This window comes from Molothrus aeneus, chromosome Z, assembly GCF_037042795.1.
Source record: "Molothrus aeneus isolate 106 chromosome Z, BPBGC_Maene_1.0, whole genome shotgun sequence".
In the NCBI taxonomy this organism is placed as follows: domain Eukaryota; kingdom Metazoa; phylum Chordata; class Aves; order Passeriformes; family Icteridae; genus Molothrus; species Molothrus aeneus.
Genome location: NC_089680.1, coordinates 23,746,829 through 23,818,917, shown reverse-complemented (window position 1 = coordinate 23,818,917; position 72,089 = coordinate 23,746,829). Strand labels below are relative to the sequence as shown.

General features: G+C 38.2%; 1 protein-coding gene across 1 annotated transcript; it reads right to left on the bottom strand.

Moving 5' to 3' along the window:
• Window positions 1–25,423: 25,423 nt before the first annotated feature.
• Window positions 25,424–49,726, bottom strand: TTC39B (tetratricopeptide repeat domain 39B). The gene is made up of 17 exons (XM_066569583.1): window positions 49,629–49,726; window positions 48,250–48,381; window positions 46,384–46,460; window positions 45,174–45,241; window positions 43,192–43,256; window positions 42,924–43,029; window positions 41,498–41,563; window positions 39,846–39,954; window positions 38,947–39,014; window positions 38,800–38,859; window positions 38,335–38,496; window positions 37,191–37,282; window positions 36,782–36,902; window positions 34,757–34,868; window positions 31,270–31,387; window positions 30,036–30,152; window positions 25,424–29,020 (listed from the first exon to the last, which is right to left on the bottom strand). Exons 1-17 carry the CDS (start codon window positions 49,721–49,723, stop codon window positions 28,924–28,926), a joined length of 1,665 nt encoding a protein of 554 aa, XP_066425680.1. The 5' UTR covers window positions 49,724–49,726; the 3' UTR covers window positions 25,424–28,923.
• Between the last annotated feature and the right edge of the window lie 22,363 nt (window positions 49,727–72,089).

Genomic DNA, 72,089 nt, shown 5'->3' with positions numbered 1-72,089 from the left:
GGGTGAATATTGGTTCATTTTCTAGTGAGATGGAATTTCTGAACTGAATTTTCTTATAGCTTTTGAGGAGAGATAATCCTGTCCTCTGCAGATGTAAGAACTGACAGGTCATACTTCCTAGCAGTTTAGCCCATCACTACCTGCAGCAACTGGATACTTAAGGAGACATCAAAACCTGAAAAAGACATTTTTTAAAATACAACTTGGTTTAAAAAAAAAGTTTTAATGTTACAGATGTATAGACTGCGCGTCAAATTGTCTGGGACAATTACACAATTTTAATTGTAAACAGATATATTTAAATGTGCATCATAGTGTCACCATTAAAAAGTGTACCAAACTTCTCTTCATTAATGTTCAAAGTTTGAACCAGGACAAGCCAAAAGACCCACCAGTGGCACTTATGAGCTATTCAGTCTTGCAGCAAATAGCTTTATTATAACAAGCCAGTGTACACATCAACAAAAACCCTGTTAAGAGCCTAGCCAAAAACTGCAGCTTGATCCTTTTAAGTCATGTACTCAGGTCACATCTGTAATCACACAGAAGGGAATTATACAGGCAATATCAAACACCTCTTACCTGTGGTGACAGATATGATCTTGACTCACAGTCTTTAATGAATTTCACTATGTTGAGGCTATTGTATTCTGCTAATTGCTCTTTCATCCTAAGAAAAGGTAGAAAGAATGGTTTCAAAAAGTTTTATTGATGTAAAAGAGTTTGAAATCATAAGATAAATTTGCCCTATTTTTTAAATAAACAAACAAACATGCTCTTATCTCTCTTTCCATGCATGCAACATGAGAAATTTCAGCCTGGTTGCTAAGCTGAGGAGAGGAGAAGTATGTGCTCAAGTGAGGGGATTCCTCAGTTGAAACCACTTGCATGGCCATGCATACACTGTTAGGTTTGCAGGAAAAAGCTATGCAAACACTGTTCAAGGATCCTTCTCTTACTGACTGTTTAGACCACATCCATAGTGTACATCCTCCAGAACTGACTTCAGAGGGAAGTAGCACTGTTGGGTCCCACGGTTCGGAGACATTTTGTGCACTGCTTGTATCCTGGGAAAGCCCAGAATATGGGCTGCTGGGGCAACACTTCAAACAAATCAGACAGAACTACTCTTCCCACATATGCTACATTGGCTCCAGACCAAAGTGGGAAATTCACTGCCTCTGTGTTCACCAGCTTGGGCACAGAGAGAGCTGGAGACTCATGATAAATGCAGACATGGTGCCTGCTAGATAGGACCTGGGGGAGCTCAAGGTGGAGGAGCAGGATGCTAGCAGAAATCCCAGCTGTGCAGACCTAGCTCCTGTGAATGACTGCAAACAGCTTTCCTTCCTCGGGCACGGCTTGGGCTGCTCTGTCTCCCCAGTCTGACAGGAAAACATTCTCTTGTGAACTGGCAGGTCTCACTGGGATGAGAGTGGCATATGAGGAAACAACTAACAGTGCTCATTTCTTTCCTTTCACCAAGCCTATTCCCTCCATTAACAACACTACCATAGCACTTCTACAAAAAACTGAGGTGTCAGAGAGACCTCATCCTACAAACATTTAGCTCAGATGCACAAGCTATGAAATAATATATTGCTTGTGGCCAAAGAAGGCAATGACTTACATATGCTGTTAACTACCTTGTGCTATGGTCTGAAAAAAATAGTGTAAAACAGCATGGTATTTAGAACCAAATACCAAAACTACTGGATAGAAAGGAGGGTCATTAGTACAACTGAGGGATGCATTGATAAACTGGTAATTACTGTACATCAGCATATGGATAGTTTCCATATTTTTAACAAAACTTTATTCTTTGATCTCTCTCTACTGCTGCATCTTCCTAATATAGTTGACTTCCTTCCCAAAAGAGGGACTTGCATGAGCAGGGAATTGCTTAGTGAAGCTCTTCTAGCCTTCAGGGAAGTATAGCCAATTACATTTATATGCAATGTTTAAGGGCAGTTCTTGAAGTTTAAGGGCAAGTTCTTGACCAGACCTCAGTGTTTAATGTAAACTCTATGTTGACTTCAATATTCAAAGTAAGTTTGTGTTGGCCAGCAGACACCCCTCACTTCCCTCACACGCCTTTTCCTTTTTCCTACCTTTCCCTTTTTTCTCCAGCACGATGCAGGATACTGACCAACAAAACAACTGACAAAAGGAATCATCTTTACACCTGCTGGTGTGTAGCCATGTCAACATGGACCTTTGTCCTGGAGGATGTAGCAGTACTGAGCCAAGGCACTACACTAACACTCAGGAGAGCTTCAGGGGCATCTGTTTGACCCAGCTGAGAGAGAACATTATCTTGCCTCTAATACTGTGCCTTTATTCCCAAAGCTGACCTTATCAGGACTGTTATAAGTGGGGGTGCAGGAAAGCTACAAAACCACAAAATTCTGGTCAGCTTTGAGATGGAAGACCATCTCTGCTAAAATCAGTAAGATCTGACAATTATTTGAGTTATTTTTTTCCTTTAGGACCAGGATTTACTCCTTAGGATCCACAGATTTTTATTGAGCATTGAGAAGATAATTATGCAAATAGAAAAAATACCTTTTAACCTTAACCAATGTCTTTTTAAAGTCTCTATATAAGCCAACAGTCTTAGCCAAATCTCATTTTACACCTCTATTTTTAAAGTATTTATTTGAGTAGACCAAACATGTTGTACCAAAACCAGAAAGTCACTGTGATTTAAACCAAAAAGAGAAGGCAAAGGTCTTACTGAAGTTATAATGTAAAAAAAAAAAAAAAAAATTCTTAATCCAAATTGATGTCCCGTTTCTTCTGTGTTAATGTGTTCAGCACATGTTTTCTCCTTCCCTTGGAATCTTCATTCAAGTCATGGATGAAACCCTCTGGAGCCTCATTCCTCTCAATCCTGAAGCTGTGTCCTGACAATTTTTAACATCTTCCTCTTTGCAGGAGTCTGTCATAGTAAATCCCTCTCAGTTATGTCAGTACCAGACAGGGCCAGGAAATTCTCTTGGATATGGCAACTGGCTGCCCTGTGTTTGGATGTCCTCCTGCAATACACTGATCTGCAGAGGTGCTGAGCATCTGGCATCCCCCCCTTGCTGGTGCCAGCTGCTGAGGATTTCAGGTGACAGCAGTACACCATCAGAGGCCTGACAGTAAGATCAGATGTAGTATTTTTAACAGTATATTAATTTCAACCATATTCTATCAATGTGCTTCAAAACCAGGAAACTTCAGTTATTTTGATTTTAAACACTAGTCAAAAAGCTGCTTACCCTGCAGGCCAAGTATCCAACCTGTAATCCTGCAAAAAATATCATTGTCTAGGTGGATCTTTGAGCTCCCATGGAGCCTCACTGAAATAAATCTTGTTCTCCCTATTCAGAGTTTATCAGGGGATCCAAAATTTATCATTTATCAACAATTCAGTAGAAGTACTATTAGCAAACAAAGCAGAAATACTCCCAGTGCCAAAAACCCTGCCAAATGGATTGTTGATTGCATTTAAAAATTGGATGCAACCACACAGCACTGTAAAACAGAAATGTCTACTTCCATTTGTGGAAGGATCCCCTCTATCCTACCTAGGGCTCAGCCAGGTCCCAGCAATGCAACAGTGTGTTCACTACTCTCATTTTGCTAGGCTCTGAGATCAGGGAGGCAGTAACTTGAAACTGGAAAGGTCATCCCTTTCTGAGTTTGTGTTACAACAGATGGTTACAATCAGCTTTTCCCAGTAAGCACAAATGAAGAATGATGTTTAAATTCTTAGCATCCTCTAGATAACATCTCATGTAAACAGAAGTAAATTGCATATAAGAAATGTCTTTAATTGTATTTAAAGGAACTACTGCTATTTCAGCATTCCTCTCTGAAACCATGACTTCTTGAATATCTACACTCCAAGGGGCCCCAAGTTTGTGTTCTGCAGTAATAGCCAAACCAGTTCTTGCTAAGAACACTGCCAAATGCTGGAGACAACAGGATATGGAGCAAGTACATCACCCTTCATAAACAAAGTAAATGCCAGAGTTACTATTCATACTGTCTTTGCAGTATATAATTTAATTCTGTAATGAGAACACTCTCTCTTCACTAACTATACCAAATATTCTTAAAATCAGGAGGCCTGTGATACACCCATATGACTACTTAGCATGCCATTCTCAGCCTTGCTAAAACAGGATACTAGTATAACGAAAAGCATATTTCTGAAAGATGGGAGGGGGAAGGAGCTGGACAGGAATGTTCCCAAAAATAACAGACTGTTAATAATGGCAAGAATCAACATAGCTGACACCTGTTACATCATTTACAGTTTGACAGCAAAAGGAACTGTTTGTTTAGGGAATTAAACATAATGCTACTCGCTGCAAACACATTTCTTTGCTAGTGCTGCTTTGTAACCTCGTGCTGGCTACATTGTTGAAGCATTTGCTTACTTTGGAAGAAATTTGCTCCTTCCCCATGAGAAAAGTGTTTCCTATAATTTTCACCGTGAGCAGAGGGAGCTCAGGGGTCAGGGGCCCATCCAGAATATTTTTGTAGGAAAAGCCAAGTCATATTTTGCCTGCTAGCTTACAGCCTCATTTTCCCTGTCTCTTTGTTCTCATCCTTTCACTCAAATTTCCTTTAAGGGAATGTGAGGGAGAAAATAGGAAGTTAAAAAAAAAAGGAATTTTTGGATATCCTTTAACTAATACTGCAAAGGTGCAAGTGTACGAGAGAGAAGTCTATTGCAGCAGAAACTCTTTTCTAATTAGGTCAGAACATTAAATCTTGATCACTTCAAATATAAGATATAGGAGAAACTGGGAAAATTTCCCACTGGAGCCAAGGAAGGCAAAAGATATGGAGGGCCTGGGGAAATTCTAATGTTGGGGTTTTTCTAAGCTTTTGTTCACAGCTTTTTATCCTGATTTTAATTGCGGTTTGGCTAACACTTTGAGATATCTTCCCATCAATCAAAGAATATACACAAAAAACACATATGTGAGCCTTTGTCTGTGTCAGGACATCCTTCACCTGAACCAGCACTGAGCAGAGCAGCTATTTCTGATGCTTATCAGGAAAGAAAGCAAGCAAAGAGACTATTCTTAAAATCAGAGATTTAAAGGTTGAGTAGAAAAGGCCAGCTCTTTCTAACAGCCAGGAAAGTCAAAAAAGCAGATTTGAAAGTTCTTTTATGGGTTATATTCTGGTCCACCACAAAATAATATAATAATTGTAGTGTCAAACCTTTTGTTTCCCGTTCAAAACAATTAAATATTTACTAGTCAGATTTCACTGTATAACCTCAGTGCATTTTGTGTTTAAACACACAAAAATTCATTTGACTGAAAGATGCTTGTTTTGCAGCAAGAAAAATTGTAGGTTGATAAAGTGGCATGTTGATAACATGGCATGATAAAGTAAACATATCTCCTTTGTGTTCCTGAACAGTGGATGGGTCTCTTCTCCCATAGAATAGGAAGAGCGGTTATGTTAATTCAACACAAATGTGTAGTGTACCCTCTTGAAGAGAAAAGAAAAGAAAAAAAAAACACCAAAAAAGACCCATTTCACTTCCAGCAATGCTATTAATCGTTTCATCTTGATTCACTTTCCTGTGACTGGAAATTTCAGTTTCTGTTGAAGGAAAAGGCTCCTCGCATTTTTTCCAATCATGCCCAGTTTTTGTGATGGATGTAGCTAGCCCTCCCCAGGACCACAATCTGTCTCTCAGGACATTGTACTGGTTGCAATATCCCCATCTAGAGAAATGTCTTCCTAGAAAGTCTTAGAAAGTTTTAGAAGTCTCAACATAGACTTACCTTGCCCAAAGATGAAACTGTGAAAAGTCACCCTATGTACCCCGAGCTACTAAAACTTGTCTGTGATTAGCACAGCCAGAGACAGATGGAGCTGAACAAACTGCACTGAAACCTGCTTTCACAATAGGCAGCCAGTCAAGCATCATTCTAGTGTTTCCCAGACAATTCCATGAATACAGATAACCATGAAACATCAAGAACATCTCCCTCAGACCATACATTAATCTGCTTTAATTGTTTTAGTCAAAACTGGCAGTTTTCTCAGTGTGACTGAGCACATACAACTTCCCTGCATTGTTTTTAACACACTGCTAATTCACCATTTTCTCCACAAGTAGAAGCAAAGGCGTGTGTTTGGTAAGAGTGACAAAGAAACAGCGTTACCACTTCTGGGGTAACTCAGCATACTGAGTCTGAAAGGAGTGAAAAAACTTCAGATCCTTTGTTTCTTCTGACAGATACTAAAACTCCCAAGATGGTCAGAAAACGTAATAAGTAAAGGCTCCTTTAATAATTTTCAGTGCATTACATTTTATTAATAATCGTTTGTCCCAGGCCAGCATTCCGCATGCTGTAAAAATATTCCACATTCTCTAAGACTTAACAGTATTTGTTCACAGCTTTGTACATACAGAAATAAAAAAGCTAAAATAAGGCCCAGCACAAATTAAAATAAACCACAAACTTATTCTCATCTAGACATTAATCAGGTAGAATTAGTTTGAACCTTAATCCTTTATCTATGAAGTACTGAAAGAAAGAAAAAGTTAATAAAATAATTACAAATTAACATTTAGCAGACTTACAGAAGACAATTAGGGACACATATATGCTAAGATAGAACACATACCTATGTAAACAATTATCTATCAAAAGTAATACACAGGTAGGACAGAGACAATGCTGCAACCTTAAAGTTGCCAGAAGCTGTCAATACAAGTACTCTGCAATATATGGTGTGGTCATACCAGTGCTTAGACACGCTCAGCAAGAGGATCCTTCATGATCCTTCATTAGCCTACATGAGCAATTTTCTCTCTTCACAAACCTCTCTTGTGCCTAAACACAAGCATGGCACAATGGCTGGTGGGTATTCTACAAAATTATTGCTGTTTTCTTTCTGAAACAGTAGAATGCATGACATTTTTAGTCCATTAAAGCTTTGAAGGGGAGGAAAGAAATACAACAGAAACCGCTTACTTATCCACTTACTGGGGAAGGTATTTGTAAAACATGGCTGCACCAGTACTTGAGCTGTGTTTTTAAGGCGCTGATATGTTCCTGCCCTGAGGAGATCACCACATAGGGGCAAGCACAACACACTTTTTCTGCCATCAAAAGCTGCTAATCTACTTTGCTCCTGTGGAATCTCAGACTTCACTGGATCTCCTATTCAAGTGTTTTATGTAGTACTACAAAGATTTCTTACAGAGTTTATACTTGTACAGAAACAACTTTTCTTTAAAGAAATTAGATGGAAGGTTGCCAGTTTTAGTAGTCCAGTTCATTTTGACCCAAAGTTACTTTCTTCTATAATAGATGATAAAAAATAGTATGCATTCTAATACTAAAATGCAGCACTGCTACAAAAAAAAAAAAAAAAAGAGTTGACACAGGCTTCTCATTAATAGCAAAAAATCCAGAGTAAGCATCCTACCACATTCTATGTTCAATGATCCTGAAGGCCACTAAATAAATCCTGTGAACTGATGCATTTGTTTATCTTTCGCTCAAATTTATAATTAAAAAATCCCTTAGGAATACAAGAGTGAACCAAAGCTAATAGTACTGAATTGTCAAAGGCAGTTATATTTTCGTCCCCTTTCATGTGAATCTACATCCATACATGAGGTATTTCAAACATGGACTGTACAAAAGCATTTCAGGTTGACCTCTCTGCCCATAACTTGTCTGGTGCAGTGGTAAAGCAATTTGTTCTGTGTCAGTAACAGCATTCATGGCTGATAAGGAAACCTAGGATGTGATTTATTCCTAGAGCAGCTGAAGATGAAATTCCAGCTGTGTTACATTCTCTTAGTTAAGCCAGCTGTAAATTACAGCCAGATCCCTGCAAAAGGCAGAGAGATACTGAAAAGATGAAAAAGGAAAGCATCTCCAGAGACACAGTACCTCACAGACTCCAGGGCACTTGGCAAAAGGCTTGGCCTGGTTAATGATCTTCTGTGTGATAAGGAACATATGGCTTTCACACTTAAAAAAAAGTTTTAAAAAGCATCTCAGAGAAGGGAAAATTGAACCTCAAGCAGCTACATTTGGTGAAGGGCAAAGGGAGGGAAGTGCAGTATCTTAGCTGGCAAGAGCTAAAACAACACCAAAAATTCTTACTAGATCTGGAAACTGAAAATTACAGATAATGGAAATAAAATGTTATTGCAGTGGTCCATACATTCCCACCAGGAGAAAAATTCTTCCAAAGTCATAGAGTTGGCAGAAAAAAGCCTCTAACCCTGTGGTGGATTTTCACACCTTCCCAACCTGGTGAACCCAGGTGTAAAATGATCATCTTTTTAGCAAAAGTATATGGCCACACTGCCTTTGGGAGCTGCTAAGTATAAGACAGAATTTGCAGTTGTCAACTGTCCATGGAAAGCTTGGCCAGAACAGAGGGCAGGAAGAGGAACAAAAAAGGCTGAATGTATAGTTGCCTCTCTTTTCTACCCTTTTTTCCTCAGCTGAGGATGAAACCCTTCACAGATCCACTGCAGATTCATTATATTTTTGCAATCTTGTGGAAAATACACACTTAATATAAGAATGAGAATAAAAACAGCTCCCAATAATAACATTATTAACAACAATTCAGTTCCTATTTTATCAGAATCAGTGTTTGTTCTGTTGTAGAAAGAGGAACTTCAGCCTGTATCTTCTGAATAAGTCTTCCTACTTATATGAAGATACTTTACATCTGGAGATGTAGCTGCAAAGTCACATAAACATTGTCCAGTTGCAGTAGTTATCCAATACAGAACTTTAAAATTTTTTTACTCTCTGAAACAAAAATATTTAAAACAAACAAACAAATGCAATAAAACAAAAACCAACCAAACAAATAAACCCAAACTAACAAACAAACAGTTAAAAAAACCCAACAAAAAAAACCCCTGAAAAAACTAACACCACCAAAAAAATACCTCACAACTCAAGTAAATTACAACTGAGTTATCTAAAACACTGCTCTTGGCAGTGTTTAACTGATTATGCTTATTTTCAAGATGCTTTTCGAAAAAAAAACAACAATTTTTTTCTCAATTTCTCAAGAATCTATTTGCCTCCATTCTCCAAGGCCTATTTCGTTTCAAAAAGTATCTATTGAGAGTAATCACAAGCGAAATCAAACTGACAGAAAATCGCTGAACTGTAACTACAGAAAGGTACACTTTTACATGCCAACCTGAGTACCATTTCTTGTCTCTCACCATTATTTCACCACTGTGAGGACACCTACATTTGCCAGAGCTGGCTACATTTGACTAAAACTGCTCCTAAACATGAAGGATGCAGGAGGCAAATGCAAGAGAAGATTCTTGGAATCTCAACCCCACCCACCTCTCTTGTTCTCTGTTTTGTGGACACAGCCAGACACAGTGGTAAATATATTCCAGTACTAGTTAAGGGTAATATTTTTACTGTAATATATTTGAATAACCCCAATGTATGTAAAAAGATTCAATCTTATTGCCTTAAGTATTTCTCAGCTTTTCCAGATGGGTATCACTGGCCAAGCTCTGAATTACAAATACTATGCAAATACCTTGAAAACCCCAATCTCAAGCTTGCTCAGAGACAACTAAGAAATTGCCACTGAAAAATCTCACTGTCCTGAAAATTTCTGCATGAAAACTCCAGTTGCCACTTTATCTTCTGAAGTTATAAGTGAACAGTGAAATATCTGCCATTAAAAAAGAGCAACTATTGATGACAGACCTTGGAATGAGTTTTACTTGATACCATAAATTTTGATAGGCCCAATAACAGATTCTGTAAAAGCACCACATTGGAGGGCTAAGCTCACTATATAGCACAGATTTCATCAACTGATGAACAAATCCAAACAAAATTACAGTGCAGTTGCAGCACTTCCTAGAGGCATGCAGTGAACAAAGCGAGAACTCCCACAGAGAGGGCAGTGATTCCCACCTTACCCTGGAATTGGGAAAATGTGTGAGAGAATAACATCTCCAGGTTGTAATGAAAGAATAATACCAACAAGACTTCCTCCTCCTCCACTCTGCAGAGCAGAAAGCACTTTATTAGCTAATCAGCAAGACCTCCAGCCAGGGGGAACTGAGGGAGTAAAAGCTGCAAAATTACATTGCCAGTCTTCCTGGATGACTGAGCTTGACTGCTTAATAGGGAATGGAATTCTGATTAAAAGGAATTAAAGACTTATGGGTAAACAAGTTGAACTCTGGCAAACACAAGGCTTGTTGGCTATAAATTTTGTCTTCATATCAGTGTTAAGGTATACACAAAGGCAGGAGCAGTCAAATCTTACAAAGTCATTATCCTGCATTTTATTATGGCAAAATGAGTGCATGTTTTTTTTCATAGCAAATGAAGACCAGTGTTATTCATCTTTCTGATTTTGACCACTATATTTCCAGTAAAATGTACTGGACAAAATCAGAAAGATGAATAACACTGAAACGTTTTATCTCACCAGGATGCACAGGTTAAAGGCTCCAAAAAAAGTGTTCATATATTGAGTGTTAATTTTTGAAACTATGATTGTGAAGTTATTTCTTGCAGTAACTTCCCAAACTGTAATTGCAGCTAGGCCAATCAAATTAATACCATAGTGCACCAACACTTGTTTAGCATTTTGTCCCTAAAAAGCACCTGTACAAGTCTGCCTTTTGAGTAGTGATCCCTGATATACTTCACCCCTGCTACACTTCTAGTTATAAGTGTAACATTGACTCTATTCCCCAGATCTTTCCATTCGAACCTGCATATATTGAATAACTACTAATTCGAATAATCACTAATTATAATTTTTTTTCAAATTATCTAAATAATCCTAGGGAGGGTCACAAGAACTGATGCAGAGAATTCACACAAAGATTAACAGCAGTGGAAAACTGTAGCTTTTTACCAAATGTGTGCTGAACAAAACCATTCCAGAGAAATTAAGTTGCTAGAACACCCCTTCCCAGTGAAGAAATTACTGGTATTCATGGGAAGACATTTAATTAAGTTATTTCTGAATTTATATTTAATTCCTTATTCCTGTACAGATTTTCTGCAAAGTGACTTTTTCTGATCTTTGTATGAGTGAATGAAATAATGAAATCCCACAGGCAGCTAGGAATGTTGCTTACAAATCTTCTATCTTATAAATGACCAGACAGGTGCCTTGTGAATAGTTTCATTACTTGAATGATGCATCTCTATCACTAATGGATGAAGAACAGTCAATTGAGCCATGGGTGATAACTACAACTCACAAGAGAAATTATGACCAGACTAGCAATAAGATACTTGCAATTGTGCTTTCATGCTCTAAATTCCAACAATGTAGCCAGATCAAATTTCCAAGTGGGAGAGGAAACAGGATCATGAAACCCCAAGAATGCCACAGCAAAGGACAGGAGGCATGGTTGAAATTCAGAAGGAAAATTGACAATCAGTTACTTGCTACTCTGAATTTGGAAAGCTAAGATACTGCAAAGATAGATAAACTGAAGGATGAGGATTATCTATTAAAAATGCACAAATAACACCAAACATAATAAGCCAGACGAAATATATCAGAGCTTCTGAAAGTCATAGAAACTAAAAATACTACTTTGAAATGTGTTTGAACAAGCACCACAGATGGTAAAAGGCAGTCAGAGGTATATGAACACACTAATTTCCGCTGTTTCTCTCATACAGTAACACACAGAGTGGAAAAGAAGACTTAAATACCTGGGATATCACTGAGACATACATGAAAAGACTATTTGTATCAGAGTCAACATTCATTCAGCTGTGTGTGACATTACACACCGCAAATCACATGGTCACAATAAGGCAGAAAAAGTCCTCACTGTGCTATTAGTTGCATTTTCTGTGTTCAACCCCCATGGAGCCAGGGCTAAGCATTCCCTTTCTCCAGCATGGAGATTTCACAGGAGAAAGATTTCACAGACTGTCAGATTTCACAGGATGTCACTAAACATCCAATCAGCATTTCTGAAACGTTCCTTCCTTCAGTAAACACATTGGCTTCACCAGGACAGCATGCAAAGGAAGGAGATCCTGGCCTGTGAGAGCAGTGTATATTGCTTCAATTTCTTTCACCAACAGGCACAGGTTGCATGGGCAGGAACTGCACTGTTGATGTCAGCTGTAAATACCAGCCCAAAGCCTGTGTCATGGTAAAGAGAGAGCCAGCCAAGCCAGCCCTTTGTGAATCTCTGGTTGTCTTGAGCAGTAGAGCAGACCATGGTCAGTGTGACAGGAGACACACCTAGACCCTTGAAGCCTGATATGGCTTCTCATGTGGCAGGGAACACGGCACTTCAACTCTGGTGCAGTCTGGGTGGGCTGATGGCTCCTGCAGGTACAGGACTGTGCCATGAGGAGCTGGGGCTGCAGCCTTGGCACTGTGCACCTCCCCTTGCTCCCAGCACTGCCCCACAGCTGCCCTGTGTGCAGCTCAGGGTAGGCACATGTGGTGATGATGGCTGTGCTTGGGTAAACCTCTAGCCAGCACAGTCCTCAGCCCAGCCCTCTGAGGGACCTTGGGTTGTGCCTGAATGGACCAGAGAGGGAGAGAAACCAATTACTTTTGGTTGGACATCATTGGACAGGTGAGTATACTTCAGCTAAATCCTCAGGAAAATGTTCTCTACCTCCCATGGTCCCCAGCATCTCCTTCCACCCTATAAATCATATTGTATTTCCCAAGACACTCACAGCTGGGCTTCCCATGGGACATGGTTCTCTTCAGCATGAATAGATGTTCCTCCTCACCATAATTTTTCTCAGCATTCAGTTTGACATATGTACCTCAATCTTCTTCCACCCTTGCCTGGAATTTACCCCAAATATTTTTTCCTCATGCCTCTTAAGCATCCACTTCATCTTGCCTGACAAACTGACTGCATGAGCTAAGCTGGGGCCAGATGGCCCTTCTTCTTTCTTCTTCTAGAGCTGGCTGCAAGGGATTGCCCTGAAAGAAAACAGTTTCCCTTCTGGCTTGGTGTCCCAGCAGCTTGTGGACATGTCAAGCCTTGATATCGAGCCATCATCTCTGCTTTCCACCTTTTCCCCAGGTGGTGAGTTATAAAGTTCAAGCTTTCTCATTCTTCTTATAACAACAGTCAGAGGCAGACCTAAAAGACCATGATTGCAGAAATTTTCCCCATTTCTGTGCTTTGAGTCTTTCTTATTGATTAGGAGAGGAACATTTTCCTTACCATAGTATCCTGCACTTGTATTTCACATACAATACTGTTTATTCCTTACCAGAATGTATCTTAGTCTTCCATTTTAGCCCCAGCAGAGCTAGTGTGCTAGCACAGATCCCTGTGCCTCCTCAGAAAGGCTATGAGCTCCTACTATTTTGCTTTGCTTTCTAGGGGCTGGTTTTCATGTTAGGGGCTGGTTTTCCCCCAGGACATGTAACTGCCACATCCTAAACTGAGGGCATAGGTGAAAAAATGAGGAGTTAGTTGCATGCAGAAAGTTCATGTGGAAAAAGAGGAGGAAACAATAGAGCCAGAATATGGAGAGAAAAATCTTACCTTAAACTTTGGGAGATTACATGATTAAGATGAACACAAATTCAGACAGGATCAAGAGGTTATGTGGGGAATAAGCAGCATAAAGAGAAGCACAAATGAGGAGATAGAAAACGGGGTGTTGTATTGTGAATATGATCACACCAGGTGATTATGTTATTAGATCTACTGAGCCTACTGGTTAAGGGATGAAGAAATACATGGTGGGGGAGAAGGAGGGGCCAGACGAGGGCTGCAAAGGAGAGTAAAGACTTCTCATCCTTGGATCAAAAGTACTAACAGAGTTCTCCCACAGCAAGCCAATATGCTTTCCTCAGTTTAAATGTATGCTGTAAGTTTGGGTCCTCCAGTTCAAAAAGCAGATGTTAGGCTTTAAAACAACTCCCATCATTGCTTCAGGATCTCATGGCTGGAAACACAAATAAACGTGCACAGAGTAATGAAATTATCTGCCACTGGATGCATGGCTTGTCATCATTACCACTCAGAAGAGCCAATTCCAGTTCAGACCACCGTTCCTTTCCAATCTGAATATTTTCAGTTTTTTCCCCCCCAACACACTTCATTCTCACTAATGAGGAAGCAATCTCTTTTCACAGACCCAGAAACATTCCCATACAGGACTTGCTTGCAGAGGATAGAGGGCCTTTGTTCTTTGTCTAAATTCAATGTCGTTAAAAACAAGCCGAACAGCTGCAACAACAGTTTCAACCAAGCAGTCATCCCAGGGACTGAACCTCCCTAGTTCTTTTCAGATCTTCATTAAAATCTGCCTATTGCTTCTTGTTTCTTTCCATAGTTTTCTTCACTACCTTTTTCTAGTGATGAAACACCAGAGAAAAAATATCCACAGAAAAATACGTGCATTGCACCCACAATGTCTAATACTGTGAATGTGATGACAAATATTTCCAGGGTGTTTGGAAAGAGCCAGGTCACAGCCCCTTATGCTTTCAGCTCTTTTCTTAGTGCCCCTGTGTATCAGATACCCACTTTTTTCTTTCCAAATGCTCCTGAGACATAAGTTCCTCTGCAAAGCCCATGGATGGTTAGCAGAAATGTCACTGGTCCATCCCAAGGCATATACTGTTCCCTACTTACTCTGTGTCACTGCTTGAATTGGATTCCATGGTTTCTGAAACACAGGAGTCATGTTTGTTATGTGCCAGAGGGACCTCTTAAGTTTCTTGAAGATGATCCTTGTTTCTGTAATATGAAGAATTTAATGTGCTTCCTCACACTTAACAATACTAAAAAAAATGGTAACAACAGAGGATACTTATTATTCAAAAAAAAAAAGCAGTGCTTTGTTCTTATTTTAACTAATGCTTGATCTGTCATATCAACAAACCAACAAACTCGGACTGTATTTTATGGATACATTGCTTTTCTTTTTAAATAGCAAAAAGGGAACACTTTTGCAGTTGCTTATTCACTAATCTCAAAAAGCAGTATGGACAGAGAGTAAATACTCTATTGCAGCAGCTATACATACGCTTTTTCACAGATCAGGTCAGAAAAGAAAATGTTTGAATTAGGAGCAATAATGGCTCCTTTTTGGCAAGTGAAAGAAGGCAAATATTATTTGGATGAGGTCCAAGCAAAGCTTTCCCAGCACATGTTATTTTATCTGAGGTTAAAGGCCTGCAAAAAAAAAAATCCACCCAGCTACAGCTTGTGAAGTTTGCCACCTACTGAGGAAAGCACAGCACAGCAATACCAGAAAAGACAAGGTGAAAAAAAATTTTTAATTGTGCTGAAGCTATTAGATGTTATAGACACATTTGCTCTCACAGACTATTCATAAAGGCTTCTTATACCTCTATACAGCTTCCAAAGGACCAAATAAAAAACAGAAATACTTCTCCTTCTCCTTGATACATAAAGCTTTAAAGGCAGTGTTTCACCCTGAATCAGTCCTAGATTTTGCCTTATAAACCTAGAAATTACTGAAAAAAATTACTCCCAGCTTTAGCAAGGAACACAATTTCCCAGCAATCTGAGGTGATGAGATGTTTTAAGTCACAAACTGCTAGGTAATAAAAAGTCCTGCTGTAGCCATTTCTAGAATTATATTGGTAATTATATTTACCTCACAGGCCCATTAGAAGAAGTACTCTTAAGAAACTAAGAGTATGCCTTTACAGCGGGAGCATTGAGAAATACTACCTGCTAACAAGTCCAGAAAAATCTGTTGTGGTTTGCAAAGATCACTCACCATACTTTAGCGTGAAACACATAGAATATAACATGGCCCTGGAACAAGGCAGAGAGTGCTCATACAGGATGTGGAGACATCACTGAGCATGACAGGGTTGGTTTCATTTCACATTCACTTAGGTAAAATACATATAAATACAAAAATACTATTAATAACCTTAATGGAGCCACGGGGGGAAAAAAAACCAAACAGACCGTAAAAGGTGCAGAAGACTCAGAGACTCAGAGTCCATCTTAGTTTTCCTTAGCACATGGTCATGAGGGTACAAATAAAGCCTCATGTAAATATTACCTCCCTGCTAACAGATGAGTTTGCTGCCTGGCATAGCAGAAAGCAACAGCTCCACAGCAGATTTCATCTGCCTCCTGTTGGAGCATAAACCATTGGCCCTGCCTGCTCACAGGAGAGGGTTGCATGTGAAGTGGGAGCTTCTGACAAAGTCTATTAAAGAAGCCCTGCCACTGAGTCACAAGGTGCCAAGAAAACTCCCATGCTTTATTAACTCTACCTCAGAGAGAGGAGTCTTGGGGAAGCTGGATCTCATTTTAGCCCGTCAACAGGTTTTTTTCATAACTATGTCCCACCAGTTTTAAAGATGGCAAATCAGATATATTTATAAAAGATAAGTTATTTATTAAAAGAAATTAACAGACAGAAGATGTGTATCAAAATTGTACTTACAGTACAAAAGCTAAAAAACTAGTCATCTATGACATAAAATGGAAAAATGCACTATATTAAAGCAACTATTTATTAAAGTTAGCAAAAGAAACTTTAAGTAGAAGTTTTGATGTATCTCACCACAGTTCTTTTCATGGAATACTTCTTCCCCTTTATATAAATCCCTGGAAAGCAACCATGAAGAGGCATCCCAATCCATAGGAGAAACTCCATATGCTCCACATGGAAGAATCTAAGTGAATGAAAGTATGCTAGACTTCTATAACATAAAGGATTTGGCTACAAGACATATGCCTTCAGGTCAGCTCAGCATCTTATCTGTCAAACCTTACTTCAAAGGGTTCGAAGATGGTAAGCCAAGTAGGGCTTTTAGGATATCCAACACCAAAAATTACTGGCACCTCCACTAGTTCACCACAAATAGTTTACATTGTTGTATCTTTTGACCAGATTCCAGGCCAAACAGGTAAGCTTTGTCGGGGTGAAGTATTTTAAATTAATGTTTAAATAGCATATATATTTATGCACACATTTTCATATGTATGTCTATATCTGCAAGAATGTGTATATATAGACACCATGGCAACCAATGTCAAACAAATAGAGATGTATATGAAATACATGTACAATAAAACAAAGTCCCAGGTTCTGGTAAATGAGTAACATCATTCAAAGTCTTCACCTCTGACAGAAATGATTCTGCAGAATAGTATCAACACGGATAAATACAGAGATATATTTCATCATACACAGATAGAAAATCTGTGTTTGGCTGGTGCAACTTAAAACTCAGAAATACTTCTTGAGAAAAAAATGTTACTACTGCAAGGCTCCAGGAATGGCATATACAACTCTACCAATTACTGCACACTCCGCGTGCTTCTAGCCCCACACAAAGGCTAATTCACTATGCACTGAGCTGGTGTCCACTGCTGTCAACTTGTGTGTCAGTGCTCTCAGAGCCTCACAGTCATCAGGGCACTCATCAGGGCTGCCTGCACAGAGCCCATGGGGCTCTGACACATGCAAGGCAAGAGCAGTCTGCTTGCCAGAGCACCAGTAGAAAAGTGTAATTGCTGGTCTTCCAGAATGTAGGCTGAGAAAGTGACTGGCTGAGTGCATGCCTTACTTTTTCAGGAGGCAAAATGAATCCCCCGCTGAGATGTTCCTTGTCAATCAAATTGTAATGCCAGAGCAAAGCTGACATACTTAGGTCTTTCATACTCAGTTCTCTCATACTCATCTCTTCAGTGATGAAGTGGCTTCTGGAAAACTTGCTTTAAGAAAATCTTATAACATTGGCCCCTAATATAAAAGTAATTAATTTTAAAATTATTGTGGTCAATGCAAGATTATGATATAGATTTGTACATGCTATATTTCTTTGGGTTTCTTTCTGGTGGGATAATTAAGTTAGGGGAGAATGTTTTGGTTTTCAAGTACATTAAAATCTTCATGTACAATTGGAAGTAATTTGCCACAGAATGTCCCATAAAATCAGCTGCATGCCCATCTGGCTGTAGTGCTTTATTAGCTAATATTTCTTGTAGATCTTTATTTCTTCCAAGCCATACAGTTTAGTTCTCACAGCAAGAGCAGCAAGGAGCTGTCAGGAGATAGCGCCTCTCTGATTACTGCTGTGCTGCCCTCCATGCTCACAGCACACACAGATCTTTTCTCAGTAGCCCTGGTTTCACATTCCTTTCTCATTTTCAACATCTATCTGCAATTCCCTAGCAGGAAAATTGCAGATTTGAAGCTTTGCAATGCTTGCTTTCTCTTCTGTGGGTGGAGCAAGACATCCATGCACCAGGAACCTTAAGCCCAGTGCCAGCACCAGGCTCAGTCTCTATGTGTCCACCACAGTTGTGTTCCTGCTTTTCTCCAAAATGGGAACAGACCCCAGGTGTGGACTGCATGAGATCCAAACAGGCAATGTACAAGACTCAGGGTCGTCTGACCACAATTAACGTCCATCTGTCTCAACCACCCCCTCCGATGTTATTCTTTACCCTTCCCACCATAAATGTCCAAAGAAGGCTGCCTAGCCCCCCAGAGCAGCTCCATGCTTTGGATGTGTCATGTACTGTACCTATGGACCTCCATTCCAAAGTGTCCTCTCAGCTGGCATTTTGGCTGTCTGTCACGTGCTCATGCACCTGCAGGCAATGCAGCCAAAAAGGCAATGACCAGTTTACCAGTTTCTGGAGCCCCAAAGCCATGACATCAGTTTTTAAAGTTTTACCTTGGTGATACCAATAGCATTTTTTCAGTCTCCAAATCTTGCTTTCTGCCTTTGAGACTACTGTTTCCTCTGTGAGTAACCTTTCTCTATAACCTTCAGATGTCTGTATTCAGTCCTCTGATTCTCTAGCAATTAGAAGATTCTCCTCAGTAACATTGCGCACATTTCTCAGCTTCTGCTAATCTTATTCTGGCTACAGCTATTTCTTTCATATCCTGGAAAATAACTCCCACAGCATTTTGTATTCCCAATTTCAATTAGCTCCTGTAAAGAGCAGACCCTTTTTTTTGTGTAATTTCAGAATCCTTTGTTGTTTGTGTTGTCGAGGATGAGATTAGCTTCTGGCAGCCAATGCCCTCCCTGAGGAATAGAGTCTTTCCCTTCCAAGAAGTGCTGATCAGGTCACTTAAGTTATTTTCTTGGAACAATATAAAGATAGTAGAGGGGAAGAAAAATCAAGAGTTTGAAAGATCCCATGACAGGTGTTATTCCACAGTCCCTGGCCAGTCACTGCAATTCTGGGACAGCCCAATAAGCCTGCAGTTTCTGCTGTACTCATATTGAGAAGCATGTGAAGAGGTCTGGAACATCTCAAGCTCAAGGCTCTGTTTTTACACACATGAATGTGCTCTTTACTTTCACATGACCATCAGTAAATATTCTGATTACAACCAGCTCCACCTGCAAATTGTGAACAGGGATTAGCAAGGATGAACATTTTGTCATGGAGGACAGAACATTTTGACATGGAGGACGCTGAAACTGGGTCATTCCATGCTCTGCTGCTGTGTCTCACTGTCCTGGACACAGAGTTGGGGGACTGCATCTAGGTTATCCTCACTGATAGTGGCTTGTCTCACACTCAGCAGGAAAGCTGCTTTTCTCTGCTGACCTATGGTTCTGGCCATCCCGTATCTCATGCTCTGCAGTTGAGCAAGTTCACAGTGTCATTTTTTGCTACTGAATTCTCATTTTAAATACTGTGAGTCCGAGAAATGGCTTATGTGATGCACCTCACCTCCAGGCAGGTGCTAAAGCAGCAGCTCAAGACTGGAGAGACTGCTAGCCTGGGGTGCTCTGCTTAGAGGAAAGTTTCCCCATAGGAGCTACTTAGCCCAGTTCCCAAAGTGAACTTTCTGGCCAGCAGAAGTGACTGTGAGTCCCCAGCTGCTAGAAGGGTCACTCCATTCTAAGGTTTGCAGCAACCTCCCTGACAGATCAGCCCAAGGCCTGGCGAGTCTCCAGTCTCTTGCAAATGTGTTGCTGCCAAAACCAGGTCTGTGATAGAGAACACAGGGCTCTTGTTTGCTGGGTTTTTTTTTCTTTTACAAGGGCACCTTGCAGGGTTTGGCATCTTCTTTGTCTTTTCACTTGTCCCTGCTCATGTTCACCACGTACAGCTGCCATTAACTAGGGTCACTTCCACACATAGCCAAGCCAGAGGCAATGTGAGCCACTGGCAGGCAAAGCCAGGTGCCCAGGATATGGGCTGCTCCCCTGGCTCTACACGGTACCCCTGGTGAATCTGTCTTCAATACACAGTGCCAGTTCCCTGCTCTGCGAGCTGCTGGACTGTGCCACTGTCTGCTCCCCCCATTTGCCTGGCAAAGAGGGAGAGCCAGGCAGAAACCTGCTGATGAAGTCCTGAGTTTTCATGGAGTTGGGAGAGGAGAGAGAAGATAAACTAGGTCCTGCTAAGGGTAGGCAAAGACAGTGGAGCAGGGGAGCAGGACATTTTCTTTGAGCAAGACCACCACCCCTCTGAGTTCCCTTTTCCAGATCTGAACCCTGGAAGATCCATAAAAGGCACCGGTCACAAAAGGAGGGTGAAATCTACAAGTGATGAAGGGTCTGTTGTCTGCTACAGAAGATGGACAAGATGCCTACAAAATAAGATTGAGTAAACAAAATTTTGTTCTACAACAATTATTTTCCTGCCAAATACTTCTACCCTCCATGCATTCTGGTTGAATTGCATAGTGCTCAAACTTCTGCCTCAAGTCTCAAAAAGAAGGGATTTTATGTGGCATGCACTCATGGTCAGCTACCACTAAGGTAGCTTCACACTGTAAATAAAAAAGAAGAAATGAACACTATTTCCACTGCTGTTTTATCTTACTTTGTTTAGAAAATACATGCCTTTCTCGCATCTATGAGAGATAATTTTAGTGGTTTTGAAGGAATCAAAATGAATATAGCTGAGACTTGAATTTGGTCCTTAAAACAGTCCTAATTTGGCCCCAAAAAAGCTCAGACACAGTATCATGATAGTTAATAAACAGCTGTTTTCACAAACACTGTTGGAATCAATCCAATATAAGCAAGCTTTTGCTGATGGTATATTGTTTCCTAGGGCCTGACTGCCAGCAGGGTACTTAGGGAGGAGAAAAAAATCTTACACCAACAAACTGCTAAATGGCACAGCAGGGCACGCTGGAACTCCATACAATGCCAGCAATGAAATGGAAGCTCCTGGTTTCTTCACAAGACCTTGCAAGATACTTCTGAGGCCTCTTTGGTAACCAAAGCCACATGTGTGTTTTGCAGTGATACAGTACAGCTGGTCACAGAAGACCAGTTAACAGGATCAGATAGTCAGGTTGCACACTGAAATCCATACAGACACACTGGGTAGATAATGGTGGATTGTTTGGCACATATAGACTAGGAGTTACAATGCAAAGTCTTTTCTGTGAGATCCAGCAGGGCTACTGACCCAGGCTACTACCACGCAATTTGGTAGTTGCCAATATTTAGTTAGGACAGTTTAAGTGCTCCTTAAATGTTCCCAAAGAAATAGCTGGGAGACAGAACCTACAGCTACACTGGTCTATTTTCTGACAAGCAATGCTTTAAATAGTTAACAATACAATTGCTATAAATTGTCAGAGCCATGCTACAAAAACATTGTAACTTAAGAACTTCCAGATGGAAGAGCTATTTCAGAAATTGTGTAACACCCCCGCAGGTTCTCCTTGTTGCAAAGTGAGCAGTCTGGGGGCTTTTTGTTGGTTGGTTGGGTTTTCTTTTTGGTTTTTGTTTGTGGGTTTTTTGATTTTTGTTTGTTTAGGACACCTCTGGATTACATTGCCTCCATTTAGTTAGCAAGTGAGTACTCTGCACTATAATTTCTCTTCCTAGACATCTTTCTGTCAATCCTTGTGATAGAAGTCTTCATCATTTCATATTATTTTATTTGGTTCCATAGTCTAAGGTGACATCAATTGTTCATATGCCACAGAAACCCCTACCTAACATATTCTTATCCTTCACACATGAATTTCTCCTGCATGTTCTCCCTTTCCTAGTGGCTATCCCCTTTCCCATCAGTGGGGGCAACTGCCACAGCCAGCAAAGACAAGCAGGTATCTCAGCTGCACATTATTCCAGGGAAGCATGGAGCTAGACACTCGTGAAAAAGAAAAGATTTTTCTTTGAAGACTCACACCAATTTCAGACAATCTAGCAAAGAGGTGAGACTCCAACTTTGCTGTCCTAGGAAAGCAGTAAAAAAATTCAAGGAAAATAAAATTAAAGGAAAGCTCCTTTTTCAGCTGCAGAATTCTCCAGAAGGAAAACAGATGCTGACAAATTCTCACTGGGGTTTCATACACCAGAAACATTGGGCATGTAACAGTTTCCAAAGTCCATCAAGACAAAATTTCCAGACACATTATAGGATATTCAGCTTGGTGGACCTAATCTCATTTAGCTCCATAGGTAAGATTCCTGAAGTTAAGGAAACTTGCTTGTTTCAGAAACCAGAATTCTGTTTTTTGTCCTTCCAATTTCAATCAGTAAAATTTGAATTCAATTCTGCAGTACCGAAACCGGTATCGTTATTGCAACATGTTCTTTGGGTAATAAATCAAATAAACAGAGAAGCTTTAATAAAAATTAACAACAAAAAGGAAAAAAATATAGAAAATAGAATATTCATAATGTAAGGCCCACCAATTTACCAAGTAGCACTGAAAACCCTAAGTGTTTAGACAAGAAAATATGTAACTTGATTTTAAATAGATTGCTTGACTTTAAAGTCTCAAAGGTTATCAAAGGAGAGAGAGATCTCCTAGGGAGAAAGTCATGAGGGGATGGTTGATGAACAACTTAGCATGAACTGGCAATGTGTACTTGTAGCCCAGAAACCAAACCAACCCTGGCTGCATCAAAAAAGCTGCCTTGCCAGCAGGGCAAGGGAGGGGATTCAGGACCTGTAGTGACAGAACAAGGAGGAATGAGTACTAATTGAAGGAGGGGAAATTTAGGTTAGAGATTAGGAAGAAATTCTTCACTGTGATGGCAGTGAGGGATTGGAACAGGCTGCCCAGAGAAGCTGCGGATCCCATCCCTGGTAGTGCTGAAGGCCTGGATGGACAAAGCTTTGAGCAGCCTGGTTTAAGGTGAGGTGCCCTGCCCATGGCAGGGGGTGATGATCTTTAAGGTCCTTTCCAACACATAACATTCTATAAGTAACTTTTCACATACAGCACATATCCAACATCTTAAGTTAGCTTATCTGGATCTTTCACAGATTTCCTTAAAAAACTGACTTGTTCAGTAAGAACTGTTATTACTCAACAGCATACAGTATTTTGGGTTGCAGGTTTAATTTTTCAGACAAGGCTTATTTTTTTTCTGCCTAAACTATTAAAATCTTAGCTTGCAGAAAAACAGCCTGTAATTTGATATTCATTAGATGTATTCTCATGGGCCTCCAGAGTACACTGCACTTAAAGTAACATCTTGATGTTACTGTTCATCTTCTATGGCCACTCAGAACTCCCCATAACACATTTCACTTTCACCTTTTTTCCTTTTCTTCCAACTCACAAAAATCTGATTTAAACCATCTCCCACTCCAAAAATTAACTATGAAGCAGGCACAATGATTACAGTATTGTTAGTATTATTGCTTGCAATAAATGAAGTTGCTTCCACAGCATATGAACAGTCTAATGAAATTACTGTAAACTACAGGAGGAGTACTTTCCATTTGGGTTGTGAAAAGAAGCTGATCTTGAATTTTATGCATGTTATAGAAAAAAAAAGTCTTAACTTTCTTCAAAGTGCAAAACCAATTAATAGTAGGTGAAAGATCATCTGACATTCTTTCATTGTCAAAAGTTTTCAATGTTCCTATGTAAAAACTAATAGAGATGGATTTGAAGCGACTTTACTGGTATGACTAGAATTGGAGATTTGAGCCATGCACCTTTTCCAAGTAAAGCTTGAGCATGCATATTCTACACCCACCAATGAAATTTTTAACTACAGCTAGATTCCTTTGTAGAATACTGCTTATGTAAGTTCATCAATGCATGCAATACAGAACCTCTCTTAAAAGAGAAACAACCTCATCAAGGTGGGTCGGGCGTTACAAATGAAAGTTTTATATCTGTACTGAGCACGTGTAGGCAATGTGTTTTGCCTGGATATAAGTTCCATGATCTTGAGCACATCTGTAATGAAAATAAAATCATACTTAAATTCATACTGCCCTTTTTTCTACAACTAAGTTTAATTCTGAAGATCACCTAATGCTCTGGAACAAGTTAAGCCTAATATAAGCTATATAAATAGCATTAACCTAATTTTACACATCTTTCCACCCTGACTGTAAATACTGATGTAACATGTCATTTAAGCATATGAGTAAAATTATCCTTATATACTCTTATATACACTGTATAGTAAGAATATTGAGTTTTGAGGTCCACATTTACATGCTCAAGCAGGTAAGACCATTAACCTCTCAGGCAGGATTTTAGTAAAACCTTAACTTTTCCCATAGTCACCTGACGTGAACACTAAGTATTTTCCATGCTTCAATGGCACAGATATTGAATCTCAACCACTGCAATCTTCATGGAACAGAAGACCTGACACAGAAAACAGAAACATCTCCTACTGCTTATGTGTTTGAAGAAGTTCCCTCTTTAGGTAAGTGACTAAATCTAGGAAGGTGCTCCTACCTTAGGGATTACTAGCTGACATGTGCTTCTCTACAGATTGGAAGTACATGCTTACACTACTACAAAAAGGAAAGTATTTAATCTTGGAATCACTAAGCATTAAATTCGTTATGCTAACCATGAACTCTTTTTTTTTCCCAGAAGGTACTCTTCTACAAATTGCAAAGTTAAGAGCCACACTGTTTCTTTATGAAGCTGTCCTATAGCATTTATTACCAGATTACAGGGAAAAATACAAATCAAAACCCAGAACACAATTAAAAAAAAAAAATTCCAAAACATGAGTAGCACCACAAAACCCTCCCAAAAAACCAAGAAACCCTGCAGCTTATTTTCTATTTGCAATCTACATTTAAAAGACCCTTTATTCACTCAACAGACCTTGACAGCTTTATGCAACCTCTCAGTCTGGACTGGTTGTATAAGAGCTCTATGCTTAAGGTAGCATTTATAAATTAGAGATCAGGCCTTATTTGATGATAATGCTTTGGTAAATCTCATCTGGAGGTTCTTGACGTACAACTAAAATACAGTGCCAAATTTAGCACTTGGTAGCACAAGCATATGTGATTTATTCCTCTGAAGAGTAAATCCAGTCCATAATAATGAACATTTCTACATGTTCTTTAAACCAGAAGATACTTCATTCCTCATTTTCTGTTTTTCCTCCCTCATTGTTTACTCATCAAGTACCAGATAAGATACATGTGCAAACCTTAGTAGATTAGAAGCAAAGAGACTGCAGCACCAGGGGAAATACAAACATTCTTTGTTGCACTAGGCAGTGTAAGAATACACAGAAACAAAGGACATGAAACATTAGGATTAGTAATAAAATAACCGCAAAGTCTAAGTTGAATTTGTAAGAAGAAATTACTTGTTTTATACATTACATTGCAAGGTGTTTTAGAAACGTAAAAAGATCTGATTGTTATACATTTCTATGGCCATAAAGTGCTACATACAGCTGCTATCCCATGTGTATAAGAACAGATATATAACAATCTTGCATCAGCTTTAACATATATTTTGCTTTCAATTTTTTTTAAAAACAGAAATTCATTCTTTATTCTGATGAATAAAGACTTACAAACCATAGTACAATGATGTTTCAACAGATTAATAATTGATTGATATGCACAGATATGAAGTTTTTTGTAATAGTTTCTAAGTAGGCAATTCTTAATCAAAGAGAAGCTTTGTCCTATAACCAGGCTAATTTATTATTGCTTACCTTAAAAAAAAAATCTATTATCGGAAAGAACTATAGATAACCTTTTGTCATAATGTAACTGTAAGATCAGCCTTTCTTGCTTAAACTAACAAGTTAAATTTGCTCTTGTATATATTATAATTCCTACTATTATCAAGAGAGGCTATAGCATCATAGGTAAATGATCAGCTTTGTTTAGTTAAGTCTCAGCACAATAGTCAAAATTCCCATGGAGGATGAGCATGTGCAGTGAGTATTATAAACAGCAGTTAAGACTAAATCAGAGCTGTATTTAAGGCCGAGTACAGAATACAGCAGATTAAAAAAAAATTTTAAAAGTCACAGACCCTTTGTATGAACACTTAGACAGGAATCGCTTAACTCAGGCATAATGTCGTAAATACTACTGCATCACAGATGCATTGTGTCAAGGAAACATGCACTTTTCTGCAGCATTTGGAAACCTAAGCATCTCTTGCAGCTCTGTGGAGACCAACCTTAACTGAAGGGTAACAAATCACTCTCACACATTTGTATGTCCGCTGTTAATAACTTGGAAAAAAAATGTTCAGAATAAAGCTTAAAGTAAGAATTCTGATCAGTCAATCTTTCTAGCCAAGTCTGGAACAGCAGCACAGAAAGGAGGCAAGCTCTAAATAGCACTTAATATTGGGTCCTCAAAACACTACAGAGGGTACTGGAAATTTCTGTGCATAAGCATGTCTCTTCAGTCAGTAATATCACCCATGGAAAAAGTACACTGCTTCTTGAAGCTTTGTACTAAACTTTGAAAAAATCAGTTTCTAATGAAGATCATTGTTCATTTTTTGTTAGTTTTGATTTCTATCTCAAATCACCCCTAAAATATTAGCTGTAAGACACTCCCCACAAAAACAAGAGATCAGAGACTACATCATGCTCCGCCCAGAGAGTCTGTAGTCCCAGTTATAACTCTCCTGAAATGAAGTACTGTTTGGAACACAAATTACAGAAGTTTTACTGGTAATTTTTCCCATCACCTTCTACAGAAAAATAAAGCAGACCCCAATTCAATAATCAGATTAAACTAAAATAATCCTAAATTGAACATATAATGCCCACAGATGCATCAAAAGTATTTTCTGAAAATACATGAGTTTATGCTCACTACAATCAGATATATATAAATGGGTAAATCTTTAGAGAAGTCATTTGACAGCATATGCTAATCTCTGTTTTGAGGTTTAGCTACAGTCAACTGAATATATATGAAAATAAACATGCATACATTATCAGTAATTCAGTGTCTTGGGCATTTAAGCTTCAAATTTACATGTGTATAATTTAACATAGTAAGTTACACATGTACAATAGGCACACATTCCAACCAACAAAGAAAGACTTTGGATCAGGTTTCCATTTTGAAAGACCCATTATGTTTATTTAGCTAATATTTTTAAACTCTTACTTCTCCTGTAAATATACCACTCTATTACAGAATTATAAGCAATTAAATGACCCCATTATTTATAAGTCATAGAAGAAAGCTGTGTTCTCAGTAACCTGAGAAGAACTTCTATAGATCATATTGAAGGTTTAATTAGAAATTTCACTTACTCATTTACTGAGGACACATTCTTCACCTATTTCTTTCGTCCTGATTTTGTTTGGGTGGTAGTTAAGGGCAGCGAATCACATACATGAGCACAGGTACTATGAATTTACTGTGCAGAAGTAAACATACGAGACATGGATAAAATATGGAAATGGCAAGTTTCGCAATAGCTAGTGAAAGAAGAGTTATTGGGTGTATACTTAAAAAAGAGATATATTTTTATTTTTAAGAACAGACAGATAGAATCTGTGTAAATAAATGGGAAATTCAATTTCATACTGCTGTTTGCATAGAAGCATGAAAGGAAAAATGCACTTATAATTATCTCAATTTTACTGCACATTTTTGGTAGAAATTAGACTAGAATATGCACATTTTCTTAACAGCAAGATTAAAAGTGGATTCTTGATGCACAATCAACTTCTGTTAATATGAATTCTAACTTGTTATTAGGAAAATACACAAATCCACCAATATTTTATTTACTTTGGCTGGGATCCAAGAACAGAGAAAACCAACTAGGGTGCTAGTCTACAAATACTAAATGATCGCTTTAAAAAGGGAAAGAACAATCCTTTCTCCAGATCCATGACAGGGAAGATGGGAAACAATCAGTTTCAGTTGTGTCAAGAACTATTTGGAGTAGACATCAGGCAAAATTTCCCAGTCTTTTCTCACTGGGAAAGACATCCTGTGTAAGTTCCAAAATGACTGTTCTCAGTGCTTTTTTGTTAAACAGGTGAAATAAATCTGTCAGGATCAACTTAAGACTACTTTAGAACAAGGACATAACATCCTTTGTAGCTCTGCTTTTCTACAAGTGAAAAATATCTCCTAATATGCATTTCTTTTGACTGAAACAGACCTGCAAAGACATTATAACTGTAGCCCTGCTTAGCTTCATCTGACAGAGTAAAAATATTGCACTTCACACAGTTTAATTTTGTTCCCAAAATAAAATTAAGTCAAAAATTACTAATTCTTTCCTCTGGAACACAAATTTCAGAATATGTTACGGAAAAAAATGTGGGTAAGGTTATCTGCAGACATTGCATTTTTGTTCCAGAGGAGAAAAGAGTCTCAAGTGCACTGCAGAAAATAAAACTTTCAAAAAATGCAGAAATTATCACCAGTTCCACTGCATAACCTGCATCTGTTCTTATATAAAAAAAATAAAGTATTTTCATTAAACTTTATTGCACCATCACCTTTTTTTTAAAAATATCCCCCATTCAAGTCAAATATTAAATTATTTTTATCAACAAAATATAAGGTCTTCTTTAACAGCATGTAGGTACAGTATAGGCGCTATACAGAAAAGTCTTAAAGAATGACATCAAATCAGAAGTGACAGAAAACAATCATTATGTTCTTCTCTATGATTAAAAAAAAGATTGTGTAGGCTATTTATTGTATGCATGAAAAGCATCCCTTCTCATTCAAGGTGTTGAAGCAGGTGACACCTTCAAGCTGTCAAGTGCTGCATGAATTCTGAAGTGCAACCTGGACTCCATAGAGTATTCCTTGTAGTTGTTTCTGCAAAACAGACAACTTATTTTAAGAAAAAGATGTTTGGATTGAATTGTTTAAACTTCCGATGTTTGTAAGTTAACAATCTTTATTCCTTCAACAGGAAGCGGAGACTGACACAAAGAGGAGTTATGAGATATTTAAAACTACATCCACAAATTAAGTGAAGAAAACGTAGACCAATACTAAAATTAAATGTCCTCATAAACTGAATCCATGTCTTAGCATCTCTTTCACTTATTTTGATCCTTTTAACAGACCTCCCAAATACTAAAATTTGCTGTGAAAAGACAAGCCAAAGTCTTTTCTAACTACAGAAAAGGGTATTAGTAGAAAATGTAGGCTTCGACTCAGAACACAATTCAGCCAGAGTAATAAACATCATATGTACAGAAATCATATTCTGTAAATCCCATCCCCCCAAAACAAACAAACAAGCAAAAAAAACCCATGAGGGGACACTATTGCAAGACTGGGCTACTTCTCCATTAACACAAGAGACATTCTATCTTACACTACAATCTACAGATGATGCAAATATGCTGCTCTACAGTACATTAAACTCTCAACTGGTCTTCTGCAACACCATGTGAAAGGAAAAAGGGGTGCAGTCAGACAGGTGTAGTGGCTTTTGACCTCTCTTATGAACATCTTTAGTGGAACTGATTTAATTCCCACAGCTTCCCTCTAGGACAGAATGGTGCATATCCCTTCCCTGGACTCTCCAGCTTCATCCCATGCATGCAGTGGACCCTCAGCATCTCTGAAGCCCATACAAGAAATAAACATTTTCCCTTCAAACTGTGTCTTATTTGAATCTGTCTACTCCACTGTGTCTGAAGGACAGTTTCATGAAACTGCAAAATTCAACTATAATGGACAAGTCCTGCAAATCAAGAACAGAGATTTATAATTACTTGGATTTTGCAAGGAAGCTGTCAGGAAGAAAAAAACAAGTGTCCTCAATGCTGCAAATACACAGTTATTCTTAATTTACAAGGTGATAAAAAAATCCACTTACTTTGCTGTTTCTATGTATCTTATTGCTTTTTCTGTCTCATCCTGCTGTTTGTACAGAAGACCCAATTCATACAGCGTGAATGGCACCAAGTAGCTATCATATTTTATTTGCTTCTCACTAGAAAACCAGAAAAATACAAAAATGGTTACTTACAACCCTATTTTAAGTGACCAGTTAACTTTAAAAGCAATCACTGTCTGTAACAGCACATAGCCAGAAAAAAGATTCTGAAGCCTTTTTTACTGGTTAATTCTGTACACATTGATAAACAGTCTTGAAGCACCATAGCGCCCTAAACATGTAGAAAATAAAGTTGAACAAAATGTAAGTACTCCATGCACCAGAAAACTTTTACCCTCACCCAGGCAAAACATACACTTTATGAAGAACTGTTGTCTTTAGTTTTTTTTTTTTTAATACCTCAGCTATAAAAGCCTGCCAATTGCCAACTCCCTTTGGAAAAAGATATTTCAGAAATAGTGTTCCTTTAACTTGCAACCAACCAAAGCCCTCTGCCCTGTAACTCGCAATGTGCTTAACTAAACTCACATGGGACCTTAGAAACGGTAAGAGAAAACAAGATGGCAAGAGAACTAAAACACATTAACAATAACTCAGTAACAAACTGTATTATTCATTTTTCTAAATAATTTGTTAGAAACATTGCACATGTAAATATGCTTCTTCAGCCCAAATACCTAAAAACTTACAAGACATTTTCAACTACAACCAGTACTGGACTCATGTTTTATATAGAAAAGCTCTTACAACTGGTATGGAGCTGACACCTGAAAATCCACAGCACAGGAGAAACCAGTCTTCAACTGACACATGTAACAACAACTTCTCATCTACATGGGGAAGCATTAATTACTGAACTGAAGCATTAACTACTAAATACTGAATTTAAAAAATAAGCCAAACAAACACTAAACCTATCTGTATTGTCATTACTTACAGGTAGCTCTGCAAATACAATTCCAAATGTATTTGGATATGACCCGACAGTTTGATTTATTTAGCCTCAAACACCACATATATAAAGCTACAGTAGGCGTTAAATTGCTATAGAAAAATACATGCAAAGTCTTCTGGTTTTCTATTTTCAGAGGTGTTTTAATTGCAGGTCCTTAACATGATGTTTAATTAGTCAAAATTCTAGCATGACAGCTGCAACAGGAGTATCAGAAATGTCACCAAAAACTAGAAAATCTATTTCTGTTATTTTTTTTACCTTTGAATTACTTTACTGAAACATAATTCAGCTTGCATGAGTCTTCCCAAGTGTTTCAGACAGAGGCCTTTCAGTAGCTGCAACATGCACACATCATCCACATAGTATTCACTGTGATCTAAGAGTAAAAGTGAGATATGTCAAACAATTTGAAGACATCATGAAAAGGAAAATTAGATTTTCAATAGGGAATATATATTCAGACGCAGGATGTTGCTTCTTATGTTCTATACCTCAAAATGTACATATCCTTCAGGCATGGTTTAAAATACTGTTTACTAAAGAAGATGCATCCATGACATCTGTATCTTTCTCTTAAAAGAAGGCAAAGAAGAAATAAGAAATTGAAACATCCAACAAATGGGCATAAACTTCATTAACTAAAGATTAAACAGTCAATAATTAAATATATTACATTACATAAATACTCATTAATTAAAGATTTCTTACTTGCCTTACTTAAAGACTTCTTACTTCTTTATAGCTAAAACTACAGTGAGACAGGAACCATCATATTATCTTAACAGCTTCCCCTGTAACAGAGCACTGGCAGACCTCCAGTAGCATCAGTAGCATTAAAAAACCTGTAAAACCACACCATGACTCTCTTACAGAATTCTTCAAAAGCATCATTTTGCGGTACAAATTCAAGAAACAATGTTTACTAATATTTTTATCATCTCTAATGTTTGAGAGGTCTCAGAAGTAGTGCATAATATTTGAAAAATATTTGAAAATAAGTAATAGTGTATAATATTTGAAAAACTTTATTGAAAGTCTTATGTTCAATAGAGCTAAAAATATCAGATGAAAGAGGGTGTTTGACTCAATTCAAAATTTACTTAACAAGTGTGATCCTTTTTAGTTCCCTTAGTTTGTAGCATTTGCTGGGTACATGGAAGGAAAAAAAGGAAAGAAAACACATATGGATAGACAGATGGCACCACATACATTAACAATTCAGGAAGTAAAACACTCTCCCTTCAGATCATGTTGTTTACAACTAATTACCAGCTCTCTAAGGTCACATTAATTTTTTTCCTTAATAGTCTGCCAAAGAAATCCTACATAAACAGTTCTGAAACATGCAAGACTAATGCATTTTTGGACTCCACAAAGTGCTTTGCGCCATCATGTTCAGCCTTATTTCTGTCTATGTTTAAACCCAGAAAGTCTTGATAGATTGTAGCTGACAGACTGCGCTTTTAGGGACAGCAGAAGTGCAGCGCATGAGTAGTTAGCATTCTCTCTAGCCTGTTCTGCTAGGCTAGGGTGTTGGACTCTGTGACTGTCTCCTGAAGGACTCATTCATTGAAATAACTGGGGGCATGCACTGATGTCAGTTAGGGCTCACCAGTCTTTAAAAACTTCAACTAGTACTCTAATTTCCCAAAAGAATAGAAGCTAAAACATTAACACTAAATGCACAAATAACAAATGCACAGGCCAATTTAACACAGATAACCTTGCAATAAATTGGGAGAACCATCTTTGCAGCTGCAGTGGTCTACACCAAAGGATATATCAATACCAGGATAAAAAAACAAGCAAAAAATGATTTTTTCTTGAAGTTAAATAATCTGGTTTTATATATTGCATATGAAAAAAAAAAAGATTCCCAGAAATCCTGTGGAAAACAAAATAAAAACACCATCTCTAATGTCCTCTATTTGTTCCTTCTACCATGTTTATTTTCAGCTCTATACAACATAAAATTACTTTCAGTCCTTGAGAGATTCCATGCCGCGCCTGTTCATGTGAAACAAATGAAGTAAAAGCAGTTCCGTGAAGTCTCAATCCCAAAATGACCTTTGTGTATAATCAACACCCTTCTCACAGCACCTTAGCAATCCTTTGATATTACTACCACTAAAAATGGTCTATTAAAATTATATTGTAACCTTGTCATACTCTGTCAGCAGCCTTAATTTTTTTTTTTTTTTGGAATTCAGTAGCAACTCTTTATTTTCACTGAATCCATATCTTTAAAAGCAGATCAAAATCACATATATGAAATCCAGAATAAAATTACATTTGACTGAAGTTATTACTAAGAAAACAACACAGAAAGTATATACACTTCCAGACTATATCCTATTTGCAAACAGTGAATTTCCATAAGAAAAAACACAGTGATTTTATCTCCATTGCTTTAGTTTTGGTACTTTGTACGTCTTTCCTCAGAGATTCGATAGGAAAATTTACTTCACTGTTACAATAGATGAGCACTTCTAGTACAAATCACTGCACAATAAAGCACTGGATTTCCAACAGGTTCTGTTAGAACCCTCCATGTGGAACTCATGGGAATTACTTTATTTGCAAGTATCTTGCATATCACTACACTTTTTTAATATTACAAGAAAAAAGGAAAACACTTGAGATTTAGAAGGCACACAATTGATTCTGCAGAAAAGTGAAGGGCAACACAGAAAATAAAGGAACCCCATTCAAACATGGCCATGCAGGTTACTCTCATTTGGTTTATTATATCATCCAGATTTGACCATTATAAATTCCTTGTACGTCCCTGTATAATTTCTTATGCATCGCCTCAATTTACACTATAAATCATACTTAGATATATATTACGTTTCAGAATTGCTGTTTTAACCACTAAATTGTTCATAAGTGTGACTTAGGGTTTAGTGTTCATAACCACTAAACCACATAACCACTAAACCGCTAAATTGTTCATAAGTGTGACTAGAATCTGGGTTCAATAAAAATTATTTTAATGAATTATCATTTAAAAAGATTCACATGAAAAATGGTAATATTTATTCTAGAAAAACTCAAAAGAGAATTCTCCCCAAAAATTCACACAACAGATAAAAGAACCATCCTGATAAAATCTCACAAAAATCAAGTACTTGTGCAGTAAACCAGTTGTAATAAATTAATTTCAATTCTTTTAGGAGTAAATTATGGGCTGATTCTCTAAACATTACTCCAAGATGTAAAACCATGGTCAAAGTTTATTCGTTTAGTATGTTTAATTTTACAACTAGCAAATGTGTTTTATTTTTCCAGAAAGCAAACAAAAAACTCGACTCATTCATGCATAGCACTTCATCAAATCTTTTATACTTTGTCATATTCTATGCAGCATGCGTCCTATATAATAAAGCGTGATATAAATTGGTTTAGAAAAAATATTTTTCAGACATTTAAGATATTAGCAGATTATGGTCCAAGAACACTCTCAAACACAAGAAAAAACTAAGCTAGACCAGTTATGTTCTGTAACTAATAACCTCACGTCCCTGAGTTTTCTGTAGTCGTCTGCAGCATCAATCACACTGCATAAAGAACATATTGAAGAACCATTCCTAACTTTCATGAGGCTCCAAAACTTCTATACTTTGACTTAATTAGAACATTGTTAAAGCCAACACTTACTTTGCAGAATATGAGAAGACAAAAGCATAGAAAAAAATCAGCATTTCTTGTAAGATTATTAATTCCACCCTAATTGATCACTTACTAGTTTCATTTTGTAGAGCAGCTTCTTCTTTTTCAATTGTTACCAGTAAGTTTTCAGTGAGGTCGGCTCTTTTGCCCACAATTGCAAATCCATTCCAGACATACATCATTTCCTGATTAAAAAAAAACAAAACCAACCAGCCAACCAAAACAAAAAGGTGAGAAAAACTCATGGAATTGCATAAATATTTAACTAAAGAGTGCCTTTGAAAAGGCTGTTGTGGAACATTTTTGAGTACATAATATACTACCAAAGCTTGTTTTGGTACAACACATCTATGAATAGTAAAGGAAAAATTACATTGAATGTGTGTTGACAAAGTTAACCGGGGTTTCTAAGATTTGAGTGTTTTGATGCCTTTTTAATGGATTCTACTATCATGTATTTTCACAGATCTTCAGAAATTAAACTGAACAGATTTTATCAGGACAGTTTACCATCACCCACATAACACATCAGCAAAACCGGATGCTTTAGATTAAACTTGTGGTCCCTGCCACCTAAACTAAAGAAGGAGCTAAAAGTAGTTTCTTTCTGAAGGATGATAGGCAAATCTGGAATTTGCATTTGAGTGTGTTCTTGTATATACAGCATACTTATGTAAGCACTCAGAAACATGCTCTAAATGCTCTAATCGATAGACAATTACCTTCCGTTCAGAGCAAAACTGGAGGTAGATAAAACTTCCTGGATAAAAATGTGATTCCAGTAGGCACATCCAACATATGATTTTACTATAATTTCTACAAAATTTTCTTGGAAAAAATCAAGGCAAATCCTGGAAACATATCTTCCCAGATGGCTCCATACAACAGTAAGCAATAAGCTTGTTTTGATACATTATCACATTGTAAAACTTGAGGAGAATGAGGGTTAATGCTAACCAACAAGGAGCTTGGCCAAGATCTTTACTCAGTCATTACAAACTAGAGTATCATTTGTTCTACTGTAATTGAAATTACACCTCTGAAATATGACGCCTAATGTCATTCTGAAGCTGATACAATACATTGGTGAAAAATTTCCACTTGCATTTGTAGTGTAAATATGTACATTTTCAGACAGAGAAAAAATCTGGTTGTATCAAAGTCTGAAACAGTGTTAATAACATCATCAACTACATCATGCTAGATTATTTCAGTTCTGTAGTCCTGTCCAACTTATACTTACTGAAATAAACCATACACTATGTTTGGTTATGCTTAGTCCATGATGAAAATATTCCTAAATTAAAACAGAATGCTGGATTTGACAGCAAGATCAAATATATATATACTCACAACTTACAAGCACTCTGCTGTACAAGCCCAAGAAAAATTTTACTTAATCCTCTACATGCAATTTAATACAGAATGAATTTTAGAACCAGAGGATTAATTTTCTTTGGACTCTTCTTTCTATATCAATGAGCACTAACATAAGAAATTTCTTCTCAAATTAGGTTTTTCATGCACAGTTGTTGGTAAATTATGCACATACAAAGATTTTAGCATACACATATGAAAAGTATCACTGCTGCGCACATAGAAGTGGACTGTGCAATAGTAATGACTCTGATGTTAAAATACAGGAAATTAGAATAGCATTCATAAAGTTACTTTAGCTTCTGCTTGTTTTAATCAGACTCAATACAAGGGGAATAAAAAACCACAACAAAAACCAACCACCACACTTCATTTTCATAAGAAAAACAGAAAGTACCAAAGTACTCTTTAACTTCCTAATGAGTCTAGAAGACAAGGACTAAAATCCTACCAACCTAAAGAACATTAATGCAGTTTTTTGTATGCTGAACTTTTCACATGAAAAATACGGCACTTGTTTCAGACTGCTGCTTAGTTGGTTGGTACTATGATCCAGTCTCTAATACTTTTCACCAAAATCACATTGCATTAATGCAGTACTTCTTTAAAAAATTTAAAATGCAGCCATATAATACCTGACAATATTATTCCTTCCCTGTATAATGAACTATTCTGATTCTTTTCTCTTTGAAAAGGATGAAAACAAAGCAAGAACAAATACCAAGGCAGGTAATATCAGCTTCACTGGTTGAGGACATGCATAGCGTCGAGCTTTCCTTACTGCAAACTTCTCAGTTGGGATAGATTTTCCTGCAATTCTCTGTTTTAGACCATCCACTTGTCTACATGAAGGGAAAATGGAAAAAAAAAAAAAGTTTTTTATTGGTATTTTTTTTCATCTCATTTCAGTTAGAAAGATTTACTGTTATCCCCTAAATATAACATTTTAAAATTTTTTTACACCATGGAGACCAGAGCTGCAGGATTTATCTTTGCTGATAAAAGCAATTCTAATGCTAAAGGAAAAGAGAAAAATTGAAAGTTTATGGTTATAAGCAAGAAGTAAGTCACACAAGATAAAGACATGGGGGGACAAAGAGTACACATTCAGCTGCTTTATAAAAGTTTACCTGAATAAAGACACTATGTCCTCACCAGTCCTCTTCAAATCATCCTCCGGAAGCATACACAGAATTGCGGCCTTCTGGAATACGTATATTGCCTATTTCAAAAAGAAACAGCAACAGATTACCACATCTAATTCTCTGTGTTTAATCAATACATTAAAGACTCAAATCTCTCACCCAATTGTTGTAGCAAAGTATTCCCATAATTCTCAGGCAGATATAACTATAAAAGTTTAGTATTCCCTTTGTCACAGAATTTATGCTGTAAGTTTATTTTTAATGTATTTATATTTTTATATTAGTCAGAAAGTTAAAAGGTATCTCCTGCAAAAAACAGGAGAATTTATTATGCAAACCACTGTCAAAGAGATGAGGTTAAATGACTTAACTGTTCTAAAGTCCATTACTGTTATTATATGATCTATTACATGTAGAGACATGAAAAAAACAGAAGGAAATATCTGGGTACTGATTCAAGGAATGTTTAACTGGGTTTTGCAGGAAAAAAAATCCGTAATTCTATTAAAGACACTTGCATTTCATGTTGAATATACTATTCTCTTCCTCTTTTGCCAAGAATTAGATGTATACCCTTTTTCATTAAGAAAATAAAACAGTAATCTATAGAGGAATAGATAATAATAATGCATAAAAGGTTATTGGCACATTGTGCTTGGTTCATACCCTGAAAGGTTTTATAAGGAAAAGGTTATCTGATAGCCCAGCTTTTCTTGTGAGATCCTGCTCCCAGCAGCCTTTCTCATTTTGTGCCAAAAAGCATCTGATGGGTAGATGTGTGTGTTTATAAACACCAAACACAGTTTCTTTAGCCAAGTTTTACTAGTGAATATTAGAATTTGACTTGAGAGAAAAGTTTACAGTTTTCCTATCCCTCTTCTTTCTCCCAACTTGGGTAAGCACCTCCATTTTTGGATGGGCCAAAGCATTGCTGCTTATGGTTCTGCTGCTTCAAAACATGAAATAAAAAGTCATCCTTAACCACACAGTTAAAATAGTTTGGTCCCATTGTGTCTTTGTTCATGAGCTTCTCAGGAAGGCAAACATTACACTTATTGTGCAAAATTAAAACTGACTTTAACTGTAGAGACCACTGGTATACCACAACAATGTCCACCTGCCCATTTACCTTAGACCACCTGCTCTCTTTGCTGAGCAGGTCTGCATACCGATATGCCTGAAGCCAGTCCTGCTGGAAGGTGTAGCACCACATCAGTTCCCAGTAACAGAGATGATGAATCTGTTTCCACTCTTGCTGGGCTGCTATGCAGTCTTGGAACCTCAACTGTGCCTATGAGTGAGTAGTTAAGGAAGAATGATGAAAACTGGCTCAATTACAGCTCCATGTGAGAGCAGTGTCTAATTACAGGACAAGTTCTTACCTAGCACCCAGGTGGAAAACACCTGACAAGTAAAATGAGATAAACTTCCCCTTCAGTCTCACTTAGAGAGAGGGCTGGAATCAACATTGACAGTGAATGTGAACAGGGATAACAGCATACTTATCAGTCCAACTGATATGTAGATGAATTCATTGTTTTTCTGCCTCAGGCTAAACACTAAACAAAAATCTTAGAAAGAAAGTATCATTTACCTTTTCAAAATTTCCTTTCAGTATATCTATTCTGGCAGCATAAAATAGAATAATGGAACCCTTGAAAAGAGATGAGAAAAAAAACCAGTTAGGAGTTTGAGCATAGGGAAATACATTCCTGTTACAAAATTTATTAGAAATACGCACATTTGGAAATTTCAGGAGGTAGGGTTCGAGGAGACTGTCTGCTTCCTGAAGGTTGGCTTCCCCTGTACCTAGAAAATGTAACAAACCAACCTCAATGTACTTAAAAGAATCCAAGTTTCATAGACTAAGATTTTGTTTTCACATTGTATTTGATAGATCAATGGATGATAGCTTTGAAAGCAGAATTATTTCATCATATTGTGTTTCTATAAACTAAATGCTTGTCCCAAAGATACTATGTGATTTAAAAATACTAAATGTCTGTAAATTGAAAAAAATTACATACAATATAGGAATATTTTTTAGACTGTTCCATTACTGATCCTAGTTATGTTTTTAAATCCCTTTAATTGCTTTAGCAAGACAGGAAAACATCCTCAGCTGCCTCTTCTCCTAATTTTGAACTCAGTAATGAAATACAAGTGATACTGGAAGAAATGAAGTTCTCCTTAATTTCCTGATGAGCCTGAGGGACAAGTACTAAAATACTTAAATATTAAAGAATGAGAAAATATATGGTAAAGAAGCATATAGAATTAATTATGACTTCCAGCTCTAAATGGCAAAAACAATTAGTTCTGGTTGTATAGCTTTTTTCTGGAGATAGTTTTCACAACATCTGATGTTAATTTATGGATAATGACTTTTCTGAACTTAACAATATTTTGCAATATTTTGCTGTTGAGACAGCCCTGCAAATGGAGCAAGATGTTGGTATAACACTATCTACCCTCACTATTTCTGCAGACACAGCTTTGTCATGGATATTAATTTTAGATCATAATTAAGTATACAGCAAACTCCTACTTGGCCACAATTTTGAAATTCTGTTATAAAAATAAATCACAATAACTATCATAAGGTGTAGCATGACTGAAAAGCTACACAGTGGGTCTCACCAAGGATTAAGGAGACGTAAGTATGATAAACCAACAGGGTGAAAGTACACAGAATGGCCCTCAAACTGCTGCCAGATGCGCCTTCCCGTAGTTGGCAGAGGCCCAACTCCTAAGAAATATCACAAACACATGCAGAATTAACTATAAGTATACAGAGTTACTATCAATTTTTTTCTGGCTAATGAAAATTCAGTTTTCCTTTCAGATGTAAGTATTTCATAATTCAGTACTTATCTCAAATCCAACACAATCCTCTACCAAAAAGTTTCTGCCACAGCTAATAGCACTCAGGAAGAAGACTAATCAAACTCTTAATAAGAACATGCATTTCAGTGCTCTGGTGAAATGGGAACACCACATGAACCATGCAGACACACAGGTCTACAACCCTTCCCCACTGTGTTCTGACTCTGAACCTTTCAGAATAACATCCTTCAATCTACGTTCGGTGGAAAACTCTCTCAACTGTTCCAGTGCTACTTGTCGGTGCGAGTCTTCCTTCACTGAAAACCCTGGCTATCCTCAATTCTCTTCCATCAAGTCAGCTATTAGTCAACTATTTTGAGGCTCTGACCAAAATATTACCCCTGCTGGTACACCAGTGTCTAAAGACAGATCCAGATTCATGGAGCCTTATGCAGATCTTACCACATGAGACTTCCCTTACGTTTCTGTTTAGACCCATTACATAACATCTTGACTATCTGAAGGGTGCGGAGCTCACAGCTTCCCTAATCAAAAGCAGTGACTCCCCAGAAATGTAATTTTGCCTCAAAACAAATATTAACAGATCGGTTTTATTGCATAGCAACTTGATGAATTATAGGAGAATTCAAGCACCACACAAAAAAAAATTGTGATGATATTTCAAAATCATTCTTTTTCTTTCAGCCTTTACTGCATTTTTAGTCAGGGAAAAATGTGTATTTTGGAAGATCTTCAGCAAGAACCAGGTTTTATGGAGGAAGAAACGGAATGAACTGGTCTCTACTGAAGTCTAATTTCACAGCAGGAGAATCATATTGTGGACAATCTAACAGCAATAAGACCATATGGTGACTGCAGCTATAGTAATTTGAAGTTCAGTTGTGTGCAGTTCTGTGGGTCGCCTCATTACAATTTCTTACTTGAGGTTTTTCATTTCTTATGGGCATCAAAATGAGTTTTAAAGAGCTGTAAAATAATTACAAAACAAATTACAAATATTTTTGTCATCCATGAGAGAAAGATGTACCTAGAGTCCAGGATGACACATGATATTCAGAATTTTTTTTTCCCAAAGAAATGGGCTGGGATTTGGGGTGGAAAATGTAGAAATATGATTCTTCCCTCAGTTACTGGTGAGGAATGTCAATTTCCAACTATATCACCTAGGAAAAAAAGCTGATATCCCCTACTTAAGGATCAGCAAAAGGAAAGGATGTTGCATTGGCAAAATCTCCTCTTAAGTAAACTGGTCCTTTCCCATGCATGTTAAAGAGTGGAGTATCACCATATGTGCTTTTATGCCTGTATCATCTAACCCATTTCTCTTTTCAACAACAGTAAAATACTGATATTATACTTTCACTGTAGAATACATGGCATTAAATCCATCCAGTCTTTTATCTGAGAAAAAATTAATTTGAAAAAGCAAGTATCAAATTGAATACCCTATTGCCAGAAAATCCAATAAATTCAAGAAGTCGGAGGATCCTTCCTGGTAAAAGTGACAGCATCTGAAATACATTTAAAAATAAAAAGATAATTGTAAACATGTACACTTAAAAAAAAAAGTTACATTGCTATAAATGTGAACCAAAAAGGCCAGCTACTATGTTAAATGCTATTACACATTAGTAAAAAATTAATAAAAATTTTTTACATTAGTAAAAAATTAAAACATGAAAGAACTTGAAAGTAAACATGCATGCTCAGAATTCTGATAACCATCCAGCATGAAAACAGACAGAGTCCAGCTGTGCTTCTTTAGATAATGACAGATTTTTCTATCTTCAGCTGGTTAAAATTGCTTGTAAATTGTGGGTCTTTTAGAATGAAAGTCTTATCTATTTTAGTATGACTCACAACCTACAACTACCATGTTCCTATACTATTATTTCATTTTATTGGGGGTCTCACAGAGGCTCTACTTGTTCCTCCTGTGGGAGTACTGAATCAGCAGATCAGTGAGCATAATGGTTTTAGAAATACTAGCTGTTGCTATCATCCTTTAGGCCTCTATTATAGGCATTTTTGTTCCCTCTGTAACTGCATCCTCCACATCCTACACGACAGAAAATGTACAAATTTCATAACCACCTTTTCAATGAGCATTAAGAAGCAGGTCAACTTGAGGGTCAGTTTTTAGAAAGCTCCATTCACCCTAATACATTTTGCCCATCAGACACTTTTTCTGTTAAGCCTCCTACTGAGAGTACTCCATGAAGAATAGGAGAGGCAAGAACACTTATGAACACAGTTGCTTGAATTTTAAAGTCGGGTGCAGATAAACCTGAGTTCTTCTGACCATACTTAAAATTGGCCATCTCCAATCTAGAATGATACAGAAATTAACATACTGGCAGAAATCAACTTTAACCATTGCCATGACAGATGTGAAAAGGTAACTGTAGCAAATTGTAAAGAAAAGGCAATTTTCCTTTGCACCAACTCACTAAACTACTATGCATTCTTCTAACTATAATTATCTATGAGAATCTAGAGTATGTCACTGAAGCAAAAGAATGGGATACATGGGGGAGTTAAATTAAACAGTCACTCCAGGCATTTTGTAAGCACAGCATTAGCATCTTTAAAAATCCTGCTACACACAGGTAGATGCAGCTTCTTTTTCACTTCAGAAATAGATGTATTAGTTATTCCCAGAGAACTAAACCTTTCAGAATAAACTAATAGAAACATCCCAGGAAGCATGTACGCCAGAAGCTAATGCTGGTTTCACATTGCATAAAACCTCCAAACCCCATATCTCTATTTTACAAATGCGTAAATGTTAAATCAGTTACAGTAGCACATATACAAAGAAAGACAATCCTACAGAATAACCCAATCGCCTCTTTGTAGAAGAAGTCATACCAAGTTGAATGCTCCAATTCCAAGATTTACTCCTCCTTCAAACTGGTAGTACGTTTCATTTTTGCTTTTGTTCCCCTGAGTCGTCTGTAGCACCTGATGACATTCCCTTGTGATGGAGGAAAAAAAGGAGGGAAGGTGAAACACAACATAGAAATTACTGATTGATGACTATGATGGATACAAAAATATTCCTTTGTGTTTTGGGAGCATTAATGCCACTCCAACTGCTTATATTACTTTTGAAGTCAAGTGTTTTCTAATAGCTTACTTGTATATTTGGTAACTTGTCCTAATTTTCAGGCCACCTTTGATAAAGTTGATCATATTTTCATCCTGGAAGAAAAAGATCTAACTGTAAAATATTGTGTGCTCATATTACACATAACACATACATAAAAATCCTCCAGCTACATATACATTTATTTATAAGTTTATGTTGTAGTAGAAAACACTAAAAATGTTTTTCAGTCACTAGATGTACCTCTAAGACTGACATTAACACTTGCTCTAAGTTGTCAGGGAAACATTTCTTTGTTGCACATTACAAATTTTAAAACTGAAGAGAGAGGTGAAAAAGAAAGTCGAAGTGTTAATTATAGCAGAATTTGTGATGTATCTAAATGAACCAAGAAAGCTCTCCACCAGATGGTGCTGCAGGAACTGTTTCAAATATTTGGAAATGGCAATTCTGACATACACAAGGAAGCCGTACAGAAACTGGCAGAAGACAAACTGAAAAATCCCTCAAACAGATGAAACTCTATTGCTGATCAAAACTACCTGTGTTATTCAATTTATGTGCTTACTAACTTCTAGGAAAACCAAAACAAAGCCACAATATACTTGCCATCAAAACTAAATTCCTGAAAAGCAAAATATCAGTTCAACAGGATGAAATGTTTTCTCCTAGAATTCAAATAAAAGGGGAGGATGCTGGCATTTCAGAAATGCAAATTTAAATACTTAGGAACAGTAGATGCAACATGGAAAATGAAAAGAGCAACAAAAAAAGGCCTCAGAATGATCAACCAAAGGAAATTCTGGCTTCCATAAAAAGATTACCATTTTAAAACTCCTCATCTCTCTTGTCTACAAGTCTGAACACCCAAATACAAGTGTTTCAGTACAAGAATTCTATTTCCCTCTGAATGTTTACATTTTTGTTATCATCATCATCATCCTAACACTAATCATGGTCAGCCAAAGATGAAAAATATGAGGCAGCACAGCAATCAGCAGAGCAGGGTATTACAATCAAAAGCAATACAGATGTGGTGTTTCAGAGAAAATATACATCTAATTTTTTTATTATTTTATACAGTCCTAACTCACCTCCTTCAACAACATTCTTTTCATGGTTAAAACAGACTCCACCCACTGAATAAAAATAAAGAGGGTTGCTTCCACATGGCTAGTAAAGGAGCAAGCTAGTTACAGGAAAGACTAGCATTCCATTAATAGTATTTCCTGACACTTCTGGCCAAATCAAGTAGTTCATAAGTCATAAGCCAAAGGAACTTAATCTGACCTTAGTACCCTATGTGCCTCGCTTCTTTCTCATAATTTATACTGGAAAAGATTATCTATAATATATATTTAATAAACACTTGTCAAACACTCACATACCTTCAAAAAGTATGAGGAACAACTCCTGTTTTCAAGAATCAAGTTTCAAATTGAATTTGAAAATTTTGTAGCATGAAGTGCCTGAATCACAACCTAAATCACTAGCACCACACAGTATAAAATACCAGATCTTTCTGTGAGCTGAATTGTTACCTCAGCAATGCTAAGCATGCCCATTTTATAAGCATTCATTACTGCATTATTCCTGACACCATGTGCACACACAGCAACACGGAATTGGAAATTACACATCAGCTGAAGTTTTGTTAGCTGGAAAACATTCTACCCATTCATGCAAAAAATGACTTGCACTTTCAAACAATACACTTCCTCATACTTGAAAATATTTTTATGCAGGCACTGGACACTGTCCAATGTGATGCAAATCATTTAAACATACCACTTTGTATAAAACAGGATGTATGTTTAAAAGGTGGTATGTTTATACCTTAGGATACTACCTTGGTATCCGAATATCATCTTTGGTTATTCATACAAAGAAAGAGACAACTTTGCTGAGCAGCACAAGATTTACCATACTTTCAATTGCTGCCATGAAATAACATTCAATAGCAAAAAATTTTTGTTTGAACATCACATCTTTTGTTGAGAAATTGACTTTACCTGTACGAAGGTGAGAGCGGCTTTCTGTAATAAGCATTCAGCATAGCAGATTTCAGCATGCATTTCCTCTATATAAGAAAGAAAAGTTATTTACTATCAGCAATGTCATTGTCAATACTGTCTTCTTGGGGTCAATGGAACAAACAAAATGCTGCCAAGACAAGAAAGAAAAAAAAATAAAGGAAAAAAAAAAAAAAGCAAAATTCTGCTGTTGCCATTTCAGTAACTGCTGAGTAATAGCTGTAACACACAAATCCCAACAGAATTCTTCTATTTCCCTTCTTCTCAGACAAAACATTGTCAGAGCTGACCTCAGTCTATGGCAAAAGCTACTTAACATTCTGGTAGATGGGTCTCCTATAATTTTCATTGATTCTAAGCTTAACAACCCACAGCAACTCAGTCTTTCAAGCCTCCTTCCAATGTCTTACAAGAAATTTCTGTAAATGAATGGTAACCCTCACAGAGGTTCAAGCTTTTCCTACATCCACTAAGACATTATGAACAGGTTTTCACCAAGTCATGCTTAACAAACTGAAAGCCTCAGGCAGACTTTCTGTCTTCATGCAGCACTACAGTACATTTGATTTAACACACATGATACAAGTTGCTCTGCACCCATGCTGCAAGACCAGCCACATGCACAAGGCTGCTGTATGTACAGTGCATACGTGGTGAGTTTGATGTGTCCAAGTATTAAAGAGGATTCTTGTGCCAGGTTAGAAAAAAATGCATACTTGACTCTGCCTGAATCAGAAATAGGAGATCAGCATTTTCAGAGCCATGAACAATGTACTGATACCATTTCCCAAAACACCTTAAGGCAAAACAGACAAGCACAAAACTTGTTAATATATTCAGATTCCAATGCAACTAATGACAAGGATGTACTCCTCCGCATCAATGGTTCTTAAACTTTTGGGAGCTCTCTTAAGTCAAAAAAAGGAAGTTTCCCTTCAGTCCTATAATGTGTTGTGAAAGGCATTCCTTTCTTAATTCATGCATGCTCAGAGACAAAAAAAAACCATTAGCCTGAATTCTCCACTGAAGCTTTGCATTCAAATTAGAAAAGATTATATACATGATTTGTATGTTTATTACTGTAAGACACTAGTAAAGTCACAGAGTTAAGCATATTTGTATACATTGGTAGGGGTAGTTTTGAGCTTTTTTCACTTTTTTATTTTAACTGTATTATTTAACTACTTACCTTCAGTCAACTGATCCACTGTCTGTTTAGAAACTAGATTGGACAAGGATTCCACCACTGTGCTTCTTTTTCTGAATCTAAATAGGTTGTGCATGGAAGAAAAGAAAGCCATACATTTCAACACAAACCTAAATTTAATAACTGGAATTCTTAAAAACTTCCAACCAAAATTTACAGAGATTCTTAGCAAAATGATCATTTGTCAACAGTTTCAATTCTTTCAGTAGTCTAAAGACTTGCATGCCTCTAGCCTAAAGAGCCTATCCAACATTAAATGCATGCTTGCAACTTCAATTAATCTACGTTAAATGTATGACAGCTTCAACCCCACTGCCACTCACTAGCTACAGAGGTGTCGCTGATGCTGGGCAAGACACTTTAACTGGAATTCAAAGTTTTATGAATTGCTTTTTTCTGTTTCTTAAACATCCACTCAAAATTAGAATGAAAAAATGAAAAGGAGCTCTGTTTTCAACAAAAATGTTTCAGTATTTTATGGTGGTTTATGCCAGATAAAATGCCAAAACAATCGCACACTTTACTTCCAAGAGATCTCAACTCACGTTTTAATTCCAAAAATTAATTTTTGGCAAAAAATTACCAACAACTCAGCATTATGAAGAAGCTAGAGAAACAATGCTATATTCAGAAAATGAATGCACTCTGTAAGCCAAGGAGTCACTGATTATAAATACTAGCTATTAGCTTATCATTTTTGTTTACACTACACATTGACAATTGTGGGATCCTGAGAAGATTATAACACTACACATTAACATAATGCACACAAGAAAAGAGTCAATTAAGACATATGTAGTTATGGTAATTCTTCAACTTTGAACATTTAATTGCCTTTCTCTTGCATTTTTATGAGTTTTGCGACAGACTAGATCAGAGTACTCATGAATTAAAGCTTACATCCTGCAGAGATGAAATCCTGTACTGCAGCTGTCTAGACTAGAGGGACATCTAATCTTCAGACACACTAAACAACATAGTTCAGATGAAACTGCAAATTGATAGCACATCCAAAAAAGATACAGAAACTGCTGACCCCTTCTCTTCAGCATCTGATAATGTTTTCTCATTTCTTTTTTGCCATGGCTAAGATGATGATGATGATGATGTTAAATGTCTAAACTAATATTTGGCAATCATTTTTTGAGAAATAATTGTGATAAAATAGACTAACCAATATGAAGAACCAGCAAAGCAGAAATAACTTCTATTTTTCTCAGAGATTTGTTTAAACTTTAGCTTTCACAACCCATTTTCTAAGGTTTTTTTTTTGCTGTTCAAAGAAAGCAAAATGTACAGTCCAGGTAATTTCTGATGTGAGCAACAGAAATTGCTGTAAAATCATTAATTTTAAGGTAATCTAAACACATTTGTAACAACAACAAAAAAAACTTATTTGGTTTTCAGCAGAAACCTTAGTACAAGCTTAATTGTATTAGACTATTCGTTCAACCTTTGGAAACAACTTTTTTAAGATATTTTCATGCTGAGAGGGGACAATTCAAAATATAGGCCTTGAAACTTTTGGAAAAACAAGAAGTTACAGCTGCCAATAGCTCAGACAGTTCAAAAATGTCAGTTTATGTGTAGGTCTACACAGTGAAACAATCATTTAACTAACTGTAGTGGCTATTAATACCCACACAGGACAAGTCTGTTGTTGCCACATCACCATGTAGAAAAATATCTTCACCAGAAATGTAGTGGGACTTACTCCACTTTTACAAATTTAGACCACTCTCATACAGACAAGAGTCTGCTTTTAAAACATACAGAGAACTGGGATACTTCACAAATAATACTTTTTGGATTTAGTATCTCATAATGGTTGGGATTGCTTGGGCTCACCTTTGGCAGGTTTGCAAAGCATCCTTCATTGTAGAAATTCCCATTTGTATATCCTGCTGTTCAAAGGTCATTGCAGCTTGCATAACTAAAATAGTGCTGTATCCAAGTGCATGGTACATACTATCTTTGGACCTAGGGAAAACATGAATCTTGTGCATTTAAGCAACATTTTACATTGCAATACAAAATTAAATGCAGAGACACTTGTATTAATTTGTGAAAAGACAGAAGAATGAAGCAGGAAAGCAACAGGTCTGAGAATATAATCTACAACTGTTTATTGGATAATTAGGACTTAAATAGCCTTGAATAGACATCATTTTAGCTCACTTTCTCGACTTGTTAGAGAGAGCTCACATCTCATGAGTTCGTAATACATAAGGAAAATAAACTTCAGGGTGAGACTTCAAAAACAATGTCTCCTGAGTTTTATTCTCCCTGACCTTGGAGCAAGAAAGATCCTGGTATTCCAACAGTAATATCATCTTCCACTGAGCTTAACTACAACTAATTCTAAGAGATAATATTCCTGGCCTACTGCCTTCCTCACATGTGCTCTCCAGAGCACTAAAAGCAAACACTTGATAGCTGTGTCATCCTTCTGATGTTTCATTTAAAGCTGTCTTTGAGGTTGTTCATACAACATCAACCAACACATCACTCTTTAATCTATTCTTACTAGCACCAAACTAGTAAGAGAACATTACTCCACTCTATTGACATGGGCTACACATCCCTCTTGCCAACACATCCCTCAATACCACGTGCTCCTTTCAGACACAGACAAGAGAAGAATGGTGGATGGGATTCAGACCCCGGTCCTAAAGATCAGCCACTCAGACTGCCTCCCCATGAAGTCACAGGTAAGACAGGTTTCACCTGTGAACTTCTCCATATTCTTTAATTCCCTACATCTGCACTGCCATCCTTTTCTTCTCAGTGGAGGAAAGGCAACAAGGGAACAAGGAAAATAGTCAGAACATAAAAAGATGAGCTTAAAGATAAGCATCAGACTCAAACATAATATAAAACATAACCAAAAGACTATTCTGGAGCTTTGCTCCAGCTTTCCTCTATTGTCAAAAGCAGTTTCATTGTACAAATTATTTGATCAAAGATGCATTGAATATGGTCTTGCTCTCCAGCCTCTCTCCTCTGCGTGAGGACAGACAGCTTGAGTGATCAGCTCTAACATCACAATTCAGTGCTTTATAAACAATGTTTGAGATGGTTTTAATTTTTAAAAAACCACAAATATGGAGAAATTTCAGAAAAAAAAGAGAATAAATTAAAACTACTATCTTCAGACACTTTAAATTAATCTTCAGGTACTAAATACTGTCTGTTTACAACAACTTCAGGAAATAACAGAATCTCACCATGGACGAAGTAGTTCCAGCGCTTCAGAGAACTTATTGTTTAGAAATAAGTTCAGTGCCATTGAACATTCTTCCAGAGCACACTTGAGATCCATCTTGGATGCCCTAAAAAACAGATTTTAGTTTACTCAAACTGTAAATATAAACAAAAACATTTAAAATGTCTTTTCCTTATGTAACACAGGTCTTTTGTGGTGATTTTTGTTTTCATAATTTAATTTTTCAAAACCAAAGCATACACCTAACACTTTACACAGGTGCATTGCTTATTTAAGCAATGTTTATAGCTCTGTCCTCCTAATCTTACCAGAGACATTCTCAAAATTTATCATTGTGTCCAAGCTCTCAATCTTTCCCATCAGTACAAATGCTGTTCCAGACTCTGTGCTCATATCAGAATCTCAAAAGAGGCCACAAGACAATATTTTAATCTAAAAAAAGCAGTAAAGACACTCATACAGCAAACAGGTATACTACAAATAGTCCTGTAAGAAACCTGTAGCTATGCCAACAGTTCTTGTTCATCCTAATTCACTTCAAGTAAAAGCACTTGCACTTGCTTAAGCAGAATCCATCTCAGCAAACCCATTCTTTGGCCAGTTCTGCCTGAAATATTCAGGAGCACTCACAAACTATTCCCTAGGCCGAACCTGGGACAAACTGACAATCGTGGTAGTGACATACAGTTAGAGGCTACACAGCCATCAATGTGCACAGATGCATCTGGAAAAGATAATCTCTCTACAGCGTTAAAACAACAGGTTTAAACTAGATAATGGGCTTTCTCCAAGTACGGTTAAGCAGTGGTAAGCAACAGATCATGTCAATGAGATAAATATTTAAGTACTGACCAGAAGTGAAGAACTCTAAAGGAGGAATTTAAGAAGAGAACAACAGAGGAGTGCAGCTGCTCTAAATCTAACAGTAAGACACACACAAAATAAACAAAGAGTGGGGTGGACATGAAAATATGACTGGACAGGGGGCTTTTTTGCCCTCCAAAGAACAGTGTTAAAACGGCTTATAAAGACCAAAACTTTTTAAAATCATTCAATTTTATTAACTAATTCCAGAAATACCACCTGCTGGCAAAAACATTCCAAATAAGTATTTTTTAACTAGATTTAAAGGCTGATTTTTTTCCTAGTACACAAGCAAGGACCTGAGTTAGTCCCTTAATAACACATTTTCACCCTGTGTGTTCCCATGCTTTTGTATCTTCTTTTCACATTTGTGTCTAATAAAACTCTTTTCACTTGGTCCATGCTTGTTAGATTACTCATTCCATTTGCTTTGCCTTTCCTGCTAGGAAGAATGGGTTAGTTGCTTTCAAAAGTTTTTCAAGAAGGTAAAAAAAAAAGGTGGGAGGAGAGTGGGGAGGGAATTTTTCCTTCCTTTAAATACCAAATTGGCACTAGTTGTCTTTAGTGGCAAAATAAAAAAAAACAACACCACCACATCAGTAACTGAAGTTCATACCTACTAGACACCAAGAATGAGTTTTTATTTCTTCATACTTGCAGACTACAATTATTTTGTGACTAGTACTGAAGCAGTGGCCTGTTCCAGGTTTCTCCCCAAACAAATGCGAACATCATTACTAAGGTGTGTGGAATCTTCAAAATTACACAGGACAAATGGCCCTTTTAGTCCTCTCCTCATTGCAGGCACGGTTACTAACTTTGTGGTGGGCCAAGAACTCTGTCAACCATGGGAACACAAAAACCCCTTGTGAGGCAATTTTCTGCTTCACAGACTATGGAGAATATGAACAGTGATCTGAAGTCAAGAGAGGGAAGAGAATGGCAAACAAGACATGTAAAACCATACAGTTCATAAAACAATCTGAAAAAACAAAAGACCACTGGTAACTACAGGTAATTTAACAACTGATGACAGCCTTAAACACTAAGTTTCAATATACTGGTGTTCAGCCTCAAAACACTATGCTTCCCACATGAGAAGCATCAGCAGAGAAATAATATCATAGTACTCCACCATTGCAGCACTTCTCCAAAGGCAAGGACCAAGAGCTAAGGGCAACGTTTTGTTTTCAACTGCTTTAATAAGCATAATCTTAATGAACAGAAATACGTTTTCTGTACTTGTATGTTGTAAATCTGCACACTTCCAACTCTGCAATCAGAAACTGCTGGAACTGCCACTGGACAGAACATCTAATCTTTATTTCATTTAACATACTCATGGACATGATAGCATTTTAGCTGCAGGTATGGATGGCTTGCCATCAGGCTCCCAAATCCCATCACACCACCAGCTCGAGCATCACCACAGTATATATCAGTATTTGCAAACTGATCTCATAAACCAGGGTTGTATAAGGACACAAAACTATTTTCCCAGTTAAATGGGTAAGAAGCATATCTCTCCAGCACCTGGCTATCATGTTTTTTTCCCTTTATTACAGACTCGTTCCCCTGATGCTGCCTATATGTGACCAAAGTCTGCAGAAAATGCAAACAGTATTCCTTAAGTTAATATATTTAATGCTCCCTGCATCAAGCATGCTAATGACGTTATTCTGCCACTTCAGACATAAAACTTGGGAAGCTAGTTTCCTCAAACTGTTATTTCTGGTAGGTGAATCATATTCTCTACCAGAAAATTCCTCATTCCTGTTTCATTACTCTTCACATATGTTTTCTAATGTTTTCCTACATCCTGCAGCAGAAGAACATAACCAGAAGGATTTGTTTCAACTCAGATTCATAACTTGATAGTGGAATAGTCAGAAGAAAAGAGCACACTGACTCAGAAGCAACTTGGTTATCTTTGCTGGCATTTCTATGCAGTGGCTCAGAATAAGCACATTTCCTCTTCTACTCCCGAAACATCACAAACCAATTTCTACAGCAACTTACCAGACTAGCGAATGGTTCAGTCAGTAATGCTGACTCACACTCTCTTTCTGACTCATGCTGTTTTCCTTCTATCTTATTTTTTCCCCCTATCTCCACATAATTTTCCTGGAATGGACAGGAACTTTATACACTTTAGTACATTAGATGAACATACTCTTTAATCTAATCCAGAGCAGATTAAGTTAACGTTACTTCAGTGATGTTATTATGGATTTTACACCTAGTGATTTACTATGGATTTTACACCTGGTGTCATGGTTTAACCCCAGGGGACAATCAAGCCCCATGCAGCAGCTCACTCACTTCTCCAGCAGTGAGATCAGGGAGAGAACTGAAGGGTAAAAGCTAGAAAACTCATGGGCTGAGATAAAGACAGTTTAATAGGGAAAGCAAAAGCCTCACACATAAGCAAAGCAAAAAAGGAACTAATTCACTGCTTTCCATGGGCAGGAAGGTGTTCAGCCATCTCCAGGATAGCAGGGGGCCCTATCACAGATAACAGTGACTTGAGAAGACAAACATCATGACTACAAATGTCCACCCTTCCTCCTTCTTCCCCCAACTTTATATACTGAGCATGATGTCGTATGGTATAGAATATCCCTTTGGGGCCCAGTTTTGGTCACCTGCCCCTGCTGTTTCTCTTTCCAATCTCCCACATACATGCAGTCGCCTTGCCAGTGTGACTACACAAAAAGCAGAAAAGGCCTTAGCTGTGGGAGGTGGTGATCACAGAGGTCCCTGATCAGCAGTAACAAAAATATCTCCATATTATCAACCCTATGTTCAGCACAAATCCAAAACACAGCCCCATACCAGATGCTGTGAAAAAGGTTAACTCTACCCTAGCCAAAACTAACACTTATCCACCCCTTATTCCATACTCTTTATGTCACACCAAATGTCACACTTCCCAATACCCCATCACCTTCCCTACTTATCTGTTTTGATAGATATACAGACAGACATCATTCCCCTAGTCTGTGGAACACCTTTGTCAAATGTTCATAAAACGTCCACAAAAAAAAAAATGTTGAATCCATGCAGTCTATGACTTTGTCCTTCACCCTTGGTAACAGCCTTTTGTCTTAAGTTGCAAATATAAGATGTGGCTGGGGGTGTATATTCTATTGCCATCTGTTAGAAGTGGGGCAGTTATCTTCTGTTAATCGGGCCACTTGCTAAAACCAGGTGGGGCAGTTTTCTTTATCTTTTCCACAACCTATCCTCCCTCCAGGAAGATATCTTCTCTTAATGGGTCATCAAGTCTCACTGCATGACTGATAAAATTACATCATCCCATTGAGAGATGCTCCACCCAGGGGGAGGAGCCAAGCATTCCTACCTGGATATAATCTGATATTTGGAACACCACAGGCAGCCTTTTCCCACTGGATTCCCAGAGGAAGACCAGGCCCATCTACACTACCACTGGACCTTCAGTGGAAAACTGCACCCTTCGGGATCATTGTTTCAACAGGACCACATCTGTCACTCCAGTAGGAACTGCAGCCACCCTTTAATCAGACTGCTACCAACACCCTGACCAACAGGGTGTCAGTTTGTATTCTGACTGTCAGTGTTGTTTATATTATTGCATTTTTATTTTTGTAGTTTTTTATTTTTTCCTAATAACTGTTATTACGACTCCCATATCTTTGCCTGAGAGCCCCTTAATTTCAAAATGATAAAAATTCAGAAGGAGGGGGTTTACATTTTCCATTTCAAGAGAGGGTCCTGCCTTCCTTAGCATATACCTGTCTTTTCAAACCAAGACAATTTCCCAACCAGGCAGCAATGTTTTGCCACAACTTAGCAGCCCAGATGGGTTTACTCTAGGTTGCCAGTTATTCTATTTCCACTGCTGCCACCACCCCCATAGGGCCACCATCCATGAATCAGTACAGAGGTAAAAAAAAAAAAGCAAGCATTGGCCATTTCTCTCCTTCAGCAAAATCTAAGGCCAATTGGATGGCTTTCATCTCTTCTTATTTACTCAATTCATGTTCTCCTCCAGCAATTTCGGTGACTTGTCATAGGGGACTTCATACAGCTGCTTTCCCACAAGCAGAAGGATTAATCAGTAAACAAGGCATATTGCTTCTCAGTTTCTGGGTATCGAGATTTAGGGCAAATTTGGAGGAGAATTTCCAAATTAGGGCTCCTCCAGTGAGCAAACCCACACAGCCCCTCCCCCCAAACGGTTCGGGAAGGATTTCTCGGAGAGGAGTGGAAAGAACCTGTTTATTTAACAGGCACAGCACCCCCCAGCACACAGAATGAACAATACCGGATGACACCACTCTGAAAAAAGATGACAAATTCAGAAAGTCTCTCTGGGGGTGGTCACTCTGTTCTCAGTCCCTCCGGCGCTGGGGCAGCTGCTGCAGGCCACAAGGAGCAGGATCTTGGTGTTTCTCAGGTCCCAGTCCGGAGCAGGTTCGAAATGATCAGAAAAAGGAAAGGAGAAACCGTCCAGGAAGAAATTGGACAGTTTAGCTGAACTAGCTAAAGAGCAAAAGCAAGCAGAAGCGAAGCAAGCAAGAGCGAGAGAGCAAAAGCAAAAAGCAAAAGCAGCAAAGCAAAAGCTGCAGTCTCTGTGTCCCGCCAGGCTGATAAGAAAACCAAAACAAAACTTTCCCTCTTCAGAGCCAGTCTTAAAGGTACAGAACATAATATCCAACATTAACAGAACACATGAATGGGGATACAAGCATCATAACGTCACCCTAGGACACTGGGAAATTATTATATACTGGGGCCTCTTCAGCGCAAGCCTGGTGACGTTCCAAAATTCTTTGGCCTTCTGGCTAGCCCATGATTAATTCCAATTTTCCTGGATGACAAGGGTTTCCTATCCAAACTCTTTATGTGATCAATGCAACTCCTTTACTCCCTTTGAGCATCCAACTCAACGCAGGTAACTGTGGTGCCAGAAGCTGTGTGTCAGTACCAATCATCTCTGAAAGGTGCCAGTATCTCCTTTTCAGTTAGAGTATAATGGGCTTCAGATCCTCTGTATGCTCAGCTCCAAAAACCTAGAGGTCAGCCTCAAAACTTCCCTGGTGCCTTCTGCCAGAGGCTCCAGGTAGGTCCATTCTCTCCAGCTGCAATAAAAAGCCTATTTTTTACATATGTTCAGACTGGCCCTGTTCAGACTGGCTCGAGGGCTACAGCATTAACTATTTCCTATTCGATTTGTTCAATGGCTTGCTGCTGCTCAGAGGGCTATTTGAAATCATTCTTCTTCCAGGTCACTTGATAGAGAGGGCTACAATCAGCCTGCAAGCTGGAATGTGCATTCTACAAAATCCCACAACACCTAGAAAGTCTTGTCTTTTTCTTGCTAGTTGCTGGAGACATCACTGTTATCTTAATAAAAACCACTGGGATCTGACAATGTCCTTTTTGATTCCTAAAAGCTGGATCTCTGTGTAGGCCCCTTTACCTTATTCTGTTTTATGACAAAACCAGCTTTTAAAAGGATTGGATTATTTGCTTCCATTTCTCAAAAACTTCTACTGTATTTTCTCACAAAATGGTATCACTAACACACTGCAGGTGTTCCAGAGCTTCACCTTGTTCCAGTCTTCATCAGTCTGTGGCAGATGATACAGCTGTGTTTCCTTCTGACTGGCAGTCGATTCCAGGTACTGTGGACACAGCTCCAAACAAAAGCAAACTGTGGCCTGCACTCTCCTCCCAAAGGGACTAACAAAAACAAAACAGCAGTATCAACTGTGGCACCACATGGCTTCCTTTGACTCCAGCACGTATGGAAGTTCCTATATATCCAGTACACCAGAATTCAGAGGTGGTACAACTTCGTTCAAGCCACAGTTTACTGTCAGCCTCCACTCTCCACTGGACTTTCATACTGGCCATACAGGGTTGTTAAAGGTAAGCGGGTCTTGCTGACCACTCCTTGGCTCTCTAGGTGACAAATTAGTTTATAAATCGGAATTACAGAGTCTAGATTGTGAGACACTGCTTCTAGTGCACTGTTGTGGTAGCAACTGGCACCTGCTGTTCTTCAGCCCAAGAGCAAAAGGGATGTCTGAAATTTCCTCAGCAGCATTTTGAATCCTTCATATATCCTCTGCTGAGACAGTCTATACCAAGGATGAAGGGAACCCCTGCTCCTATCAAGATAGGATACTTCTGCCACTCATGCGAGTCAGGCTAGTGTCAGCTTCCAATACAGTCAGCTCTTTGGATCCCTCTGTGATCCCAGAAATCCAAATGGATCCATCCCTATGCAGCTTGATGACATTAGGGTACATTGTGCACCAGTGTCTACTGAAGCCTTGTACTCCTGTGGGGCTCCTGTGCCAGGTCATCAAACCCACACAGTCCAATAAACCTGGTTATTTCTGTCCTCCCTTAGGTGGAGGCAGGGCCCCTCCAATACTGGTCACAATGTTCCCCACTATTATCTTGCAGAAATGGACTTGTACTTCTCTCCATATGTTGTATTGCATTAAATAGTTTATTTAGTTGTTGTTTTGCAATGGGTTTGGTATTTTGCACTCAATAGTATGTTTGTATCACATGGTTTGTTCCATTTTTCCCGTCTCCCTCAAAGCCCGTGTGGTGGTGGTCTCTCCCCAGGTTATTCCTCCCCTCACCCTCCTATCACTTGCATCCCATTGGCTTTGACCCCTCTCCTCCACCCCCCTTCGCCTGGGTTTAAAAGCTCCCACGATGAGACTCTCAATCTCTTTTTCTCTCTCCTGGATCCCCTGGAGTAGTTCCACAACAAATGTGGGACGTTCGTCCCGAGGAGAAAGAGCGCCTCCAGTCTTTTACTTTTTACTTGAGAGACTGTGAAGGGCCTGAGGGTCCAGAGCTAGCCAGACTGGACCCCCCCAAAGGCCCCAGGTCAAGCTTACATCCATAGAGTCAGTAGTATGATTGGACTGAAAAATCTGCCTGAAAAACTGTTCACTGGAGACTGGAGCAGCAACTTCAAGTTATGGCTGTTTTTCCCTGCAATTCCTGCACCAGTGCATCTACAGTCAAGGTGTTCCCATCCATCCCACTTCCTTGTATCCTCTCCATGGTCCCGCAGGTAAAACCGTTGGGTGCCTCATGCTGTGTATCCTCTATATCCTCTCTCTCGAAGAAAGAGCATACCTGCTGTCAGTTACTGAAATACAGGCTCACAGAGATGGGGAGTATGACATATTCCCTCTGAATTGCTGGAGCTCCTGCATCAGTTCATCAGTTAGCTTCTCCACAGATTCTGTGATGGAGGAAGAAATACTGTCTTTGTATTACCCGAGTTGCCAAATTGCATCAATTGCTGTTGGTGGTGCATCATCTTTCCAAATTACTGTTGTCAAGGGGTTTCATGTGCCCTTGCTGCACTCCGTAGAAATTTCTGCAACATGAGTAATTGACAAAAGATGTGGTCTGGCTCTGTGGTGACCTGGGTGTTGACCACATGAAAATACTTCATTTCTTGAACCGCTAATTCTCTTAAGAAGTGAGTCACTTTCTCTACTGCAGTCCATCTGTCTAAATTACATGGAATATCATCTTTACAGGGATACCTTTTCTCCCTCATACTTTATAAGAATCATGGCCAGAGGTCTTTTCCCCCATTGCTTTGTCAGTGTCTGGGTCCTTGGCAAGTCATCTCAGCCTGGCTCCTTACCCTCTCATTCCACACTATTGGCTCCATTGTCCCACCAGCACACTAGCCAGGCAGCAATATAGTCATGGATGACTGCTGAAATCTTCTCGTGTCTCCCATAGCTCACTCAGGGATAGGGATCAAGTCATGTCACTTCTGGTTCCTGTGATGGCCTTGATAATGGCTCTGAAAAATCACCCTTGTGATGGTTCTGCTTCATCATCCTCACTCTCCTTGTCATTGACTGTTTTTTGCTAAAGCTTTTTGACTGGGTGATTTTCATGTACATTTCTTCTGCTTCTGTGCAGGGTCCACCAACACCAGCCCATGCTGATCTTCTCCTTCAGTGGTTTCAGTGGCATCGCCACAGCCGGTGGGAGTGGAGCAGCCACAGTGTCTTTCAGGTGGCTGGAGCAGCTGCAGGGCCTGTTGTCATCTCACTGTCATATTTAGAGAGCTTCTTTTTCTCCTGCAGGTACTAAGCAGTGTTGAACATCATGACAGAATAACTTTTTTCAATATTTTACTAGTTTTTCTGGATTCAGCACTTGTTCAGGAGTAAAGGTGCAAGTGCACTGAAGGTGCTCACTGCCCTAGGTACTGGCCCATACAACCCCAAACACCTTGTCATTCTGAATTATCCAGCTTTTGGGCAGATCTTATGTTATTAGTCTGACCTTAAACAAGATCTGAACCATATGCAACAACATGCTGGCTCCTAGCAAAAAAACCCAGGCTGGTTTCAAGGGCAGTCAAAGGATATTCAGGAATCTTTAAAATCTTGACTACCAGCCTAAAAGACAAGGAAGGAAAAAAAAGGAGGAGAAAAAGATATAGGAAGGTGTCTCCCTTATAGGCTGTTCCTCTGAGGAACCAAAAAAACAAAGATGTTATTATTAATTGCTCCCAGTAGGTGACTCCCAAGGCACAAAGGTGCCTGCAATCTTGCATACAGACACACCTTGCTGGTGACCAGCGACATTATAAGCCCATTCCATAAAATACAACATACAGAATGTGTACTGCAAGTAAGGAATTATTTCTATAATACAGACAAAACACCACAAATATGAGAGCAAATAAATCCATATTGTAACCAGCAACTATTAAATCAATACAAGGAATGTTTATAACGATTTTATTTGAACACACTCCAGTCAGATATCTCCTGATCTCAACCCTTTGCGCCCCACACTGGGCACCAAAAGAGACTTGTGTGGTTTAATCCCAGATGACAGCCAAGCCCCATGCAGCTGCTCACTCACTCTCACACTGGTGGGAAGGAATTGGAAGGGTAAAAGCTAGAAAATTTGTGGGTTGAGATAAAGGGAATTCAATCGGGAAAACAAAAGCTGTACAAACAAGGAAAGCAAAACAAGGAATCAACTCACTGCTTCCCCTGGGCAGGCAGGTGCTCAGCCATCTCCAGGAAAGCAGGGCCCCATCACACATAATGGTGACATGGAAAGACAAATGCTGTCACTGTAAATGTCCTCCCCTTCTTCCTTCTTCCCCCCACTTTATATACTGAGCATGATGTCATATGGCCTGGAATATCCCTTTGGTCAGCTTGGGTCACCTGAACTGCAGAATCACATAGAATTAACTAGGTTGGAAAAGGCCTTTGAGATCAAGTCCAATCTATGACCAAACACCACTGTGTCACCTAGGCCATAGCACTAAATGCCACACTCAGTCTTGATTCTTAAACACTCCAAGGGTGGTGACTCCACCACCTTCCTGGGCAGCAAATGCCAAGTCATTCTTTCTGTGAAGAAATTCTTCCTAATGTCCAACCTGGACCTCCCCTGGTGTAGCTTAAGACTGAGTCTTCTTGTCATGTCACTGGTTGCCTGTGAAAAGAGACTCATCCCCACCTGGCTACAGCCACCTTTCAGGCAGTTGTAGAGAGTGATAAAGTCACCCCTGAGCCTCCTCTTTTTCCGGCTAAACAACCCCAGCTCCCTCAGCCATGCCTGATAGCATTTGTGCTCCAGACCTTTCATCAACTCCACTGCCCTTCTCCTAACACACTCCAGCATCTCAACATTCTTCCTAAATTGAGGGCGCCAGAACTGGACATAGCACTTGAGATGTGGCCTCACCAGTGCTGAGTACAGGGGGACAATCCCCGCCCTGCTCCTGCTGGCCACACTATTGCTGGCACAGGCCAGGATGCCATTGGCCTTCTTGGCCACCTGGGCACTGCTGGCTCATGTTCAGCTGCTGTCAGTCACTTCCCTGAGGTCCATTTCTGCCTGGCCACTGTCCAGCCACTCTGCCCCAGCCTGTTGTGCTGCATGGGGCACTGGCTGTTGAGGTCAAAGTGCAGGACCTGGCACGTGACCTTGTTAAACCTCATTTTGTTGCACTCCACCCATCGATTCAGCCTGTCCGGGTCCTGCTGCAGAGCCCTCCTACCCTCGCTACAGCTCATCAATACTTGCGCCCCATTTGGTGGCATCTGTGAATTTACTGCAGACATACCTGATCTGCCCATCCAGACCTCCAATACAGATTTTTAATGGGGCTGGTCCCAACACTGATCCCTGGGGGACACCACCAATGAGCAGCCACCAGCTGGATGCGGCACCGTTCCCCTCCACTCTCTGGGCCCGGCCACCCAGCCAGTTCTGAACCCAGTGAAGGGTGCTCCTGTCCAAGCCATGGGCTGCCAGTTTTTCCAGGAGAGTGCTGTGGGAGACAGTGTCAAAGGCCTTGCTGAAGTCCAAATAGACAACATCCACCAGTTGATTCACCTGGTCATAAAAAGAAACCAGGTTGGTCAGGCAGGACCTGCACCTCTGAAATACATGCTGGCTGTCCCTCTTATGTGCCCTCCCAACCTCCTATGCACTCCCAGCCTCCTCACCAATGTGGCATTACAGAAAGTGGAAAAGGCCTTGGCTGTATGTGAGCCCTGCTCACCAGTTACAAAAGCATCCCTGTATTATCAATCCCATGTTCAGCACAAACCCATAACACAGCCCCATACCAGCCACTGTGAAGAAAGTTAATGCTACCCCAGCCAAATGAAATAAAAAGGATCAGAAAATTGTGCTATACTGAATGTTACACCAAGATAATAATGTTACATTACAAGGAGAATAAAATGCTACTGTATTACAGTCCTAACACTTAAGGGATTTTTTTTTCCCCCAACACATAGCATTTTTTAGGTTTTCCTCTCACTGCTATTTCAAACTTCTTTTAGGAAAAAAGAGGAAATGTTGTGAATTCCAGCAATAGTTTGTGTACCTTGAGTTTGGTGCTAAACTAAAGAACTTATTCTAATTCAGTGGGAATATACTGTCCATAAGCAAGTTAATTATTAGCAACTTTAAGTAGGTTTTTCTAACAAACTACTTGGAACCACAACCACCACAAGAAATAAAGCATAAGAATACAACCTGAAAACCCCAGACATATTGGAATACTCACTTATTAGGACGACAGTCCTCAAGATGAACACAGAACAAGAACATTATTCATTTAAAGCATCAGAACAGTTTACAACTTAAGTTCCTTTCCTTTTTTTCCCCCTCTATAGATTAATAGAAAAAGGGAGCATAACTACTAGCCTAAAAAAAGGAAAAGTCAGTGCATTAGTATTTAAAAGTTATGTAAACACGAGTAATGAGTTAGGCAATGACATCCATCTCTCTACATCAGGGCTTAGTCTAAGAGTATTCCTGAAAAGCCATTATACAGCTGGAGTTAAACCTTAACTTGGTTTATGTGGCTGTATCGTATTTGTATTTGCAGAAGATTTAGTAAGCTTTTAACAATCACCCCAGGTGCAGTGATTTACCAACCCTTCTCTTAGAAGGGGTTTCAGGAGATAGTAATGGGAGAACTGCAGAAAAAAATTTACCTGTAATCTACCACTGCATTCCACCTTTTATATTAAGTATTTAGGACTGAGTCCCACATCACCTTTTTAACATCAGCTAGACTCAAATGTTCAAGCAACACTTTACATGAATAGGGATTGAGGAATTTAGTTCTTAAACTTCTAAAACATTTTCTTGGCTCTTTTTACAACACAGCCAAAATAATTTGCCTTATCTGATAAACAACATTGAATTGCCAGCAAATTGGTTTCGTTCAGCTGTTCTTATCAAAGGTATCCTCACTACAGTTACTGAAAATGTTTGTAATGATTAGTTGGAATAAAGCAAAATTTTAAGTAATAAAGACCACAAAAAAGTGAAACTAGCAATAACTGTTTCAAGATAATCATATTACGATGCAAATCTGACACAAGCTAAATGAAAAATAAGGTCTTCTAAAAAATGCAGGAAATATGGAGAAAATGCTATTTTGAGTACAAGTATCAAGAAAACAAGATGCATTACAATTAGGAGAAAATTTTCCCAGGACATAAATGCTGTAGCAAACAAGTGACCCTTAACATTTAGATGAGCTTAATCAGAAGGAAAGTATTTTAGAGGCATTTACTTTCATAAACTTAAATAAGTATCACCTCGTGTGTGAACTAAAGTATCAGCAGCAAGAAGCTACCATATGCAGTACTCTTCTTGAACAACATTTATGCGTCTGCTGGAGTATTTACTGCCAAACTAACCATGACAAAAACAGCTTTAAAATGGATTGCTCTCAGTTGGTTCTTGTCTTCTGGAGGAAGATTGTTAAGTCAAATAGTCATAATATGCTGTCAAAATCTGATACTGTCACTATACAGAATGTTTATATGCTTCCTGAAGTAGATCTTTCCCTTTCCAGCAATGAATTGGTCCAAGAAAACTCTATATTGAACTGCTTATGGTTTACCATATCAAAAAGAGTAACTATCTTAAACAGCCACAACATGACTTCTTAATGGGAATTAACAGTTGATTCCCAGTAGAATCTATCTCATACTTCCATTTTCTTGGCTAGAAGGCTCTGACTATTTTTGTACAGCTCTACTTCAACTTTACTGATCCCTTGTAATGTCCAAGAACAGCGATAATTTTAAAGTTTTTTACTTGATAGGAATCCTTTTCTCTTCCCTCCACATACCAAGGGAACTATGTGCAGACCACACTATGCTTTTTCCTGACCCTGACACCTGACCCTGAGCTGTGTACTTCCATGCCTGTTTAGCATAAAATAAACTCAAATCCAGCCCTCCCATGTAGAGGTCCCAGGGCCTGCCACTAGGGCTGAAATGCCCCAGCCCTAGAGAGGCCAAAGCAGGCAAGGAGAAACACCCCTCTGCGGTTAGGGTGAGAAGTGCCTCCCTCCCATAGGCCTTTGCAGGCACACGTTAATGTCTTGAGTTCTATTGGTTTCTACAGTTTTTGCACCCCAGTTCAGCCCTCGTTCACCATATTTGTACATTCCCTAGAATGTTCTCCCGTCTCCTGATCCCCATTGGTCCCACTTTGCTGCAGTGTTCCATTCCTGTTACCCTGCTGGTTCCCTTGGTTGGCTGTCCCTCCTCTGCACCACTTTCACCTGTTCCCATTGGTCCTTGACCCTCAGATCAACCCCTTTTTCCCCACATAAAACCCTCTGCCCCTCAGCCCAAGTTCATCTTTGTCCCTAGACCCCCTTCAAAGCAATAATCAGCTTTTGGATCTCCAAACAAAGACCTGTCCTTCCCCTCTTTCATCAGCCATTGTAGCAAGTGTGCTCTGGACCCCAAGAGCGTTGGTCGCTCTCAGAAGAGCCTGCTGAAGCACACCACTTCACTCCCAGTCTCCTTGGAAGACTTCCTCCCAGCCAACATCAAAAGCTGGACTAAAATTACAGTATCAAAGGTCACAGTTTACAGGTCACAGACATAATAAATCATCACTTCATGTTCATGTCTTGGATAATCTTACATTGCCAAAATGCACTTGATGTCCTCTTGCCTGGTTTTACTATATAGCAGAAATCCAAAACATTTGAAAAACTGTCACCACTGCTCTTTTTTTAAACTGAAATTACTCAGACACTTTGTATTACTGCAGCAAAAGTATGTTCCTGGCATAATTCTTTTTGCTGTGTTTTGATTTTAAACGATGCTTTAGATTAGAAGCATGTCACTAGGACAAGAATACTAACATCCTTAATTCTGCAACATTTAAAAATCATACATTAAGAAAAAGGAAATTGTTAAGGAACAAATCTTTGTTGATTTCTGCCAGTCTTCAAACATTCAAACACTGGAAGTCCTGTCATAGTCTACTGTTACTTCAGTCTCAGTGAAGGGGAAAGAGTAATCCTCCTTTACTGTGGCAGAGACACTTTCTTTCTGCCTAGCTCTGTAAAATACCATACAAACCTCATATCTTTTATTTTCTTTGACTATTTTATCTTCCACCGATGTGTCAATTCCTCTTGTGATTAACACCTTTCCTCTGTAAGGTTTCGCATTCTTTCAATAAAGTTTAAGTAGAAAACACAAACTGTGTGTCTTTGGGTAATAGGAAACAACCAGTGAAGTATGGCTCTTAGTACCTATTTAATGTTCATCCAAATAGAGGGCAGTCTCCTATGTCTGAAAAGCTTGCAGGATTGCTTATCTCCTCGTGAACACTTTTTTCTGATGTTTTGTCCTTGAAATACCTATTTTAAGGCAGCATTTGATGTTTTTATATGCACAGCTAGCAACTGCAAAGATTTGAAATATCCAACAGGAATTACTTTCACATAAAGACTAGCATAGACCCATGTGTATTCACTGTACCTGAGCAATCATACAGACAACTCAGATATTATTTCTGTCTGGAAATTTTTCTTCAAATAACTTTCTTCATGTTTTGAAAGCACTGGACTCCTCACCACTAAGTTTGTAATTTTAAAAGAAAAATGGCTTTTGCATCTTATCCCTCTCACACATCACTCATATACCTGGCAACAGTAATACTCCAGTTTTCTGTCTAGTGCTGTACCAAAATTTAGATTCAATCCCTTCTTAAGGGACACTATTAGATGCTATCACTTTTATTAGTCATTTGCACGGACATAAAGTTGCAACACAAGTCATCACACATAAGGTGAGAAACTTGTAGGAGAACTACCTTCCTATAACAGAGCAGTGGGTTGCACTAGTGCTCATGGCAAAGAGCATCATGAAATGAAGCAAAATAACTTGTTGCAAAGTCCTACTGAGATAGTCTGTTAGATCTACATTTTATGTTCTAGATTTTTTAGCGAAGGATGGCTGAAGGTAGTACAATCCACACATACAGGAAATGTTCAAAAAAGCAAATGGAAATAGCTTTTTAGTTGTGTTGGATTTTATTATACAAGGGATTACTCTTATATCTCACAAGTGAGAGACTTCTGTATGATTTGGTTTTAAACAAATACAGGCAGAAAAGCACAACCTTTAGGAACCATTCCTGTATCAAGTCTGAACCTAAGGAATTCTCATGAATGCGCATTATTCCGAGGGACAACTGACTTATGCAAGAAACTGCACACACACCTGAATCCCACACTATGCTAGAGCTGGCATATGTCTTTCAGTATCTTGTTGGACAGGTACAGGACTCAGCCTCTGAAGGGTCATCAGGCAAGCCTCATGAAGCTGAAATTTTCTTCTTTCGCCTATAGGCATGCCATGCAGACCTTTCACCCAGAGAATAATTCAGAAATGCAGAATCAAATTGAGTAACCTGTCTCACAACTGAACATTTCTTGCTGCAAAGATATTAAAGTATATTATGTCCTTGATAATTCTGGAGAAATATAAGATCACATGATCAGTATTTTTTTAATGAAAACAGAAAAATTGTTGCAAACTTTTTTATCATTTAATCTAAAACTCAGTGTTCAACACCACTTATAAACACACAACAGAAAAATGGCTAAATGCTGTAAGAAAAATGCCTTAAGACATACCGCTAGGCATATGAAATGATTTGCAATTTATATAAAGCATTTCCTGTCCTAGGCTATTACCATTAATACAGAAAGTCTGAAAACTTCAGTCAACTCATCAGTATAGTAAACAGTAACTTATTTTACCCAGGTATTAAATCCACTAGTCATACCTCCACAGCAAATTCTGCATTCATGATATGTACACTCCTTCTTATGAGAAGCATGAATTTTAGGTAAATAAAATATTTATGGTAAGCACTGAAAAAAAAAATTTCTTGCCAATGCAAGGCAGACTTTATTCCTTTGAAGGCTCATTGTCTTCACTGTTCCAGAACTTCACCAATGCATGCAATATTCTGTATGCTGAACATTCATTTAAAAAAACCCAATTGACAGCTATGCAAACTATGCAGCTATAAAACTATGCAAAACTGTGGTAGCCAAATTTGCAAACAGGAAGAAACTAGTTTAAAAGCTTGGTATAATAAATGTACCCAACATCATGCAAATTTGAAAAGAAAGAAACAAACAAAAATAATAAAAAACCTCACCAGAAAACACACAACTGACAAAAGACCCCCTGAACAGTCATTTAGTTTAAATTACATTAGGTTATGTAGCTTGGTATTCAGGCAAAACCATCAGGGTAACATACTTATTTTCACTTATTCCTCCCTTAGGACTTCCTTACACTGTATTTGAAATCTTGTTCCATAGCAGTGAGAGACAAACAGCATTGTTATTACCCAAGCCCTTCCTTGGTACTACCTTCCATTTGAATTTTTGGAGACAACTATCCACCCACAGAGCTGGTAATATGCACGATGCAAAGACCATGGTAGAAAGCAATTCAGATTAGTGTTGTTGCATCTCCCTCCTCAACACTACCTGACTATGAGATAGCAGCATTTAGCCAGCTAGTTGTATCTTTATCAGTGAATTTCGAGATCGTTGCCGCAATAAAAATGGACTTGCCCATACAATCCTTTGAATGATCAAGCCAACTCACCGCTAGGGCATTTTCCTTCCTTTAATAGCACTGGGGGTTTTGTTTCATTGCTTGGGGGTTTTGTTTATTGTTGGGTTAGGATTTTTTAAATAATTTCTTCTACCTCACATTACAGTTATGGCAGAAAAGATGATTCAGAGAGCAAAAAGAAACAGTAGCTAGCTGATATTAGGAAAACTATTTTTCAAAACAAGCAGCTGTGGAAAAGGAGCAGGACCTCTCAGAAAAACAGTGAGAAGGGAAGAGGTAACTGAGGGAGAAAAAAGGATATAGCTGCTCCTATTGAAAACCAACTATTATTAAAATAGTATGCACCGAAATCAGCTGAGAATGACTTCACAGTTTTTATCTATACTTTAGCATTTTCAAAAAAAAGGTGAGGCTGATAGCTTTTCATAGACTACTGGAATTTCACTAAGAGAGGATTTTAATTGATGCATTGCTATACATTAACAGGTATAATGTTACATGTAATGTAACAACAAGGCAAGGGCAAGGATGGCAGATACAGCTTTGTCTTACAGATCAGAAGCTGGGTCTAGGGAAAACCTGCTAGTATTTTAGGAAAAGTGTTTGCCCTCTCTTTTTTTTTAGAACTAGAAGTCTCAGTCTTAGCTCTTCTAAACTAAACAGATTTACCTACAAGTGACAACGTTCTATTTTAGGAATTATTACTGCTCACAGCAGCAGTAATGCATTTGTAATGCATTACAGGAGTATTGCAGTGGGGGCAATGATTTCTAGCATTGTAGGAGGTTGAAGCTGTGTAGGTGATTGGAGCCATGGGTTCGGGTTGAGGCTACTAGTAGGGCCAGCCCTGTGCCTGCTTTGCAGGCGGAGAATGTTAGTATGAGGATGGGTAGGATGGTAGAGGCTGATGATTGTACTTGGATAGGTCGTATGGCTAGGGCAATGTACATGGACAGTATTATGCTTCCCAAACATAGTAGGGCTGAGATTAGCAATGCTGTCTTACAAATGAAATGCATTAAAAGACCACCAAACAAACAAAACGTTTTCTTTCTATACAAAATAAATTCCTTCTTAGAAGTCTCATCTGATCTTGAAATTTAAATGTCAGATCACCATGTGTCAAGACAGAAATGTTTATTTGCTTTACATTCTGCATGTAAGTTTTGTTTGCAATCTCCAACTTAAGAGGGCATGCACTGGACTGCCTTCCAGTCAGAAAGCAGCCCAGCACCCACAGCGCTGCCTCATGGGAATCTAACAACTGACTACAAGAAAGTGATTAAGAGGTTCAGCCTCCAAATATTTCAGTGACTGAGGGGGTGGGGACAGATCATGAGACAAGGAACCTGGTTGTCCGTCTTATTAAAAACATGGATTTTGCTTTTCTACATATCTCCTCCAATGCAGTGCCTGAACATCACAAGGAAATACTGATTGGTGTATATCCTCACATACTACTCTACAGGGGCAACAAGCAACAGAATAAGCAGGAAGGAGGAAAATCTAGGCAAAATTGACCATCTGCTTGAATCTCAGGTGCCACAGGATATAGTGCCAAGACGAAGCTCATCTTGCTGGCTCACCATCAACCCACCACTGCCAAAAGAGTCTACTACTCTGAAAATAACACAGGCTACATTTCAGGCCACTTTTGTATCTTATTTGTATTTTTTAAAAGAAACATGAGCATAGCCAAATGTTCCAGTTTTTGACTGATCATTATCCAGATTCAGTAAGCCAATAATCAATTTACTTCAAGTCAGGTGGTTTTTTATCATTGGAGAAACATCAGCAGTTTTATATGACAATAAGTTCTTAAGTTCAACAGCAGATTGCATTGCACATGAACAGAAAGAGAGACCCAAATTTGCCATAAGGACTCACCCATACTGTGAAAGCAAGACACGCCAATTCCTTAGGTTACTATTTACCCACCTGAATAGGCATACACAGTTCATCTGATCACTAAAATGATTACAAAATAATCCTATTTAAGTCTTATCAAGCCACTCCAGCATGAATTTGACCCTAAATATATGTAAGCTTAAAAACTGCCAAGAAAACAAACAGATCACAGGCATTTAGAATTGACCACAGTCTGCCTGAGAAAGCAGAAAAATCAAGTAAGTGTCAGTATTGGTTTGCAGGCAGAAGAAAAATCCAATTTACTATTTCTATTCTAAATTTCTATTCTGTTCAACGCTAATGGGAATACACAGCAGTATAAAAGATTATCAGATTTATTGAATGGGCCTCAGTATTTTTAGATGTAAGTTTTAACATGAGATCTTTGCAGGTAAACTGAGAATTTACTATATTTGCATACTCCTTATCAGACTAATAGTTTGTATCAAATAATCAGGCTGAGGTCAATGCATGCAATATGGTGTACAAAAATGATCACCTGAGTATGGCAGAGAGCGATACTGCTGAAACTTAATATATAGCATGTAGATACAGACAAGTAGATCCCCACCATAAAAAAAAATACCTAATTTTGATCTGTTGAACATTTCTGCTAGAAAACAGGTCAAAATAAAGCATACTGACAAGAAAATAGGTTGAGAAGGAACCTCCTTGGAGAGCTAGCATATATGAATAATAATGACAGCTCACTAGCAGTTTTACATTAAATGAACAGAAATTTCCCTTATCTTGCTATGGGAAAAAAAAATCATGCTGCAAGTAGGACGCCAGATCAGGCCAGATGTTTATGGGACTAACACTGCGTCACACAAATACTGGCCTAGATCCAAAGAGACAATTAGGACATCATGATCCTAGCAAGACACTCTTCCTAAACTTCAAACCAATTTACTTGTATTTATTACATAGTGAACTTACAGCCTATGCTGGAGATATTCTGAACTAAACTGTCTAAAAGCACACTGCATTATACTTAACACGCAGTACTTTGAAAGCACTGCATTGCATCCTATGAAATTAATTATTTATGTTTAAGTAAAAAATTATATAACCTCAAATGGTTAAATGAGCACAGCTACTAAGAGCAGAACACATAGTCTATAAATGGAAAAAGTAGCTCTAAGTCTGATACTGTCCTTAAATTACCACATTTTAAAGAATGGCATCCCAAAATACACACCTTGCAGTGTTCTACAACCTACAGTATCTGAGCTGATTAAGCACTGACATCAGGAGAGAAGCCTCTGCTCTCTAAAAGCATTGTTCACCACTGCAAATGCAGAGGAGAAACAATTATTTCATAATCCCATTGTGAATATATAGTTTTCCCTTTATCTTCAAGGAAATCTATATAAAAGAAACAATGTTGTATTTTGACATACATTCTAAAGCAAATTTTCACAGACAAAATCCCATAAATCTTGCTACCACATTCATGATTTCAAGAACTATTAGGCAGAGATAATATACTTACAGGATTAATTCAGTTAACTTCAGGTATGTAAATACAGTCCTTGTGTAAAAATAAGTGCTGCTTCTTTCACTCTTTTCCACCGTGCGCACACACACACACACAAAAAAAAAAAAAAAGCAAAAAGACAAAGAAAAGCATAAAGAGAAAAGTGATTCTGTTTTATTTCTCAATATCCATGAGGTTTCATTAATGAGTTATCAAGCAAAAAGAATAAAAGTTTCCATGCCAGCAGCTGGCAACAGAGGCACTCTCCATAGCCGAATTCAAAAGAAATGTCAGTGAGAGTGGCAGCAGCTACAGTCAATGCTGGAAGCTGATGCCTCTGCAGGAAGAGGATGCTGGGAGATTCTACCAATCTGTGCTGCAGCCTAATTCTAATCCATCACTCCTAACTGCAACGGGAAAATGGAGACATGAGGAGTGCAGAGTAATTTATATTTAAAGACAAAAAAAGGAGTCACCTTTGTATTTGCTGAATAAAAAAAAAAAAAGACAAAATTAAAGTCAGACAAAAAAGGAAAAGTATGCTAATGAAACTGCAGTTAAGTATGTTAAAGCAACTGCAGGAAAACTAGATCAAATATATGAGAGTTCATAGCAAGGAACACTGAAGAAAAATAACTAGCTCATGCTTAATTTTCTTCATTTGACAGTACTCAAACATCCCTTTTTTTGAATTAACCCTTCAACATTCTTTCCCTGAGAAATCCAAATTTTTAGCTAGAGTTCTATGACCAAAACAAATCACTAACACAGACAGCTGCTAAAAACCAATTCTCTTCATGAATATCAGCTGCCACAGAAGAAAGCAGGAGTCAAAAGTAAAACGGCTACAACACAGATAGTTTTATCCCCCTTGGTCTAATCTCTCTAGATGAGATATGATGAAAGTTCAGTACATGGGAGCTAAGCAGCAGAAAATTAAACAATGTCCTCCATTATTACCTTCAAAAGGTATTCTTTAAAGCTGTACCCACTGAGCTAATAGCATCTAGTTCCAGCTATGCTTGCTGTTATTTACTCACAAAAATGACTAAAACGGAAACCACAGGTTTGCATTTACTTATTTCAGGTGCATGTGAAATAGGTATCAGCAGTAATACTTCAAACCAATTTATTTAAACAATGTACTTTTGTTAAAATGTTCTTATTCATAATATACTAGGAAAGAATTGCACAGTATTTTCTACAGCACCTGTGGAAACCAAGGGCTATGATCAGGTAGAAAAGGTTTCATAAATTTTGTAAACCTTTCAAAGAGATGAAATTGACACCTGTAATTTATGGACAACAGCACCTTTAAAATTGGGACATTCTACATTTTCCATAAAATTTGACCCAGTGGTGTTAAAGACCAAGGAGTTGAGAGATATATGTCCAAGTTCTCCACCATGTCATTTGAAGTAGTACTTATGCATATTGTCAGTTAATATACTAACAATATTAGGGGCAGGGAAAGTAAAAGTGCCAAGATTTCTGTGACCTTGTCTACACATGAAGAACAGATAAGTTTGAATCGAGGCTGCCCAGTCACAAAGAAGTCAACTCAATTTCCCCACAAAACATACAGTGTTCTGTTTTTAACACAGGATAAGTTTCAGACAGTCCACATCTGACGGCTCATAAACTACTTTCTAGAAAAAGCTGAGTGAGTCAGGAGAACATTTCCATAAAGCTGACAAAAACAAGCTTTCTGTCTGCAAATACCAGCCTATGCTCAAACATTTTCCCCTGA

Coding starts and splice junctions, on each gene's coding strand:
- TTC39B (XM_066569583.1), bottom strand. CDS start 49,723: ATGGATCTCAAGTGTGCTCTGGAAGAATGTTCAATGGCACTGAACTTA. Junction 45,242..46,383: donor AGTGGATCAGTTGACTGAAG/GTAAGTAGTTAA, acceptor TTTCTTATATAG/AGGAAATGCATGCTGAAATC. Junction 37,283..38,334: donor AAGAGAGCAGGTGGTCTAAG/GTAAATGGGCAG, acceptor TTTTTGAAATAG/GCAATATACGTATTCCAGAA.